This window comes from Amphiprion ocellaris, chromosome 20 (genome assembly GCF_022539595.1).
Source record: "Amphiprion ocellaris isolate individual 3 ecotype Okinawa chromosome 20, ASM2253959v1, whole genome shotgun sequence".
Lineage (NCBI taxonomy): Eukaryota > Metazoa > Chordata > Actinopteri > Pomacentridae > Amphiprion > Amphiprion ocellaris.
Window position 1 is genome coordinate 31,516,857 of NC_072785.1, and position 71,452 is coordinate 31,588,308.

Below are 71,452 nucleotides of genomic sequence, written 5' to 3' on the forward strand. Positions count from 1 at the left end.
TCTGAAGTTACGGTTGTTCTGCTGGGGTTAGTTTATTCTAAGTCGTATCAGTTCTACATGGGTCATCCAGGTTCTACTGAGGTTCTACTGTGGTCTTGTTGACTGTACTGGACAACAGAACGTTTTTACTCAGGTGGTTCTGCTACCTGCTGTTTAAAGAATGGTAGAACCTGATTGGTGGAAGCAGAGACGAGACGGGAGGCGTCAGATCTGCCACAGGCTTTTATTGCAAAGTGGCTTCCTGTGATCTCAGAAACGTTCCACTTTAAGGCTCCAGATGTCATCATGTTCTTGTTGTTGTTGTTTTTGTTGTTGTTGTGGGTCTTCTCTCACTGCTGGGGTCAAATCTGCTCTGTAGTGTTTCTTTACAAAATAAAGGTGCCCTCTAACTACCTCTGGTGTGACGTTTACATTCGAACTGAAAGTAAGGCGACAACCAAACAGCTAGAATGACGGTGAGTCCGACAGGAATGAGAACGGAGGTAAACAAACGTTAGCTCGGTGACAGAGACTCAACCTGTAGTGTCTGAACAAAAAGTGCTGGCTGATAATCGTCTTCTCGATGCATAGTCTAACACTGGCTGCGGGGAACATACTGGAGAAGAAACAACAGTTTACAATAATAAATAAAGTCATATGTAAAAAGCGTCATGAGTGCGACCCGTGTGCTGCGGGAGGCGGGCCCAGAAGCTCCGCCCCCCACGCCCAGGCTGCTTCCTTCACATCGACTTTTTGGCAAAACTCTGGCTGTGAGAGAGAAAACCTTCCTGGTTTGTGGTGTTTCTGCCGGTGAACAGAGTCATGTGGCAACAGAGTGGGCGGGGTTTGCATATCATTATGTTAATGAGATCTCCTTCATGTTGAAAAAAAAGCAAAAAGAACAAAAAGAAAACAGGCCTAAAGATGCTAACTCCTTCAGGACGCGGTACAGACAGAGCAAGCTGCTGGGTGAAGCGGTGGTGTTCGGGTGGGGTCAGGTGCTTCGGTCCGATGGCACGGCGGTTGGCTTGGCTCCGCTCGGCTCGCTGCTGTGACATCACAGCGGTTTGCCCTCCAGAGACACGACCACGTTCCCGCCCAGCTTCTCAGCCAGCGTGGTGCGGTCCTGGATGTCGTCCAGCCCGTTCACCTGCCACTCATGTTTGATACCTGAGGACGGACACACACCTTAATATACACACTTTAATACACACACACCTGAGGTCAGAACACACACCTTAATACACACCTAAACACACACACATTTGAGTTCAACACCTGAGGTCACCAAGGGGTCAGACACACCTGAACACCTGAATCTGACCTAAACCAGCAGGATGTGACATCACACAGGTGAGTCACGTCTTTAACTTATTCTCTACCTGTGAGTCTGACTCACTTCAGGTCCTCTGACAGGAATTTAATGGTGGTTTTAAACACAATACATAATAATAATAATAATAATAATAATAAATTCAGACCCGTTCAGAAGGTGCATCTCCACCAGATGTGATTTTCCCGCACCTAAACGCACCGCATCTGAAAATGGCACGCATGCTGGGCGGTCACTAGCGGACCACAACATGGTCACATGACAGTGGTGGAGCAACAGCAGGCCGCTATGTGGTCACATGACTGAACTGTCTGCTTGACGGTCCGACAGATGAGTCAGATAAACACAGCGGCTCGGCTGCAAATTTCCTCTCTTTTTTCAAAAACACTTCAGGGGAAAGTATTTCTGAAAGTACCTGAGGTGAGAAATAATCTGTGCAGCAGCTGAATCTGTCCTGGTTTTATTTCACCGACGTCTAGTTTAGATGTTTGAGGACAGTTTCACGATGCGTGGAATCTCTGCACGCCACATCGAATCTGCATAAAGTAGAAGTCCAGTCTACTTTATGCAAATGAGCTCAGTCATGTGACCATGTAGCGGCCTGCTGTTGCTCCACCGCTGTCATGTGACCATGTTGTGGTCCGCTAGTGACCGCCCACCGTACGTGGGATTTTCAGATGTGGTGCGTTTAGGTGCGGGAAAATCGCATCTAGTGGACACGCGGCTAGAGGATCAAGCTGAACACTCACCTGTAAACTTCTTTTTGATGGCGTCTTTAGAGCTGGCGTAGATCATCTTGCTCTTCAGCGGAGCGTTCTCTGGAGCCCTGGAGGGGAACAGCAGCAGGAAGAAACACAATCAGATACAAAGAACACAGACACAATCAGATACAAACAATCAGCTAAAAACAAACAACAGAAACACAATAAAACCAGTCAGACTCCTGGAGGTTCTAACAGAGCTGCTGCTTCTTCTGCTGGTTCTAGTTAAAACTACGTCAGGTTTTTCATGGATCAGTTGGACTCTCAGTTTGTGTTTGTCGTCACTGCAGTAACATAATTCTTCTTTAAAAACTACGTATTTTTCTTGATTTTGTTGTATTTTTTTCATGTTTTTGTACATTTTTTGTAAGGTATGTGTAGTTGTTTGTATGTCGTCATTGCTGTTGTGTGTCTTGGTGTTTGTTCTAATTCTGTGTCAGTGTGTTTTGCATCTGTGTTCATTTTGCGTCTCAAATTGTGAGTTTTCATCGCTTTTCTGGTCAATTTGGGTGTCTTTACAGTCAGTTTACATACATTTGTGCCCCCATTCTTGGTCGGTTTGTGTCTCTGCAGCAGGATCTTATTGTGTGTTTTTATGTCTGAGAGGTGGTTTTATCTCTGCACATAATTCATTTTAAAATTTTGGTTCAGTCTCTCTATGCTCAATTAGTGTCTCTTTTTGTTGCTGTTTTCTAACTCTGGACACAAAATGTGATTAAAAGCAACCAGAACTGAACATAAAAGTCAGATCTGAAACGGTTCAAACCCTCTTGATGTCCTTTTAGAGCCAAACCCACCCAGCAGTCTGACCGAGACTAGAACACTAGAACACAACCGGATCGACTGGGATTTAAGAAATATGTAAGCAGCAGCTTCAGGTCCAGTCGAGCAGCAGCGAGTTAGAAAACAAAAAACATTAAAACCGTAAGACGTGATCTGGAGGAGAAAATACAGCGAAGTTATCAGAGAATAAAGATGGATCAGGAAGGTTTCAGCTCCTGGAGTTCTATAAAAACTAAAAACATACGAAACAAATGGCTGCAGTCTCTTTTACATCAGTAATGTTAAAAACCTCCTGATTGTAGCTTCTTCTTCTTCTTTCTTTAAATCTGACAGTTAAAGCTGAATGTTAGACTGAACACCCAGAACCGGCTCCGAAAGAATCATTTTAAAAGTTTAATTTTAACTCCGCAAACAAATTCCAGTTGTTCTAGTTTCAGGTAAATAGTTTACCGTTAACAGGTAACAGTGTCGGTCTACTAAGAGTCCATATTCAGCTATTTTCTAATTATCTGTGTTGTCATTTTTGCTCCAGATAGAATAAAATAAAAGCAGACAGAAGCAGAGGAGCTCCCTGTGGAGCTGCTTGAGGCTAAATGAAGCTGAAGTTTTAATAAACACAATAAAATCTGACGCAATCATTGAAAACTTCTGAATAATTCACTCTGTGCAGCTGGACCTTAACTGCTGATGATGCTAAGCTAATGATATCACTAAGAGGCTAGCTGTGCCTTTTAGCCTGAAGCTAACGCTAGCTGGAGCACCGTATCATCTTTCTAAAGTCAGATTTACTCTAACACTGTTCTGATTGATATTAGCTGCTTTCACAGTGGCTAACGACTATGCTAACGGCTAAGAGCTAAGTCAGGAGGTGGCTGCAGGATCTGGAAAACATTAATTTATAGTGCTCTAAGATCTGGACTTTAGCGGGCAATAAAAGCGACAGAGAAGAGAAAGCAGGAGATAAACTGTTACTGATCTCTCAGTATAGAGGCGAAAGCATCATAGCGTAGCATTAGCATTAGCCGCTGTGAAAGCAGCTAATGTCCTGATTAGTGGAGCTGTTTGTGATTCTTGAGTCCACCAGTTAGAGAGTTAAAGTTAGTCTGACTTTGGAGAGAACACTACAGACAGCATTAGCCGCAGGTTAAGAGGCACAGCTAACCTCTTTGTGATAGCATTAGCCGCTGTGAAGCAGCTAAAGTTCTGACTGGTGGTAAAGTTTGTGATTCTTGAGTCTACCAGTTAGAACAGAGAGTTAAAGTTTATGTGACTTCAGAGAGAATGCTACAGGTAGCGTTAGACGCAGGTTAAGAAGCACAGCTAACCACTTAGTGTTAGCGTTAGCTTAGCATTGACAGCAGAATAAGTTCCAGATGCAACGACAAGTGAAGTATTCTGGTGTCTTCAGTGTAACAGAGAAACTTTTGGATAAGACTGTGTTGTTTATTAATCACTTCCAATCACAGCTGTGCTAACATGTTCGTCGGTCTCTCTGTGTAAACAATCAGTGCTGATTGGCTGCTGCTAGTGACATTTAACCAATCAGACTGAGCTGTGGGCGGGGCTCGGTTACTATAGACAGAGAAGCAGCACTTAGCAGCTAGCATGTAGCGACACGGCTAGCAGCTAATCCCTGAGCTAGCGACCCCCAGGTTTCCACCAATCACTGACCAGAAGATGAAGACCAGGTCCTCCTTCTTGGACTCCTTCGTCTCATAGGTGGCGTCGTAGAGGCCGTATCTGCAGTCGTTGGGGGGGAGGAGCTTGACGAAGGTGGCATACGGGTCCTCGACCGTCTCTCCGATGTCGCCTACCAGGATCTGCTTCCCCTCCTCCACGATGATCTTCTTCCGGTCCTCGCTCAAGCAGAACAGAACCGCCTTCTTCCTCTTCTTCACCTCGTCCTGGGTCGACGACTTCCTCACCTTCATGTCGTTGAACACCCTGATGACCTCATCGTTCACTGTCACACCTGAAGCCTGGAGAGGAGGAGCAGAACGGCTGGTTAGAACTGGTTTCTGACGGTCGGCGGGTTATAATCTGAGACCATCAGTGAACGCAACGCCACGAGGAGTAACTGACATTAAAGGAGGTCAGCAAACGCAACACCACAAGGATTCTGAACGTAACGGGATAAAGAGTGAACAAACGCAATGTCATGGGGAGTTGGTCAACACAACGCCAATAAGGAGTCAGTGAAGGCCCCACCACGAGGAGCCAACTAACATGGCACCACAAGGAGTCAATGAACACAACACCGTAAGGACTCAGTGAATGCAACACCATGGGACGTTGGCGTACGCAACGCCAAGAGGGAGTCCATGAACGCCACATCACAAGGAGCCATTGAGCGATACACCACTAGGAGTCAATGAAAGCAACACTATGAGAAGTCAGCGAACACAACACCATGCAGTTAACAAATGCAACATTAAAAGAAGTCAGCAAACGCAACGCCACAAGGATTCTGAACGTAACGGGATAAGGAGTGAACAAACACAACACCGCGGGAAGTTGGTGAATGCAGCGCCAATAAAGAGTCAGTAAAGGCCACACTGCAAGGAGTCAGTGAATGCAACACTATAAGGAGTGAGTGAACGCAATGCTAAGGGAAATCGGTGTACCTAGTGACACAAGGCGCTAACAAATGTGACACCAGAAGGACACAAAGGCATAAGGAATCAGTGAACGCAACACCATGGGAAGTTGGTGTATGTAATGCCAAGTGGGAGTCCGTGAACGCCACACTACGAGGAGTCATCGAACGCAACGCCGTAACTGTTCAGTGAGCACAACACAATGGCAATAAGGAGTCAGTAAATGCCACACTCTGAGGAGTCAGCGAACTCAACACCTCAGGGAGACAAAAAAAATGTGACGAAACGAGGAGTCAATGAACACAACACCATAAGGAGTCAGTGAATGCAACGCTACTTGAAATTGATGTACGCAGTGACACGAGGAGCTAACAAAAGTGACACCATGAGGAGTCAGTGAAAGCAATGCCATAAAGAGTCAGTGAACACAACACCACGCCAAAAAGAGTCAGTGAACGCAACACCACACCACGATGAGTCAATAGCAAGATGCTATAAGAAGTCAACAAACCCAACAGGGAGTCAGTAAACGCCACAGCCTGAGGGCACCATGATGAGTCATAGTAGTCATGTGAGTCAGTGAATGCAGCACCACAGAGAACGGCTGTAAAGTTAGTGAGTTCTAACCTGGTTCCTGTTAGAACCACCTCTGGAACCCGTCCAAGTTCTTCCCTGCAGACGGAACCTTTACTGTTCTGTCAGCAGAACGTTTTAATGGATCAGAATCATCTGAGGACGTTTTCCCTCCAACGGACCAGCCATTAAACTTCATTAACGTCTGGTCCGTTAATAAAGTTTAGCTGCTGAACAATAAAGTCTCTGTGAGTCGAGTTGGTTCTCAGGAGAACAAACCCTGAAGCTGCAGATCACCTGACTGTTGGACTAACAGAACTCAGCTGATCTGATTCAGAGTCTGGTTTATCTGAAACCTTCTCAGAGCTTCAGTCGGTCCATCAGCAAACATCTGGAGACCAAACTCTGCCGCCAGATGTTTTATTGATCCAGTCACTGATTAATCAGTACTGAAGATTTAACTTCTGAATGTGGAACTTCAGATCTCTTCACTGTGTTTTTATTATGTGTTTCTGAAAGAAGTTTTAACGTTAATAAACATCTGGATCTTTGCTTTTATTCACTCGATTAATCAATTAGTCATCAAGCATTTTTTTATTCACTCGATTAATCAATTAGTCGTCAAGCATTTAAAATATTCTGATAATCAGTGAATTATTTTGAGTAATTTTTGAATAAAGACAGTCTAAATTTTCCGATTTCAGCTTCTTAAATGTGAATGTTTTCTAGTTTCTTTCCTCTGTGACACTAAAATGAAGCTCTCTGGACAAAATGAGACATTGAATGAAACTGATCCACATTTTTCACCATTTTCTACAAACTAAACAACTAATCAGTTAAAATTAACAGATCAACTAACAGTTAGTTGCAGCTCTGACTATTTTATTTTCTATTGATTTCCCTGAAACATTTCCCAATAAACTACTGCTAAATTCCTAAGAAGCAGCTGAAAAATACTGAAATTTACTCACAAAGACAATAAAACTGAACATTAATGAGAAATAAACTTTTTTAAATCCTGAATATTTCCTCAGCAATTACTTTCATTATCAAGTGATCATTTTATTGTTTAATAAATTTGCTGTTCTGTCTATAAAACATAAGAAAATAGTAAAACTGCTCCTCGAGGTTGAAGGAAACATCTTCTAATCTTCTAAAGTTTTTAAATGTATTATTTTTAGGTTTTATTAGACGGTAACAGAGCCGAGAGCAGCAGAATAACAACACAAAATCTTAGACTAAATCAATATTAGTGGAAAGCTTCAGCTCTGATTTAAACCGAGGAGGATTTAAACAGAAAGTCTTCCAGAAATCTATCAATAAAACAGCTGCTCTGCAAGAAATCAGCTCAAAAACGACAAATCTGTTTGTTAAAATGTTAAAAATCTGCAGAATTTCTTTCAATCCAAGACGTTCACAAAAACCTTTTCCCACATTTGTTGACACTGATCTCAATTTTAAACTCTTTAAACTCTTCCCTGTTTGAGCTCCAACTAATTAATATTCTTTAATATTATTTCCTGATCAATTGATTAGTTCCAACAAAGATGATAAACGTCTCGTTTCGTCCAAAAATCTTCAATTTCATGTCACGGAGGAGGAAAGAGACCAGAAAATATTCACATTTAAGAAGCTGGAATCCAAATTTTGAGTGTTTTATTATAAAAAACACAGTAATAGATGATCAAAAGAGTTAATATTCGTCGATTAATTGATTAAAACAAGACATCTGAAGACCTTTTATTGACAAAATGGTTCATCAGTGAATTAAAACTAACGTTTACTTTCATTTTTGATTCGCATGATGAATATTTTCTGTTTTCTTTCTTTCAATGAGTAAAAATTGTCAAAATTCCCGTTTTCAGTCCATATATTCGAGGTGGACGCCTTCAGATTCAGTTTAATATCAGAAAATCTTCGCATTTATGAAACTGAAACTAAAAAACATTTGACTTTTGTGCTTCTAAAATTGACTAAAATGATTATCTAACCATCAGAACAGCATCAGAGATTATTTTCTGCATTAATTGATCAGCTGCTTGGCTTAAAAAAAATGTCAGAAAACAGTGAAAAATGTCAGATGTTTTGTCCACAACTCAAATTTATCCAGTTTAGTGCCTCAGAGGAGGAAAGAAATCAGAAAATCTTCACATTCAAGAAGCTGAAATCACAGAATTTAGACTTTTTGTTGTTAAAAAATGACTAAATGTAACTTCAACCAACACAAAACACTGTCCACTGGTCACGTTTGTTAATTTTACACAGAAAATAAGCAGAAATAATCTGATTTGTTTTCTTTAAATCAGAATAAAAACTGTCCACTGCAACAAAAAAAAAAAAAACAGTGTATAAATTATCGATGCTTCAAACTGGATTGTTTGTCTTTAAACCCCATAAATTGAACTTTAAAGTCTTGAAATGTAAAAGAAAATTTGGCAGAATCTTCACATTAGACTGTAATTATTAAAATGTGATGGAAAATTAACCTAAAATCTACAATATTCACATTTAAACTGCTGCAATCAGGGAGTTTAGACAGTTTTTTCTTAAAATTTACTGATTATCAGAATTATTGTTGTAAAATTGGAGTTTAATGTTTGACAACTGATAAATTAATCATAAACCTGATTAAAATCACTGTTTCTGGTGATTTTAATGACCAGAACACCTCAAAAATTACATTTAAAGGTGAATTTTGAACTATTTTAAACAACAGATTCATAATTTGAAGTCATTTCTGGCTGCAGCTTCTCAGATTTTACTGAATTTAGATTTTTTTCTTTTTTAACTAATCATTCAAACTGATTAATCAATTGTTTAGTTAAATTAATTAATAAATCACTACAGAAACTACTAATCTGGACAAACAGAAACAGCAATGGCAGCATAAGTATTAAAATATTAAAGATTTTAGACTTCTTGTCATTTTAATTCATATTCTTATTTCCAATCTTATTTAACAGCAAAAATCTAATTATTTATACACTCCTGTGACGTTCTTTTTTATTATTTTTCCAGCGATAACTAATAATTTTACTGTCTCAGCGTCTTAAACGTGATTTTTAATTAACGGCTGGCTAGCTGCTGGTTAACGGCTAATTAACTGCTGATCAACCGGTAACTAACGGGTGGTTATCTGCTGGTTAGCCGTTAGTTTTCTGTTGCTGGTTAACCGTTAGTTATCTGCTGGCTAACGGCTGGTCGTTTGCTAGTTAACGGTTAGCTATCTGCTGGTTAACCGCTGATTAACGGCGGGTCCACCGGTGACTCGGTCCCCACCGCCCAGCCTGCGGCCTCCCCGGACTGCACAGTCACAGTGTGACTCATTAACTCGGAATTAACCCAGAATTAAACCGGACCTAACCCGGGCCACCGCCGGCCTCCGGGACCCGCCTCAGCTCCAGCAGCGGCCCTGCCGGCCTGCTCCAGCCGGGCCTCGGTCTCCTGTTTCCGGCTACTTTGAGCAGCTCAGTCCGGCGGCACCGCAGCCGGACTAAGATGGCCGCCCCGGGCCACACGGCCTGGGGGCAGGCCTGACCCGGCCCAGCGCGGCCCGCCTCGGCCCGGCCCGGCCCGGCCCCGAAACACGGACCGTTAATCAGAATAAAAACATAAAAAGGCTCCACCGACGTCCCCGGACTGAATACCGACCCCGGAGCCGTTCTTCGGCCACGTAAACACCGAATAACCGTCGGACCGAGCGGCTAACTAACGGAAGCCTGCTAGCTAACGTCACGCTGCCCGCCGAGCCGCATAACGGTCCTCGGAGGCCCGCAGGCTGAGCTCCGAGCCGCCGCCCCGCATCCCGGACCTCCATTCGACACCAGGAACCGTCCCCGGTCGGTTCTTACCATGTTGTCCCGGGGTTTGTCCGCGCTGCTTCGCCGTCAGATCGGGGTTTCTCAGGGGTGAAAGATAGCGGGGAATGTGGCCGGCCGACCGGAGGAGGAGGAGGAGGAGCGGGGAGGAGGACCGAGGGGGAGGAGAGGAGGAGCGAGGAGGAGGACCGAGGGGGAGGAGAGGAGGAGCGGGGCGACGCCGACATCTGGAGGACCGAACCGGATCCGAGTCCGGTGTCAGTCCGGTTAGAGACCGAGAAAACGGACAGAACCAGAAAAACACCGGAGAAGTTTAAATAGTCATTAGAGGTTTATTTAAATTCACCAAATAAAAATATATAAATAAACATAATCAAAATAATAGTCAAAATAATAAAATCAAAATTATGATATCTAAACATATAAATAAAAATAGTAAAATCAAAATAAGATTATAAAATCAAAATGTATTTAAAAAAATCTGAGTATTAAAACTTTAATAATAAAATCAAAATAATAAAATCAAAATATAGAAATAAAAATAAAATTTAAACAAATCTGAATAATAAAATTACAATAACAAAACGTAAATAATAAAATCTAAATAATAAAATCCAAACAATAATATATAAATTATAAAATCAGAACTATAAATTATAAATTCAAAGTAATAAAATCAAAATAATATCTAAATGATAAAAGCAAAACAATAAACTCTAAATAATTAAATCTAAATTAGAAAATGTAAATAAAATCTAAATAAAAAATTCTAAATAAGATTAAAGTTATAAATCTAAATAATAAAATAATACATTTTAAATAATAAAATCAAAAATAAAATCTTAATGATAAAATCAAAATCATGAAATCTAAAGAATAAAATAAAAACAATACATTTTAAATGATATAATCTAAATAATAAAATCAAAATTATGAAATCTAAATAACAAAATTTAAACACTAAACTTAAAATTGAGGAAAAATGGGACTGTTTGGACATAAAGACAAAAACATCAGATCATATTTTTTTAAAAATATAAATTTATATTAGTTTTTTTTAAAAACATACTCAATTGGAATAACATGAAAAAAGTCTTCACATATTTTATATATAGAATAAATCCATATTATTGAGATAAAAGTCAAATGCATGATTTATAATAGATAATAAAAAGTCTAAAAAATGTTAACTTCTTGAGTCAAAATTAGAGATAAAAAGTAGAAATTAATTTAAAAAACTAATTTGCAGCTTTAAAAAAAATGGAAATTTATGCTTGAAAGTATAAAAAAAATATGAGAAAAACTCACATTTATGCCACCAAATCCAGATTTGAGTGACTATTTAAATAAAACCAGATAAATTAAGTGAGTGTGGAGAAGAAGAGGCTCCAGTCGCTTATAAAAAGTCCATTTATTTTTACATCAGAACAACAAACAGCGTCAGGAGGCAGCAGCTAGCGTCATAAATAAAGACAACCAGAGGCTTCATCTAAATAAATACACAGCAGAGGGGGAGGCGGGGGGAGTGTAGTGTCTACAGCACACCTCCATCCGACACACAACACCTTCATCATCATCAGAGAGGAAGAACAAAAACAAAACTAGAGCAGGAAAAGTCGCAGTAGTCAAAAAAATACAAAAACTACAAATCCACAGAGTCCGCACGGCTCGGGCTCTCAGAGGGGAAGTCCAACATTTACAGATTTTAAAGTCGTCTGATCTGATTTTAGTCCAGACCTGAGGCTCATTTTAAAGATTTTAAACTTTATTATTTGTTTAAATTCAGCAGCTGAAATGTCTGTGAGCTGAAGTCTGTCATAAGTGAACCAACGATTATCAATAAATCACTGTGAGACTGAAGGAAACCAAAAATAAACAGATTGTGAATGGAGTTCTGTACTGTGTTTTTCACCGTATTCCTACTTGAATTCCTGGAGGTTTAATCTAAAGCGCGTCAGATATTTTTATCCTCAGACAGTTTAAGTCACATTAAATCTGAAAAGACATAATTAATGTCGTTAAAGTTGAGATTTCACTGAATTAGGACTTCAATAATGAATGAATGTGCCGTTAAAATACACTGGAAGAAACCCTAAAAATAGCTAAATTCTTAATGGAGTTCTGAACTGTGTTTATAGCTAATTTTTTAAGTGGATTTCTGGAGGTTTATTTTGATGGGTTTCTGATTCCAGTCTTTATGCTAAGCTAAGCTAACCCACAGCCTGACTCCTGGTAAAAGACGAACTATCATCAGTTCAGGTATTTCTCCAGGTAAATTCACGCTTTATTTGCTGTTTTTTGTGTCCTGAGATCTTAAACTTTCTATTTTTTCTTCGTTATTTATCAACTCAACCATCACCTCCTGAAGATCAACAATCTGATTAAACGTTCTCCAGTTTTATTCAGAATAAACTTGTTTCCTCTTTTCTTTGGATACAATATATTTGTTTTTAATACATGGAGTTGTTGCTGTGACGTCAGGGGGCAGGACCAGTGTGGTTAGGGGGGTGGCTACAGTTTTGAGGGAGGAGCTTCTGTGGACGCTGAAATAGAAACAACTCAATAAATCCAACTTGAAAATATTTACAGTTAGAAATTTCACCTGAATTTAATTTTGTTTTCTACAAACGAACTCAAACAGAAAATTTGACACTTTTTTCCTTCGGTGCCAAAATAAAATGAGCGACAAACATAATTCAGTTCACAAACTGGACTCTGGCATTTAAATTAAACGGAAACAGACATTAATTTTGCTAAACGCCGGGAGAATTTAATAACTTTCAAAATAAACCAAAATCAGAACATGAACTAAATTAAACAACAGTCCAGTTTCAGATTCAAGAGATTTAACTATTTAACCAAAGTTCAGTTCCTGAACCACGACCTGGTGGATGGAAATGTTGGATAATCGATCAACTTTTAAATTAATTGACAACTATTTTGAAAATCAGTCTGAGTTCCATCTGAATGTAAAACAGTCTAAATTCTGTGTTTTGAGCTTGTTAAAGGTGAATATTTTCAGTTTTTTTCCCTCTATGACGGTAAACGGAACAGTTTCTAATCAAACAGTAAATGGATTAACCCAGAAAATGACCAACAGTGAAACTAACGGTAGAAAAACAATGTATTTGACCCGGCAGGTCAGAAAACAGCCGTGGCTCTGGGCTGTAACATCCTGAAGAAGGTCACGAGCTGCAGCTGAAAGACGAGAACCTGAGCTTCCTGAAGGTTTTATGTGTTTCTCACAGTGGCAGGTTTTTATTTTTTCAAACAGCAAACCTAAATCTTTGACTCTAAAGGGAATCGTTTTAGTGGCGGCCGCCGCAGACATCCATATGTCCGGCCCCGAACCCAGACGTCCGTACGTCTGGCCCCGAACCCTGCAGATCAAACGTCGTGTCCCTGAGCCAACGTTAGCGGCCTGATGTCAGTGCAAAGCTTGACGTCTTTTAGTGGTTTTTGCTTCGGTTAAAGGGAACATGTGTGACTCTACTGTCTCTACGTCCTACAGCACCAGGGGAATGTGTCTGCTACATGTCGACATGCCGACGCTCCGGCCAGGTGAGAGGGGGCGGAGCCTCAGCGGAGAGGCGAGCTTTAACCGAAACCAGCTTCTGCTTAAATCGTGTTCTGCTCCGGCCCCTCTTCCTGCCTCTGGACCAATCGGAGCGTGGCGGCGTAGGCGACGGTGAGGTCACAGGGTGCGTTTGGTTCAGTGCCGGGAGCGTTTGGTGGGCGGGGCGGAGCTGCGCTCTGCTAGGCCAAGCCGGCCGAGCTCCGAGTGGAAGAACTCCTGCAGACGGTGGCCAGCTTTGGCCTCGTTGGTGTGACGAGGATTATACTGGAGACAGTTGGAGAACATGAGCTCCACGTCTGAGATGAACTCACCTGCAGGGAGACGGGTTACATCCCGTTACATCACAGTTTGTTCTTCTGTGTTTTATCTAATAAATACAAAGTACAACTAAACTATATTTTTCTGACAGTTCTTAAAAAACACCTGTTTAGAAAAAGGCTCCAAACAAGTAAAAGCGGAATCACTCAATGAAAGATCAACCAGTTCTACCTCCAGAACCTCCTCAGAACATCTGGTTCTTCATCTACAATGACGTTATTAATGATCAGAGTTCTACCATCAGACTGGGAACATTTCCAGAGTTCCAGGTCCTTGAAGTCCAAAGAGAACGTCCCCTGTAGAAAGTTCTAGAGTAGAAGTTCTAGAGGTCTACTCTACATTGGACGTAGAAAGTTCTATAGTAGTTGGTATACTCGTAAACTTTCTACAGGGGATGTTCTCCTCTATGGACTTCAAGGACCTGGAATGTTCTAAGCATAGAACTTTCTACAGAGGACGTTCGCCTTTCCAGCTTTCAGTCTTCAAGTTTAGTCTCACTTTGAACATTTCAGGTCCTTGAACTCCATAGAGGAGAACGTCCCCTGTAGAAAGTTCTAGAGTAGACCTAGGTATAATCTAGAACTTTCTCCAGGGGACATTTTTCTTTCCTACTTCCAATCTTTAAGTTCAGTCTCACTTAGATCATTCCGTGTCCTTGAAGTCCATAAAGGAGAATGTCCCCTGTAAAAAGTTGTAGAGCAGACCTACCTACAACTCTAGAATTTTCTACAGGGACGCTCTCCTTTCCTGCTTCCAGTCTTTAAGTTTAGTCGCACTGAGAACATTCAGAACCCAAGACATCCTGGTCCTTGAAGTCCATAGAGGTGGGTCCAAATTTATCACTTTTTAATGGACGTTTTCCATCATTTCTGATCCTCAGAACTTCATCAGTCCAGCAGATAGAACCATGACATTTAGGAGGAAAAACACATCTGAGTTCTGGGAAAAATTGACACCAGATCAGTTTTACATCCATCCAGGTGTCACAATCTGAACACTGAATCAAATTTCAGATTTTTTTTTTTTTTTTCTAGAACCAACTTTGAGCATTAATATTATGGGATGTATCATAGTTTGAACAGTAAAACTGCAAGAGTTGAATGTGTAGGACACAGAGTCATGGAAACAATCATTGGTATCCTGTTTTTACCCTCTACTTTTACAAGCCTTCCAGGACCTGCTGGTATAAAACATCCTCACATCATGATGCTGCCACCACCATGCTTCACAGTGAGGATGGTGTGTTTGTGATGATGTCTGTCAAACACAGCGTCTAGTCTTAAGGACAAAAAGCTCCATTTTGGTCTCTTCAAACCAAAGAACACTGGCTGATGTTAACATAAACTGGACTACATCATTACCACCCCAAACCATAAAATTTGCACTGACATTCTTGCACTGCACATCTCTGCACTTTTAAACTTTATTTTTATTTTATTTTTTCTGTTAAAAAATTTTGCCACCCTTGTATATATTGTAAATAAAGCTGCTGTAACAATGTAAATTTCCCCTGGAGTGGGGAGAAATAAAGAACTTTATCTTTATCTTATCTTTAACCTTCTCATTTTTTTCTGATAATTCACCAGAGAAAACTTTAAAAAGGTCATTCTGGGTAAACTTTAAGGCTCATATCAGCATGTTGGTAGGTGGTTGGTCAGAACTATGAAGGGCAATGAAAGAAGAAACCAGGATCATCTACAGACACAATTCACTAACTGGCAAAACAGTTTTCTAACATAATGAAAGTCAGTTTTTGAAAATCAGATTAAAAAATAGTCCAAAGAGACAAAAAATGGTCCAAAATGACACAAATAAGTTGAAAAATGTCCAGTATGTCAAAAAAAAGTCCAAATTGACATTTTAAGACATTTATTTCTGTGTAGGATGTGTATGTTTCAAGCAAGCATAAATTATGGCAACTGGACTAACCTCGTGTGAGTCCAGTATGTATGTTCATCATTATGCACCAAAAATGACTGTGACTGCTGGATGGATTTAAACTGATCTGGTGTCAGTCTTTCCCAGAACTCAGATGTGTTTTTCCTCCTAAATGTCATGGTTCTATCTGCTGGACTGATGAAGTTCTGAGGCTCAGAAATGATGGAAAACGTCCATTAAAAAGTGATAAATCTGGACCCACCTCTATGGACTTCAAGGACCTGGAACTCTGGAAATATTCACAGGATGAAGGTAGAACTTTTGCTAAAAGTGCCTGTAAACTGGCAGCGGATTGGTCAGACAGCCAAGAGAAGTTGTGACATCACGTGACATCATCAGCTCGTTAAGCGAAACCTTTTCTCAGCATCATCACTCCTCCCCGACAGCCAATCAGAGCAGCTGGATGTTAAAGGTCATTTAGAGTTTCTGTAGCGTTTCCAACTATAATACATCCCATAATACTGAACATAAATAAACAGAAACCAGATTCAGTGTTCAGATTGTGAGACCTGGATGGATGTAAAATTGATTTGGAGTCAGTTTTTACCAGAACTCAGATGTTTTTTTATCAGATTATTTGACATCAGGATCATCTTCTAGACATGAATCAGTTTGTGGCAGCATTATTTTCTAATATTCTCATATTTAACTCGTATTAAGCATCCTGAAGTTATTATAGATGAAACTAAACCAGCTGATTCTGAGGGGGTCCGGTGGGAACTTTTCCAGATTCCTCTCTGGTGTAGTTTTAATTTAAAACCTGCTGCAGTCAGACTGAAACAGATCCGACATTATTATTTAATCCTGCAGCTGAAAGATGATTTCTCTTTTCGCTCACCTGCTGTCTGATATTCACAGTTGTTGACTTTCTCTCTGATGGTGCTCAGAGCTATCGGCTTCTTGATGATGTCATAGTAGTCTGGAACCTGCACAGGTGAGCAGAGCGTTAATTATTCTGTCCTGCAAGTCAGATCAAAGCTCAGTTTAATCACAACTCATCATAATAAACTTTATCTCTATAGTGCTTTCTAAACCAGAGTTACAAAGTGTTTTACTGTACAACAAAAGACAACAAAGAAGTAAAAATCATGAATAGAAAATGCAATTAAAGTATGATGACTCTTTGAAAAATATTCATATATACATATTCAATCTTTATCCTTGTCTTTTAATGCATTTTTATGATCTTCATGTCTACTTGTATGTTTTATTTCTATGGTTTTAATGTATGTCCACCTTTAAATCATTTTTTGAATGTATTTCTGTGCCATTGTAAAGCACCTTGAATTCCCTTGTGTATGAATTGTTTTACAAATAAACTAGCCTTGCCCATATATTACCCATGAATATACATACACACAGATAAACATGTATATATACACACATACAAATTCTACAACGTTATATGAATGCCAGTCTGTACAGGTGGGTTTTTTAAAATCTTTTTAAACAGGAACTGACTCAGCTGATCTGATATTCAGGAGTTTGTTCAAGACAGTAAACCCACGATCCGCCTTTGTTTTAAGCCTAGAATGTGGAACTTTAACAACATTTGATTTTCTGCTCTGATGGGTCTTGGGGCAGAATAGGAGGTTAAGAGTTCTGAAATACAAACAGAGTCGAACCATGTAAGGATTTAAAAGTAATCAATGGGATCTCAGATTGAAGTCTGTACTGAATGAGGAGCCAGAACCAGACTGATGTGTTCCCAACGTGACCCCATCAAACACAGTTTCACCATCTCAACCCCAAAACCTTTTACCAAACTGTAAAAACAGAAGGAATCATGAGATTTTAAACTTTCTGCCAGATAAAAATAGCAATAGTTCATCAAAGTCTCTCTCATTTAAAAATTTTCTAAGAATAAAGCATTTGCAGTGTGTGTAGTATTTACACTACCATTCAAAAGTTTGGGTTCATCCAGATAATTCCATGTTTTCCATGAAAACTCCCACTTTTATCCATGTACTAACATAACTGCACAAGGGTTTTCTAATCATCAATGAGCCTTTCAACACCATTAGCTAACACAATGTAGCATTAGAACACAGGAGTGATGGTTGCTGGAAATGTTCCTCTGTACCTCTATGGAGATATTCCATTAAAAATCAGCTGTTTCCAGCTACAATAGTCATTTACCACATTAACAATGTCTACACTGGATTTATCATTCATTAAATGTTATCTTCATTGAAATATAAAAGCTTTTCTTTCAACAATAAGGACATTTCTAAGTGATCCCAAACTTTTGAATGGTAGTGTATGCGTGTAAATGTGTGTAAATGTGTATATATGTGTATAATTGTGTGTATTCGTACCTGCGTCCTGGACACCAGCTTCATGAAGGGCCAGCTGTCCTCGTGTCTCACCAGCTCCACCGTCAGCTGCTCGCAGGCCGACAGCTCGTGGACACCGTGGTTCCTCCCAGAGGACCGTCGGCTGGACGAGGAGGAGGACGGGGGGAGGACGGGTCTGGAGGGTTTAGGAGGAGGAGCAGCATCTGGGGAGGAGCACACATACTGGTTTAACTGGGTTTACTGGTTCTAGTGGTTTACTGATTTAACTGGATTCACTTCAGAGGATCAGAATCATCCGGTTTTACTTCAGTCCACATGAACCTGACAGGTGAACCGTTCTGATTGGTTCTTCTCTGACTGGTGGTGTTCACCTGTTGCACTTGTCTACTGGCTGCTGATTGGTCGATCCCTGATAACTAATTAGTAACTGGTTAATCACTGTGTTTATATTTGTTGTTTTTGTTTGTGAAGCTAATTGATGATAGTCTAGTTAGTGCTTTCTGATTGGCCATTTACCTGTCCGCAGGTGTTTCCTGATTGGTTGTTTACCTGTTGCAGGTCTCTTGCGGGATTCGCTCTGACCAGGTGAGGTTTTGGCGTTGCTGTTTGGCGCCAGGATCTCGTTACTCAGATGGGAGCTGTTTCGACTCCCAGAACGAGGCGGAGCTTTACTGCCGGACGCCGTGTTGGTCTTTGATGTGGGGGGTGTGGTCTTCTTCCCTGAGGACCTGTGATTGGATGGAGTCAGTGAACTGGGATCAGGAGGAGTTTAAACTGGGATCAGGGAGAGTTTAAACTGGATGACTGATACTCACTTGGATGCTGATGAGTTTTTCCCAGATGAGGTGTTGCTGTTCTTGGGCGTGGCCTGTTGACTTTTGGGCATGGCCTGTTGGCTCTTTCCTTTGGGGGGCGGAGCTTGACTCTTCTTGGCACTGCAGAGATTCAGATTAGAAGAAGTTCAGCTTCAGACTCAAAGCTGATGGACCGAACTGAAATATTTCCACACTCACCTCACGGTAACTTCTTCCTCCTCCTCTTCTGACTCCACTTCCTCTTCTGACTCCTCCTCTTCCTCCTCAGACTCCTCCTCTTCCTCTTCCTGCTCGTCATCCTCCTCCTCTTCCTCCTCCTCATCAATGGAGGAGCGCTGACGGGACGGGAGGCGGCTGGATCTCTGTTTGGGTCGACAGTCTGGACAGAACCAGTCGCCTTCTGGAACCGACTGAGAGACAGTGTGTGTGGTTTTTTTTTCTTTTTTCCACCAAAAAATGTTCAAAGATTTCCCAGAAATGTTGAAAATGTGGACATCAGAAGTTTCACCATGAAAACATATTTTTTTCCCACATTTTCAAAGTTTAAAACGGGTCAATTTGACCCGCAGGACGACACGAGGGTTAAAGATGTTTCTGGAGACATCACCTCCAGGTACAGGTGTGGTTTAAAGACATCATAGCAGCAGACAGTGGGGGTGGCCTGTTTACCTTGAGGCGGGGCCTCAGACAGTGGGTGTGGCCTGTTTACCTTGAGGCGGGGCCTCAGACAGTGGGTGTGGTGTCCTCGGTCGCAGCCGTCACACAGCAGCATGTTGTCGGCGTCTCCTTTGCGTCTGCAGATGCGGCAGCGAGCGTTGAGGACAGAGCGAGACCAGAGGACGCTTCGCTCCAGACTGGACAGGTGGACGAACACCTGGAAACATCAGACAGGTAAATAAAGGTTAGACAGGTCATTTGAACTTGAACTTTAAAACCGGTTCTCGATGTCCAGTCCTACTTTTGAGTGACACGTTAAGCAGCCAATGAGAGCGGAGCTTTCAGAATCTGGATTCTAAGCAATAATGAAGAGTTCTTCTGACCTGAGAGAGGCTGGAACACAACTGTAGAGAATCCCTCCATCGCTCCAACACCGTCTTCACCACCCGACCGCTGTCACTGCCATCTGACAGACAGGTAAAGACATATACGATCTGAATCTATCAGCTGATTATAAATCTAACTCTTTTGACACTGAGATTAGAGCCAAATATGGTTCTACTGATAGAAACAGAAGAAAGGTCTATTGATGATGATGATTCTAACTTTAAACTCTATTTTCTATGTCTGGAGGATTCTTTAGAGGTCCTACCATCACTGATCTGGTCCTCGTCTTTCTTCTTGTTCTTCTTTGACTTTGGGTCTTTCTTTGAGTCATCGTCACCTTTAGTGGGATCAGAAAGGTGTTACTAAATACAGTAAACACAATATAAACTGTTCAGCACACCTCATCCTGTATCTTTAATACTTTTAGTTTCAGATACTCAAACTCTGCCAACATTCTGCTAAAACTTTTATTTAACCTGTGATGTGTCTGATGATTGATCCTGAACTTCAGTTTGTGTTTTTTCTTCCTTCAGTCGATCACAAACTGTCCTGGACTGTTCCAGGCTGTTCCAGACCTTTCCAGACCTGCAGAGACTCACCCAGCGGAGCTTTGAGGAAGCGTCTCTCGATGCCGTGTTCGATGTGACCGAGGGCCTGAGCCAGGATTCGTACGGAGCTGCTGACGGCCTGAGGAGTCCCTGGTACCGCTGGTTCCCCCGGCAGCCGAGTCGGACTTCAGCTCCTGCAGCCTGAAACACAAACATACACGTTAACATCACACCAACAAACAATAACACATGAAACACACACATTTGCAACACAAAACACATGTAAACACACAGCAGCAGCTCTGAGCTCAGGAAGCTAAAGCCTTCATGCTGACACGTTCACTGTCATCAGATCCTTCCTGTGATTGGACGACCAGCACTATGTGACCAGGTCTCCCCTCCACCTGTCTGCGTACCTGTCTCTGGCTCTCAGGTGGGCGGAGTCGACCTCCATGGCCTCCTCTCGTCCGTTCATCGCTCCAGCATCAGAACTGAGCAGCTCGTAGTTTCCAGCCTCCAGCGCCGAGCGCCACACCTGTCTGTCCATCACCTGAACGATGACAGAGACACCCAGGTGAGTCTGAGGTTGTTTGCTTCATTCAGCAGGTGCTCCAGGTGTACACACCTTCAGAGTTCCCAGAGTTCCCTGGTGGATGCGATCCTCGATGTCCAGCAGCAGATCTCTCAGCCTCCCCTCCATCAGAGACTCGGCTGCAGCAGTGCATTCTGGGACAGATCGGGACGACTCCAGCTCACCTGGACAAACAGGACAGGTTTGTTTACAGGTGTGTCACCTGCATATTAACCAATGAATTATAGAGTATTTACCTGTTTATTTACATGTCTGTTTACCTGGTTATTAGATGTAAATTTACCTGTGCTTTACCTGTCTACTTACCTGTGTTAACCTGGATACTTACCTGTATGCTCACCTGTTTAACTGTTCATCTGCATGTTTATTTGTAGGTGTAGTTGTGTTTTTACCCGCATCTTTACCTGTATATTTACCTGTACAATTACCTGTGTATTCATCACTGTTAAATGTGTAGTTACCTACATGTTTACTTGTATATTTCTCTCTGTATTTACCTGTATATATACCTATATCTCATCCTGTATTTACCTGTAAGTTTATTTATACATTCATCTGTATTTTTACCTATATTCATCTGTTTTTCTCCTATATTTACCTGTACATTTACCTATATTTACATGTGTATTTACCTGTTTGTTTTGCTGTATTTTTACCAGTATTCACCTGTGTATTTACTCTATATTTCCCAGTGTATTTACATGTATTTACCTGTGTATTTTCCTGTTTGTTTCTCTATACTTTTACCTGTGTTTACTTGTTTGTTTACTCCCATATATTTACCTGTTTGTTTTGCTGTACTTTTACCTGTATTCACCTGTTGTTTACTCCTATATTTACCTGTATACATACCTGTGTGTCTGTACTTGCTGGTGTCGCAGTTCTGCAGCAACTGCTGCAGTCTGTCTCTCTCCTGCAGCAGCGCCTCCTTCAGGCCACTTTCTCGGTGACCTCGAGGGTTCAGAGCCTCGATCAGCTGATCCACCTCCTCCACCGAGCTGTAGAAGGACCACCGGTTGGGACGGTCCACAGGTGGGCTGCAGGTGTGGAAGGAGGCGGGGCTTGAGCCGATGCTGTAAGGTCAGAGATGATTAGAAAGCTCCGCCTCTTTAGCTGCTTCAGCCTCGTTACAAGCCGCCTCCTCTGAGACTCACCTGTCCTCCTTCACCTCCACCACGTCCTCGTCCTCCGTCCTGGCGTCCTGGGCGGGTTTGGGTCGCGGCTGCAGCATGTCCTCCGTCAGGCCGAAGCAGTCGTCCTCCACGAACAGAGCGGAGGCCGACGGGAGGAGCCAGTAGCGGCGGTACAGCCGGTCTCGGCCCAAAGGGAGCAGGCAGGTGCAGGTAGCTGCCTTCTGGATCCGCTCCTGGAGCTCCCGGACCTGCAGAGGAACCAGAACATCAGGAATCCGGTTTATATCTGACAGTAAAGGAGGTCTGGACAGTCAGGATTCTGTTAGTTTAGGGGTGTCAACAGGGGGGTCCAATCCAGCCAGCAGGACAACTTTGCAAAGACTAAAAATTACAGACATTAAAGACGTCATCTGCAATTTTTCAATAAACGTAAACTGCTATTTTAAATTTGTCCTTTGTAGACACTCGGATCTGTAAACTGTAACGTGTAAATGATAAACTGAGGCGCAATATGGTTGAAATTGAACTTTTTTCCTCATAAATCTTGTAACAAGATATATGAATATTTGCAGAATGCACTAAAGATGTAGGTGTTTGAAAATGAATAATCTGCCCTACGTTTGGTAACAAATCAGTTTATCAAAAAAAAAGTCAAAATACTATTGAGAAACTAGTAATTCAGTTTGCAAGAATTTACAGCACAAGTCTGTGCTCAGACTTCAGTTTGTGGAGGAATTAATTCGCTTCATCAGACCAAAGAATCTTCTGCTGTTTTCTGATAAATGACCAAAGAAAACTTTAAAAAGTGCATTCTGGGTAAACTTGGACTAATTCTGGACACTTTTGGGCTCATTATTGTGACATTTTGAAGAAGTGTTGAAGTAATTTTGGACAGTTTTTGAATTATTAAACAATTTACAAGTCATTTTGGACGATTTAATGACCTTTTGAACAACTTTGAGTAATTTTAGACAAATTTCAAGCCTTTTAAAGTAAAAAGCCTTTTAAAGACAATTTTTGTGTAACTTTGGACAACTTTGATGTCATTTGGAACAATTTTTCTGTCATTTTCAGAAAACTTTAGATGCATTCTATCTAAAGCTGGAGGAAACTTTAATAAGATCATTCTGGGTGAACTTTAAGGCTCATATCAGCGTGTTGGTTGGTGGTTGGTCAGAGTTATGAAAACACAGAGGAAGAAACGTTCTCCTTATCAGAGTCAGATCAGAGCATTTTAATGGTCCTCTACCCTCCAGATCCTGGGGTCTAATGAATGAACACTGGTTCTGGTTCTGACCTTCTCCTGCTCCTTCTCCAGCTCCTCTGCTGTCAGGCTGGTCGGAGGACAGGATGGAGGTTTGGAGTCTGGAGGCGTCTGCTGCTGCTGTTTGTCTTTCTGGATCATTTTAGCTGGAAGAGAATCAACATGAACACAGTTTATACTCCGACTACACATCCAGTGACCTGCTGTAGGACTCACAGCTCTGAGATCTTTTTTTGTTTTTACCTTTCATCATCTTCTTGCTGTTTGATGAAGAGTTCTGACCCTCGTCATCCTCAGTGTGACGTCCTGCAGGAGTCTCACTGTAGCGGAGCAAATATACAACTTAAATATCACAAAGAACTTTCTCATCTCAGGTTAAAAAAAAACAATAAATAATCAACAACACAACATGAATGAGCAGAACTGCTAAAAAGAATTTAATGTAAAAGCCGATTAATTAAACAAAGTGTTGATCAAACTGAACATAACGGATCAAATTAACCTGTTCCAGATGTAGTGAATCCCAGCTGTTAAATTAACTCTGATCTGAGGAGACAAACATTCATTTCCTACCCGTTGGTCTGGACTCCTCCCTTCTCCTCCTTCAGCTTCTCCTCCTGCTCCTTCAGTTTCTCCTCCTTCTCCCTCATCCTCTGCTCCTGCTCCCTCAGCTTCTCCTCCTTACGGAGACGAACCCTGAAAGGTTCAGTCAAAAACGTAAATAATGACTCAGTGTGTTCCAGTGTGAACACTGTGTGTAGTTATGTGTAAACCTGTTTATATCAGGTGTGTTACTGTGTATATACCTGTGTATTCTTGTGTCCACCTGTGTGTATACCTCTGCGTGTATACTGTTTGTATACACCTGCAGGTATACTGCTGTACACCTGTGTGTGTACATTTGTATACCAGTGTGTGTACACAGTGTGTATACCTCTGTATACACCTGAATGTATACAATGCATACACACCTGCACGTACACCTTTGAGTGAATACCTCTGTAAACACTTGTGTGTAGACAGTGAGTGTACCTCTGTGCATATACACCTTTGTGTGTATACTGCTTGTATACACCTGTAGGTATACTGCCTGTATACCAGCATGTATACCTTTGTACACATCTGTGTGTACACCTCTGTGTACACAGGGAGTACACATCTGTGTAAACTGTTTGTATACATCTGTAGGTATACTGCCTGTACATCTGTGTGTATACCAGTGTGTGTACACAGCGTGTATACCTCTGCATACACCTGCATGTACACAACATGTATACACCTGAGTGTACACCTCTGTGCATATACTGTGAGTATACACCTTTGTGTGTATACTGTTTGTATACACCTGTAGGTATACTGCCTGTGCACCTGTGTGTGTAGACCAGTGTGTATACTGTGTGTACACCTGTGAATTTACCAGAGTGTGTACACTTGTGAGTATACCAGAGTGTGTACACTTGTGAGTATACCAGAGTGTGTACACCTGTGAATATACCAGAGTGTGTACACCTGTGAATATACCAGAGTGTGTACACCTGTGAGTATACCAGAGTGTGTACACCTGTATACCTATGTGCAGCCTCCTCTCTCTCCCTGCGGTGTTGTTCAGCTCTGATTTCTCTCAGTTCCTGTCTGGCGGCTCGTTGATCCTCCACACTGTCTTCAATCAGATCTCTGCTGGACGCCAACGTCAGCAGCTTCCCCACCAGAGCCTGAAGGATCCTCAGCTTCTCCCCTACAAATAAACATTAATGTAAACCAACCAACAGTCTGGAGCTGTGAAAATGAAACCAGGTGTACATAACTGAGCTTCAGAACTGAACTGGATCATTTTAATCTTCTTAAACTGAACTTTGAGTTCTTGTGATGTTAGAACTTACACAGTATTGCCTAATAAAAATGAGAACGTATGTTTAGTTCTCCATCTCCCTGTAGACAGAACCGGTCCAGTCGAGGAGGTTGAGTTCAGGACTGGACAGAGTGTAGAATGGAGTCATGTTTTTAGTGTTTGTATCTGATTGGTCGGCTGCTCACCTGGTGTGAGGTCATACACCGCCGTGCACGACAGCCTCTTCAGCAGTGCCGGCTCGGCCAATCGCAGCTCCACACACGGGTCGTCCATCAGGGTGAACCCGCCCTGCTTCTGGTAGCGCAGCTTGGCGTTGCCGTGGTTACAGTCTGCGCCGGACGCCAGGATGTGCAGCCGGAGGATCTCTGACAGCGTACAGCTGTCCAGGTCCAGCTGCTTCAGGCTGCAGCCCTGATGGAGCTGAGGCCAGGCAGCCGCCAGGGAGGCAACAGCACTCAGAGCAGAACGGGTCGGATCAGAATCATCCTCCAGAGCCTCCGACAGGTCTACACGGACAGAACATGTTAGATACAACACGTTAGATACAACACGGTAGATACACAACACGTTAGATACAACACGCTAGACACGACACGTTAGATACGACACGTTAGATACGACACGTTAGATACAACACGCTAGACACAACACGCTAGACACAACACGTTAGATACAACACGTTAGATACACAACACGTTAGATACAACACGCTAGACACAACACGCTAGACACAACACGTTAGATACAACACGTTAGACACAACACGTTCTTGTTCATATGAAGTACAGCACCCCCTTGTGTTCAGCTACAGCGTTACATCAGGAGAATTTCACGTAAATTTTTGGTTCTGAGTTCTGGTCTCACAGGAAACAAACTGATGACAGAACCAACAGCAGGTTGTGTGTTTGTGTTTGTTTTATTACGACCCCCTATTAGCTTTTGCAAGGCAGCAGCTATTCTTCCTGGGGTCTTCATAATTTCCTTTGTGACAACACCAAAATGCAACATGTACACATAATGCATACAAATCAGAATTACAGAATACACAAACAATATATACAAGAATACACATTTACAATACAAATGTCATACATGTATACAACTCATGCTGAACCAAAAGCTTGCCACACACAATACTCCCACATTGAATCATCATAAAAACAGATTTTGTTCTTCTCCAACGATGTCATGACCCAGCAATAATATTGATTAAAGAATAATCCTCCTCAGAAACTAGCCAGGATTTCAGTCTCTGAACAATGAAACACTGAACCCTGCATCCTTGCTATTAATTACATTCACAATATATGCAGTATAATTGGAATCTGTCTTGCTGTTGTAACATTGCAGCCACTACATTTGAGTTTATGATTTATTTTTATTTAACTATTGTATTTTACCAGCTTCTGCTCCCCTGAGTAACTCATAGATATTAATAATTTAAATTTTGTGCTAAGTAATAATCTTTTAGTCTTATTTTAAAGTTTATTATGTTTCTCTGTTGAATTACATAATACTGTATATTGGGAAACTGACTTAGATTTAGACATGGTAAAATGATTTCCAGCAGCATGTCTTGTTGAGTAATTATGTGTTGCTGTACTAAAAGACAAATTTGTGTGTTGGGTTTGTGTTACCTTCTGCCTGCTCCTTAGCCAGCTCCTCCTGCTCCTCGTCCAGAGCCTGAAAAATGGCCGACAGGAAGAAGAACAGCAGCTCACAGAGAGGACCTTCAGGGTCAGAACCCACCAGAGCCTCCTCCAGAACCTCTGTGGAGAGAACATCTGTTAGAACCAACACAACATCTGCACGGCCACGACAGAGAGAAAACATTCCTCAGAACCAAAACAAGATCTGTGAGAACCTTCAGAACCTCTATCTAGAAAAACATCCAACACAGCATGAGTTAGAACCATGTAGCCATCAGTCTAACCTCCAGATGTTCTGCTAAGAGGGAGAACATCTGTTATAAGAACCTGTAGAATCTACTGAAACTCAGAATCTGTAAAAGATCAAACGCACCTCTACAGTCTTGTTGAATTAAAATAAGAGAGACCAGCATGCTCTGAGATCTCCACTAGAACCTCCACTACATCCATCAGCTCAACAGAACCACAGCATCAGAGAGAACCACCCTGGGAGCAGAACCACATTAAGAACCACGGTGTCCAGCAGAGTTGGTATAAATGTTCTCACCCAGAGAGACGCCATCGGGGAACTCGTCCTTCAGGTCGAAGGCCTCGCCGAAGGCCCTCAGAAACTCCAGAACCATCAGAGCTTCTCCAAAGAGCTCTGCAGGAAGACGGGTTCTCACCGGAACCGGACTGGGCAGCTCCTGGTGGAACCAAGACACACAAAGATGCAGGTTCAGGAGAATGGCTTAATAATTTAATTTTGTTATTTCTACTTTAATCAAACCAAGAACCAACTTCTATTATTTATCCTCATCACAACAGTCCGACCCTAAAGTCACCTGGACTGAATCTGGACATCAGTAGAACAGTTGATGGTTCGGCTGTAGTTTAAAGATGAATCTAAGGCTGCAGATATTTAATAAACTCAGAGGAAAAACTCCTCAACAGCTGGAAGCAACAAACTGAACTTCAAACCCAGAGCACTTAATGATCAGTGAGTCTCATTAAACTGTCCTGTTACCGTCTTCATCGCATGAAAGCTAGATTTCTGCAGATTTCACTAATGACCAACCGTACAGAGCTACTCCACCCCTGAAGGTGGTCAACAGCAGCACCTTCAGAGACTGATTGCAAATCTGAGAGGTTCAGGAAGTGATTTTCCATCCATCCGTCCGTCCGTCCGTCCATCCATCCATCCATCCAAACCTTTAGTCTATTTATCTATCTTTCTTTAATCCATCCATCCCAGTTTGTAACAGATGTTAAACTGTAGAGTAAAGAGAATGAAGTTGGTGTTTTGTGGTTTTCAAACTCTACCTTTTGCTATTGGGTGTTTTTAGTCTAATATTGGAACTAAAATGTGTAAAAATCACTTCTGTTTGCTGATGTTACTGGGTGCAGTTTAGATTTATGTTGAAGCTGAAACGTTCCTCAGTTTGATCCCAACATCTACAGAAAGGTGAGCATTCAGACATGAAGCTGATGCTTTCAGATGTCATCCCATAAACAGAAATGAGTTCATGTTTTTTAGAGGCTTCGGTCCAAACCACAGTCACCATTTCCTGCTTGGTTCTTTACAGTAAAATGTTCACCGACTCCTTACTGCTGATGTGATGGAGTTTTTAGCTTTAGTTTATATATTCAGTCATGTTTTTATAGAAAATATTCTAATCGGTTTAACAGAATCCTTCATTTATCAGTTCAAATCATCATATCATACTGTTTGGTGGTGCGTTCACTGACCTTCAGGTCTTCACACTCCATGTCCTCTCTGGGTTTGTTCCACAGTTTCAGCCGTTCAGCGTATTTCTTCTTCTCCTCCTTCAGCTTCTCTCGTTCCTGTAAATCAGATCCACAAAAATCTTGTTTTTATTTCTCATTATTTTATAACATTTTTCAGATTAGTCGTTTAGTTGTTGTGTTTTGTTTTGTTCCTTTGGTTCCTCTCCTGTTGTTTTAAATGTGCTTTATGAATAAATCTGGACTCACCCTCTCCTTCTCCAGCTTCCTCTGCTCCTTCTCCTCCCTCCTCCTCTGCTTCTCCACCTCGAACCTCCTCCTCTGCTCCTCCTTCATCTTCTCCCGGTCCTCCTTCTCCTTCCTCTTGGCCTCCTGAGCCTCCTCCTTCTCCCTCTTCAGCCGAGCTCGGTCCTGAGCTGCCATCGCCATCTCCTCCCTCTGGTGCAGCAGCTTCAGCTTCTCCTCCGCCGCCTTCAGCAGTGACGAGCTCGCCTGGAAACATCACGGAACATTAAACTGATCAGAGAACAGCTGCAGAAACTTTCCTAACGTGGTTGTAGGTTTATTTATGAAGCTGCTGAATCTGGACAGACGAGATCTGCAGCAAACATGAAAAACGTTCAACAGCTTTTAATGTAAATCTTTCAGTTAAAGTGAAGCTGTTGAACATTCCTGCTCTCAGCTGTATAAAGCTCACATCTGTCACTTTAAAAATAAATACGACTTCCTGCATCTCAAATCATCAGGTTCCCTCTGATTATTCATCTCTGATTTGCTGGAAATTTTAATGCTATAAACCAGGGGTGTCCAACATGCGGCCCCGCCCTCCAGAGGGTCCAGTCTGGCCAGATTTTATTTGATTTACAGTCCAATATTCCAGTTTCTGAATCAGTAACATAACGACAAATAACAGAGAAAAATTCAGGTTTTTATCTTTAATATTTCCTCAGATATTGTTGTTCAAACAGACTCAAATAAAAAAAAAAACCTCCTGAAAGTGGGCCAACAAATGATTTTTTTAAATAAATAAAGCAGCGAAACTTATTGAGACAAGCTTTTTCCATCTCCTTAAATTCTTTTTTGGGCCAAAAACAACCTCAAGTGAGCGTAGAAACTTTAGTTTTGGACATTCTTCCAAATTTTGCTGTTTCTGTTACAAATTTTTCTTCAAAATATGCATACAAATCCACACTTCAAAAACATAATTTAGTCATTAACTTCCCCTGAAACAAAAAATACATTTATATTTTCTTATTTTAGTTTGCTCCTGTTAGTATTTGGTCTGAATCAATGACTTGATGGGAAATGAGAGAAAATTTCAGGTTTTTATCTTTAATATTTCCTCAGATATTGTTGTTCAAATAGATTCAAATTTCCTATTTTTTACATCTTATTTTATGTCAGAAATTACTTTATATATTAATGTAAAATTTCACCAACACCTTTATAAATATCCATAAACCTCTTTACATACTAAACGTCATTCATTACATCTGTAAACTTCTGTAATCTGCACCTTCTTATGTCATTAGTTCATTTCTGTATCACTCTTGTTTATTCTGTAATTTTTTCTATATAATATTTTCTATATTTTTATTGTATTTTAGCTTCATTTCCTTGTGTTATCCTATAGTTTACCCCTTCACTGAACATTCATGCTGCTGTAACAACTTTATTTCTCTCCGGTGATTAATGAAGTCGTCCGAGTCTAATTTATTCTGTAAATTTTCAAGTAAATCCGAGACACAAACTGTTCTTAAACTCTGAAATAGAACGACCCACTTGATAAAAACTTACAGCAGACACTTTGCTTTCTGTCTGTGAAGATTAACCTTCTAACGTGTCACATGTTTCCTGTCATGTCCTGTTAGACCTACCTGTCCAGGTGAGCCCCGCCCACCTTTCGAGGGAGGGCTGAAGGGGAACAGTGGAGGCTCATCGGGGAAGAACTGAGAGAAAGTCTGTTCAGAGAGTCGGTACTTCATCACAGTGGAGGGCTGCCAGATAGAAGGAGGTAATAGAGGTGAGTTAGATCCACCTGTAGGGCAGGTATCAGCCATTCAGGAAGTGATGCTGCTCTCACCTTGATGACGATGGTCCCGTTGTGAGGCTCACAGTGCTGCTTGAAGAGCAGCTTCAGTCTCTCTCTGGACAGAGTCGTCTTCCTCCGGCTGGAAACACAAAGTTCATCAGATAAACAGAAAATTTAGCACAGAAGCTAAACATCACCTCAAAATGTTCAAATCTGTAACATAAGTTTATTATTCAGATAAATCAACTGTGTGATCAAAAAGTTCAAACCACACGAGTGTTTATAAGTCAGGAGAAGAAACAGAGCTTTAAACAGATGCTGGTTATGAGGAGAGAATGTATGAATAGATTCTACAGAACATAAACTACCGTTCAAAAGCTTAGGGTCACTTAGAAATGTCCTTATTTTTGAAAGAAAAGCAGTTTGTTCAGTGAAGATAAGATTAAATGAATGACAAATCCAGTCAAGACATTGTTAATGTGGTTAATATGCACCCAAACTTTAGAACAAGTGTTTTCTTATTATGTGTTTACTACATTTTCACTGTATTTTTGCTATATTTTTAACTGTATTTTTATTATATTTTTAATGTATTTTTACTGTATTGTATTTTTACTGTTTCATGAGATTTTTACTGTATTTTACTATATTTTTACTGTATTTTTACTATGTTTCACGAGACTTTTACTGTATTTTTAGTGTATTTTTATTATATTTTAATGTATTCTTACTGTATTTTTATATTTTTACTGCATTTTTTACTGTATTTTTACTGTTTCACTAGATTTTTACTGTATTTTTTACTATATTTTCACTGTATCTTTACTATATGTTAACTGTATTTTTACTGCATTTTTACTATATTTTATCGCATTTTTATATTTGTACTGTATTTTTACTGTATTTTTGCGATATTTTATCTAGATTTTTTACTGTATTTTTTTCTATAAATTTTCTATATTTTTACCTTTTTTTCTATATTTTATCAAAATTTTTTACTGGACTTTTACTATATATTTTCTATATTTTTACTGTATTTTACTACACTATTGTTCAAAAGTTTGGGGTCACATAGAAATGTTCTTATTTTTGAAAGAAAAGCAGTTTTTTTCAATGAAGATAACATTAAATGAAGGATAAATCCAGTGTAGACATTGTTAATGTGGTAAATGACTATTGTAGCTGGAAACAGCTGATTTTTAATGGAATATCTCCATAGGGGTACAGAGGAACATTTCCAGCAACCATCACTCCTGTGTTCTATTGCTACATTGTGTTAGCTAATGGTGTTGAAAGGCTCATTGATGATTAGAAAACCCTTGTGCAGTTATGTTAGCACATGGATAAAAGTGGGAGTTTTCATGGAAAACAGGAAATTGTCTGGGTGACCCCAAATCATCTCTAGGGTTTACAGAGAAAGTATCCAGAGAGGTCAGAGAGTGGGCAGACTGGTTGGAGATGATAGAAAGGCAACAAGTCAACTAACCACTGGTTACAACCAATGCAGAACACCATCTCAGAACCATTAATAGCTGAATGAGCTCCACCCTAACATCAGCTGGATGTACGACTCTGAGTACCATAATGTTTCTGCAAGATTTGTATGAGGTTACACAGGTGAAACTTCTCACCTGATCTGATTGGCTTTGACAGTAAACGATTCACTGTGTTGGTCCTTCACCATCCTCACTGTGTATTTAAACACTGACGGACTCAGAGGCTTCTTCCTCTTCCTGCAGACACACAAACACACAAATTAACTCAGTACTGGCTCATCCCAGTTTGGTTGGAGGTCATGAACAAACTCAGAAGTCTGTCATGGTGCCCGTTGCTAGCTAAACTCCCACAATGCTCTCTGCCTGTAGTCTGAGTGATGCCTCCTCTGGTCTCTACAGGATTAAACAAGAAGAGACTCCACCTGGTGGAACAGCCAGGAACTACAGCTGATTGACTGACTGACATGGAGAGAAAACAGGTTTTCTACATTTGCTGGAGCCTCAGTACCTCCTACCATCTAATACTACATTTACCCTCTAATACTGCATTTACCCTGTAACACTACATTTACCCTCTAATGCAACATTTACCCTCTAATAATATATTTACCCTCTAATACTCCATATTAAATGACTAACCTGATGTCAATGCCCCTGTTCTACCCCCCTATGACCTACTGACCCGTTGATTTGTGGCGTTGGACTCTGGAAGGCGTTGGTCTCGTCGTCGCTGTCGCTGATGACGATGGTGTCGCTGTCGGGTTGTTTGGGGTGGCCGTTAGCGGCCAGCACTCCGTTAGCGCTGGACTGAGGAGAGTGAACCTGCAGGATCTCACACACATATCTGACACACACACACACACACATATCAGATCACCTGTTTTCACCTGTTTAGGTGCAACAAAGACTGTTATAGAACTGGTTTCCATGGTAACCAGAGACAAACACGGCGTCGGTACCTGGCTCCGTTGCGTCCGTTGACGTCCACCGTCTCCCCGGGGAAGAAGCGGTCCTTGACGAAGGCGTAGACGTCCTCGCAGAGCTCGGTGAGGCGGCAGCGGCGGCTCAGAGCAGCCAGGTGGAGCAGCGGCGCCACCAGGCTCTGAGGGAAGCTCTGCAGGTTCTGCTTGGCCCGGCGCTCGCTGTCCACCGCCTCCAGGTAGGTGAGACCGGCCCGGCCCGTCAGAGCACAGCTCCACACCAGACTGTTGCACAGGATGGTCCTCTCAAAGAACTCACTGAAGAAGAGGAGGAGGAAGTTTCAGGTTTATCTTCAGAGGAAAACACAAACCCTTTATCATGTCGCTCTAGTTCTGGTTGTTTACATCATAAATCTGAATATTCTCCAGTGAATCTTTGCACATTCCTGTACAGTGAATATTTCTAACACTTTTAATTACTTCAGATTCCCTGGATTCGCTTCATTTGTTTATTTGTCTCAACTGATTTGCTTTCTTTTTATTATGTTACGCACAAAAACTCCAGGTCACATTAGGAAGTTTGATTGAATCTGTGTCTGGAAAAATCTGGAAATAACCTCCTGGGATCAAGGTAAGAACGAAACATTAGATACGAGTTTGTTTGCTGTTATTTCTTTCTTTAAGCCAAAAAAATATTCATTTTTAAGAGACTGTTTATGCATTTTCTCTACTGTTGTTGGTTTTCTCTAAACAGCAGGTTTGAGTTTGCTGTTCGACATTTCCTGAGACTACAGATACTGTTAGACAGAAATCAAAATGTGTTTCCACAACTTCAGTGAATTCTGTGAAAACCTGTCATTCAAACAGATCTAATTTAACATCCGACTGTCTGCTGTCACTCATTTGTCATTTCCAGCCAAAACAAACCTGCTGGTCAAGTTTAATTCACTACAACAGAAGTGAGTACACCCCTGTGCAACAACTGTCTTCGAGTAATCAGATTACTTCTAAGTTGAACAGTAGAGTATTTGATGTGATGTTAAATTGAAACTTTGGTGAATTATGTGAAAACCTACTGATTCTGAGTTTCGACAAAACACGGAGAACAGAGTAGAAATGACCATTTAAATGGTACCAAAGCTGCATTTTATGAAAAATCTGCCCCATTTTTGAAACATACAAATTATTCTGAAAACTGTGTTTTTATATAAATGCAGAATAAACACATAAATAGTTAAAATTGATCTTTAACCCTTGTTTATATCATTTATATTATTATATCTTACCCAAAAGAAACCTGTTGGTCAATTTTAAATTCACTCTTAAGTGTACAACAGAAGTGAGTACACCCTTTATGTCAAATGATTCTAAATTGTGGCCCCTTACAGTAATCAGATTACTTCTAAGTTCAGCACCAGAGTATTTGCTCAGACTTTAAATTCAAAAATAACAGTTTAGACTTACGAAATTAAAAATTCAGGCTTTAATTTAGGAACTCGGTGCAAAAAAAGTCAGTCAAGCTTTCATAGAAGGTTTAGTTTTTCTACTTTTCTCTGTAAAACACCAGAAAGGTTCTGTTGGATCCTCATCAGGCAACATTCTGGTCCAGGTTCTAGTTCCACCTTGTACTTCTGTAGAACCTCTTAAGTGATGTTGTTCTTTGGATGTTCTCTGCTGGAATATTCCTCTTCTTCATCTGGTCAGTCAGTATTTTGGTTTATCCACAGACATTCATGCTGCATCTGTAAATGTCATCAACACCTTCTGACCTCATGCAGCTCCATATCATCACACTCCAACCTCCGTTCTTCACTGTCAGGACTCTGCATCCACTGTGGTAGTCCTGGTCAGGTTCTCACCAAACATCTGGACTCCATCTGAACTCACTGATCTTCATCTGACCAAAGAATGTTCTCCAGCATCCATCAGGGCTTCTTCTCAGGTTCTTCAGCAAACTTTCATCTGGAAGTTTAGTTCTGAGCAGCAACCAGGTTTAGTTCTGGTCCTCCATCCTCCGAGGTTGATGTTCTGAAGGTTCCTTCACATTGTCTGAGCTTCACACTAACTCTGGTTTCCATTGAGAACCCCTGAACCAAGTCTGAAGCAGCTAATGTCTGTTTTTACAGCTGGATTGTGGAAGTAGTTCACTGTCTGTGGAGTCATTTTAGGAGCTCTGATTAGTGGAACTATGACTCCTTCTAGACCTCCTGATTAGTGGCACTATGACTCCTTCTAGACCTCCTGATTAGTGGCACTATCACTCCCTCTAGACCTCCTGATTAGTGGTACTATGACTCCTTCTAGACCTCCTGATTAGTGGTACTATGACTCCTTCTATATCTCCTGATTAGTGGTACTATGACTCCTTCTAGACCTCCTGATTAGTGGTACTATGACTCCCTCTAGACCTCCTGATCAGTGGTAGTGACTCCTTCTAGACCTCCTGATTAGTGGTACTATGACTCCTTCTAGACCTCCTGATTAGTGGCACTATGGCTCCTTCTAGACCTCCTGATTAGTGGCACTATGACTCCTTCTAGACCTCCTGATTAGTGGCACTATGACTCCTTCTAGACCTCCTGATTAGTGGTACTATGACTCTTTCTAGACCTCCTGATTAGTGGTACTATCACTCCCTCTAGACCTCCTGATTAGTGGTACTATCACTCCTTCTAGACCTCCTGATTAGTGGTACTATGACTCCTTCTAGACCTCCTGATTAGTGGTACTATCACTCCCTCTAGACCTCCTGATTAGTGGTACTATGACTCCTTCTAGACCTCCTGATCAGTGGTACTATGAATCCTTCTACACCTCCTGATCAGTGGTACTATGACTCCTTCTAGACCTCCTGATCAGTGGTACTATGACTCCTTCTAGACCTCCTGATCAGTGGTACTATGACTCCTTCTAGACCTCCTGATTAGTGGCACTATGACTCCTTCTAGACTTCCTGATTAGTGGTACTATGACTCCTTCTAGACCTCCTGATCAGTGGTACTATGACTCCTTCTAGACCTCCTGATCAGTGGCACTATGACTCCTTCTAGACCTCCTGATTAGTGGCACTATGGCTCCTTCTAGACTTCCTGATTAGTGGCACTATGACTCCTTCTAGACCTCCTGATTAGTGGCACTATGACTCCTTCTAGACCTCCTGATCAGTGGTACTATGACTCCTTCTAGACCTCCTGATCAGTGGTAGTGACTCCTTCTAGACCTCCTGATCAGTGGTACTATGACTCCTTCTAGACCTCCTGATTACTGCTGACTGTGCTTCACTGGTTTCTAGTTGCTCACTGATCTTCCTGGATCCTTTTCCAACTTTCTTTTCCATGTGGAGCCATGATGCAGACATAGATAGTCCCAGTCCATAGGTCCAGAACTGAGAAGGTTCTGATGTTCTCAGCTCATTATAGAACCATGTTCTGCAGATAGACTGACTGGGAATCACAGCTGGACTCAGTTTGGTTTCATTCACAGAGATTCACTTTTGTTTCTACTTTGGAGCCTGAATTTCGAGTACAGTCTTTCTAAAGGTTTTGCTTTTGATTGGTCGTCATTTTAGAAATAATAAAGTTGTTGAGAGATGGTAGGGCTTCTAAATATTACAGATTAAACTGATATTAAACATTAAATATTCACTTCTGTTGTAGCTTTCAGGCCTGAATTATGAAGCAGATGAATCATTTAAGGGATTACCTGTAAAAACAACATCTACCTGGATGTTCAGGTTAATGAACCAGATGAGTTGTGATGGTAGGAACCGGTTGAAACAAGTCTGTACTTCCTGTCTGAGGTCCTGGTTCTGACTTTAAGGTCAACATTTGACTCCATTTGAAGGTAAAACCAAAACAGAAACACTTTGAGTCAGAATATTCACATTTCACTGAGTCTCCAGAGTCAGAAACTCCGCTGCTGCCTCCCGGAGCCGTTAAAACCGGTGTAAGTGCCCTTTAACGGTGTCGGTTTAACGGTCCGGACCGGCTCCGCTCCAACTGTCAGCGGGCCTCGAGCTAACGGCTAAAACTAGCAGCTAACCGCCGCTGACAGCTTGTTAGCTACCCGGGCTAACTGCCGCTAACCCGCTTTAGCTCGGTTAGCTCGCTAACTTAGCCTCCGTTACACCTGCCCTGACCCGGGCGGTCCGGTCCAGCACCTGCTACCCGCTCTAACCCGCCTCCAGCCCGCTTTAACACGACTTTTAGCCAGGTTCGGACCGAAACAAGTTCTCATTTCCACTCCGGGTCAACTTGGCTTTTGTTTATCTTGTCTGGAAGTTTGCCAGCCGACCAACTGTCACTCACACCGGACCCAGCAGCCCACAGGTGAGCCCGGGCAGCCGGCGGATACTCACTCGTAGGTCCGGAAGATTTCGTGGGTGATCTTGCAGAGGAAAACCTCCTCGTCCGGCCGCAGGTCCGAAGGCGGTTTCTGCCGGATGAAGGCTTTTCTGTGGAGAAGCGGCATCTCGGAGCTCCGCTTCACCGGCCGCACTTTGAAAAAAGAGGAGGGAAACCGAGTCACAAACACCGAATATCACAGCACAACTCCGGCCAAACACACCAAAGTGAGTCCCGGAGTGGACCGGGAGCTCCGGGCTGAGCCCAGCGGGGGTCCGGGGTTCGGTTAGCGGCGGCTCAGAGCGGCAGAGCGGCTCTTTTGTTAGACGCGCTGTTAATCTGCCCACATGGAAATGTGCTCGGAGCCGCCAGACTCACCTCTGCCTCGGATAAAGTCTCCCTCTCTGCCCGGAGCCGCCGACACCCAGCAGCCTACAGCACCGACCGCTTCCCGACCGTCCGCACCGAGTTGTGTTCCGATGGAGCGATAATCCACCGTCCGAACTGAGAGCTGGTCCCGGGATCAGAGCGCCTCTCCGGCGGCTTGTTGACCAAGTTTTACTCCGCTTCACGGACCCGCAGAGAGCTCGGAAATTTCAGCTCCGCACTCCGTGAAGGCCCCGTGGGTTACAGTACATAAACACACTTTAACCCTCCTGTCGTCCTGCGGGTCAAATTGACCCGTTACAAAGTTTGAAAATGTGGAAAAAAATTATATTTTCACAGTGAAAAATCCTATATTTTCAACACTTCAACACTTTGGTGCACAAAAAAAGAAATGCTAAAAAAAAAGTTTCTTTAACAACATTCGGGAAAAAAAATCAACCAAAATCCAGCGAAATTCGATTTTTATTAATTTACATTTTTTATTTATTTTTTTATTTTTAAAAATTTTTATTTCTTGCCAAATCTGGGGATTTTAAAAAAAACTTTAAAGGGAAATGTTTAAGGAATTTTTGAAATTTTCTTCCTGAAGATCTTGCAAATTTTTATAAATTTGGGGAATTTTTTGCTGAGTTCTTGGATTTTTTTTCAGACAAGGGAACAGCTTTTTTGGTGCCCATAAATGAGGACAACAGGAGGGTTAAACAGCAGAGACAGATAAGATTTATTACATAAATTGTCATAAGACTTTATAAATGATATAAACTTAAACAACAAGGGGCTGCACAGTAGTGTAGTGGTTAGTACTTTCGCCTTGCAGCTAGAAGATCCCTGGTTCGCGTCCCGGCTTTCCCGGGATCTTTCTGCATGGAGTTTGCATGTTCTCCCTGTGCATGCGTGGGTTTTCTCCGGGTACTCCGGCTTCCTCCCACAGTCCAAAAATATGCTGAGGTTAATTGATCATTCTAAATTGCCCGTAGGTGTGAATGTGAGAGTGATTGTTTGTCTCTGTATGTAGCCCTGTGACAGACTGGTGACCTGTCTAGGGTGTCCCCTGCCTTCACCTGAGTCAGCTGGGATAGACTCCAGCCCCCCCATGACCCTAGTGAGGATTAAGCAGTGTATAGATAATGGATGGATGGACTTACACAACAAGCACACACATTAAGATTTAAATCTTCCTTATCTTCATTATTATTATTATTATTATTATTATTATTATTGCTAATATTTTGATATGTTTATAATGTTTATGTTTTGATAACTGCATTTTAAATGTTTTTTTATCATTGTGTATAATGTTTTTTTTGACAGTTGCATATTTGATATGTTCAGTTGATTATATGAATGCACTTAAAACAACACAGACAAAGAAACAAGATTTATTACATAAAATATCCTCAGACTTTATACATGATATAAATTTACCCAACAGGCTCACATATTAAGATTAAACTTCATGATATATATGACATATAATGTTTACATATTATGTACATAATCTTTGTTCTTTTTTCTTTTTTTCTGTTTTTATAATTGTTTTTTTTGGACAACTGGATATTTTATATGTTAACTGTACATCTTTTGACTATTGCTTGTCCTTTTTTTAGCACAGATGTGGACGTGCAATGACAATAAAGATTCATCTAATATATTTATCTTATCTCATTTTATCTTACGATATATCACTGAAACACCTGTTGTGATTGTGTAGATTCTCAGCCATCATATGATAATTACTGATATTGCTGTTATTCCTAGAAATTTACCAGCCTAGTTTAAATGTCGATTCATTATTTGAAGAGATTTTATTGATTTTAATCACTTTGACTTGCACATGTTGTATAAATGGTGATATGAAGTTATTGTTATTAATATTGTTGTTGCTACTTAAAGTTACCTGATTAATACATATAATTATTTTTTCACTCCACACTTTTCTGTCTTATGCAGATTCATTCAACTAATCTAAATGTTATTTGTTCATATTTTAATACATTTTATCAAGGGTTGCTATTTGTCTGAAGTCTAAACACCTCCATTATTAAACATTTATCTGAGTAATTTGACCGTATTAGATTTTATATAAATTCAACTTCATTAAATACTGAGGTTAAGAAACTCACTACGCCAAAAGTTTCCATGCTTCAGAGCTGAATCAGTTTTTCAGAAGAAACATTTCATTTATTTCTGCAAGTTCTAAATAACTTTTTGACCATTTAATGAGCTGCAGCCATAAAATGTGTCTTAAATGAAGTTTAAAATGTTGTAATCTATTTTTCTTCCATTAAATAACTTATTCTAAAAGCTCACCCTGTGTTCTCTGAAACCAAATTGTATAAGGAATAGAAATGTTAATACACTTAATAATAATAAATTGCAACTCATTCTTCAAAACAAATTAGATTTTTGCAGAAATAAACCAGGAGTATTAAATAAAACCGTTAAATTCAAATTAACTCAACAACAAAATGGATCAAAATACAAACAATACCAGCAGACTAACAGTAAATAAAACAGATTTTAGTTCATTAAAGTGGAAATAAAACGCATTTTTAAGCAGAAACTTCGCTCGGTTCCCTGAATGCACCACACGAGTGAGTGAATGGGCGGGGCTTCTTTGTCCTCCGCGATGTTGATTGGTTCTCCCTCCTGCCGCTCCTCCGCCGCCAGCCAATGGTTGTCCTGGAAACGGGCCCGCGGAACAGCGATGAAATCACAGGAGTGAGCGGCCTCGGGGAGCTCACGAGGAGGAGGCGGTGAAGACGCAGCGTGCGTGACAGCGGGAGTTGATGCGTCATCAGAGAGGAAGTGAGTCAGCTGGCAGTTAGAAGAAAAAAAACAAGACAGGAAATAAATAAAAATTAAATATTTAATTAAGAAAAATATAAAAGAACAGAAAATTATTTTAAATAATATTGTGAAAAATTATAAAAGAGTAGAACAGAATAAAATTTAAATAATAATAATAATAATAATAATAATAATAATAATAATAATAATAATAATAATAATAATAATAATAATAATAATAATAATAATAATAATAATAATAATAAATCAGCTTCTGACTCAAATGAATGAAAAAATTAAAAATTAAATAAAATTAAAACAGAATCAGTCAAATAGCTACTTATGATTTTTTTAAAATTAAGAATAAAAAAAATGTAAAAAAAAAAAAAGAAAAGTAAAACATATTTTAAGCTTTCACTATATTTCACTACCGGCAGTTCAAAGGTTGATTTTTATCTATTCAATTTATTTTACTTTATTTGATATATACAGTTTGGTTTTGTTTTTTTTAATGTATGTCGCAAAAGGCATTCCTCTGTATCTCCTGAATATAATAATAATAATAATAATAATAATAATAATACTTTTTATTTATAAACACTTTTCATTTAAAGAAATCTGAAAGTGCTACGAGCAGACAGTAAAAAGAAACAGTACAAACACTTAAAATTACTATTTTAAAAAGGAGTCCTTAAAGTTAAAAACCTCTTTAAAAAGGAACATCTTCAAGTGTTGTTTTTCAATATAAATAATATATAGAGAGACATTCATAATAAAAATCTTCTATTCTATTGCAGTAAAAAATAAAAGCACATTAAAAATAATCATTCAAACCTCTTCAGGTAGAATAAGGTTTTAAAAATATCAAAAAAATACAGGAAAGAAATCTTGATTTGTTGAACTTTTTGAATTATAAAGTATAAATGAATGAATTGGATGTTTTAACACATATAGTGATAAACAGTATTTATTATTGTAAATTATTTATCAGTATTTACTTCCTGTCAGTAGTTTCTTATATTATTACAAAAAATCTTTAATGTTTACATAAAAAATAATTCTATTAAGCATTTTACATATAAAAATCTGCTGCTTTAGTCATGTTAAACCATTTTAAATGTAATATTTTGGTCCTTTTATAGATCAAAGGAAGAATCAATACTTAATACAAAAATAATAAAAATCATGCAGCATAAACAGGAGAACAAGTGAATTCAAATGAGGCTGGAGTCGTTGTTCTGTTTAAAATCATTTATTAAGTAGATATAAAGATGTTCTCCTGGAGAACGTTGACTTTGTAAAAGAAAAACTCAAACAGATAAAACAGAAAATTAAAAACTTTGATCCTCAGGTGAGAAACGAGGTGTGAAAAACACAAAAAGAAGAATTTTATTTGTTTGTTTTGTTCATAAAAGAACCAAAAATCTAATTTAGACCAACTGGAGAATGTGATTGGATGAAACAAGTTACATGACCTCATACAGAGGGATCACGTGACTCTGTCCAGGTGTATCTGAGGTCACATGACTCTGTACAGGTGTATCTGTCGGAGGCTGTCGGGGTCGGAGTCTCTGCCCAGGTAAACGTTGTAGTCCACAGGTAACTCCTCCACCCAGCCGGGCAGCAGCGCCTCCTGCTGGACACAGACGGGAGGAGTTGAGTCCGTGACATCACTGTGACATCAGAGCTACTTCCAGGAACAGAAATGAGGTTGTACAGGTGAGGAGGAACCCCCGAACCTGAATAAGTTTTACCTGCAGAGCGCCGAGACTTTCCTGCAAACTGGGAACAGAGACGAGGAGAGAACCCGACTTCCTGAAGGTCTGGATGATGAACCGCCATGCTCTGAACACACACAGACACACAACGATGCACACAATAACACACAGATACACACACACACAAACAGAGACAACCTTTGCCATGCTGTCATCTACTGTCTGTTAGAATATGCAGCATGTGTGGATTCCTGGGGATTTACTGTATATTATTGTGTATTCATGTACATTTTGTGCATATTTTTGTGTATTATCTGGGCATTTTGGTGTGAGTTTCTGTAAACTTTGTGTAAAGTTTGTACACCTTTCTATGGGTGATGTGTATATTTTGTTTATGTTTATTTTCTGTGTAATTCTGTGTATTTTCTGCATATTTTGGTGTATTTTCTAGGAATTTCTAAGGTTTTTGCTTGTATTTCTTTATGTTTTCTGGGTACTTCTATGGATTTTTTTATATATTATAGAAAACTTGTGTGTATTTTGTGTATATTCCTGCGTATTTTGTCTACATTCCTGTGGATTGTGTGTGCATTTATTCATTTTTTATGGGTATTTCATTAGCATTTCTGTCTGTTTTGTGTATATTGTTGTCTATTTTGTACATAATTGTGCATTTCTTGTACATTTGTGTGTTTAGTGTACATTTCTCTATATTTTGTGTGTACTACTGTGTATTTTGTGCATATTTTTGTGTATTTTTTTATATTTCAGTGCATTTTTGAGTATTTCTGTGTATTTTTTTGTATTTTGTATGTATTTCTGTCCATTTTGTAGGCATCTGTGTATTTCCTGTACAGTTGTATGTTTTGTGTGTATTTCTGTGTATTTTTCTGTATTTTTGTGTAGTTTTGAGTATATTTCTGTGTATTTTCTGTTTATTTTTGTGTATTTTCTGTATATTTCTGTGTATTTTTTGCATTTAGCATGTATTTCCGTGTACTTTCTGTATTTTTCAGTATCTTTCTGTCTATTTTTCTATGGTTCGTGTCTATTTCTGTGTATTTTTTTGTATATTTCTGTGTATTTTCTGTATATTTTCTGTATCTTTTGGTGTATTTTCTGTAAAGTTACATGTACTTTTCTGTATTTTGTGTGTATTTCTGTATATTTCTGTGTATTTTTGGTGTATATTTGGCGTCTCGTCACCTCATTTGCTCGCTGGGCTCCATGAAATACTCGAAAACGTTGTTCATGATGAGAACGTCGGCGTTCTGCAGCAGAACTTCCTGCGTGCAAACATCAGCATGAACGACCTGCAGAGAACAAAGGTACGTTCACGAGCAGCAGAATAAACTCTGACAGGAAGTCTATTATTCGTTTTTATTATATATATATGTTTATTATTAGTTGATTATTAGTTTTTGATGACCTGGACTCGGTCCGTCAGTCGGTATTTCTGCAGCATCTCGTTCTGCAGCTGAACAAACTCCTCACTGATCTCCAGACCCAAGAGACGAGACGCCGAACTGTAGACGTAACCCTGAACACACAATAATCCACACATTAACACACATTAATACACATTAAACACACACAAACACACACTTTAAACACACACAGACACACAAAATAACAGGCACATTAAGAACACACATTAGACACAACAAAGACGACCTAAAAATTAATGTTTTCTGCTGATTTCTAATCTTTCAACAGGTTAATATGCAGTTCAGGTGTTTATTATTTTTATTTGCTTTACTTTTAACAGCAGCTTAATGTTTTATTTTCATTCCTTCATTCATGTATTTTAAAATATTTTGTCTTTTTTTATTTGCCTTTTTTAAAAAGTTTAGTCTGTGATCAGTTAATAAGTAATGACTTCTTTTTTATTATTTTTAACAAATTTTATTTTACATTACATTATATATATTTGCTATTGACAGGTTATTTTTCTGTGTTTATTTTGAGATTTGATTTTTTTGGACAAACAAATTATTAGAATATATTGATTCAAGAATTTGTCATTTAATTTTTAAACTGAAGTTTTTTAAGAGGTGTTGGTGAGATATTATTAGTTTATTTTAGCAAAGTTGGAAAGTATTGAGATGACTTTTTTATTTTGTATTAATCTATGTATATATATTTTAGAATATCATATAGCTGTATTTCATTTTTAATTTGGTTATTTAGTTTTATTTATTTTCTATTTTATGCAAGAACTGACTATTTATTTTTTCATATATGCATTTTAAGGAGAGAATATTTAATTATTAATGTATTAATTTTAGGTAGTTATGAGTTATTTTTTTTATTTATTTCCAGAAGTGGATCATTATTTATTTATTTATTTTTTGTTAAAGTGACATAAGAATGACTATTAAAACTAAAATAAATAAATAAATAATAAATAACAATAATGTTGTTGTTGTCGTTGTTGTTATTATTGTGTGTGTCTGTGTGTGTTTGTTGCGTTGACCTCTGACCCCGTACAGAACCGCTCCCAGTCTGGATCCGACGTCCACCAAAGTTCTGCCACTCAGATCCGGAAGAATGTTCTGGAAAAGGAACCGAAGCTCAGAGATAGAGAACGAGTGAGAGACGAAGTCTGGAGGGAGAAACACAAAGATTCAAGATAAAGATTCATGAAGACAAAGATTCATGATGGACGTTTGGTGAAGACAGAAGGATTGTCTGTCTGGTTGTGCATCCGCTGTTGTATTTGTGTTGTTGTGTTTGTGTTGTTGTGTGTCTGGTTGTGTATCAGGTTGTGTATCTGTGGTTGTGTTTGTGTTGTTGTGTTTGTGTTGTTGTGTATCAGGTTGTGTTGTCTTCCCACCCAGAGCTGCTGTTCTCTGGGATCCACAGTTGAGGCAGAACGTTCTGCTCAGGGTTCCGTTTTCACACAGAGAATCCACCTGATCTTCATCGTACAGGAAGCTGTCGACGTGGAGGGTCGGCCGAGAACACTGCTGGATCTGGAACAAGACCTTCATCATCATCATCATTTTCGTCATCATCTTCATCATCACCATCATCATCACCATCATCATCAACTTCATCATCATCATCATCATCATCATCACCATCATCATCATCATCATCATCATCACCATCATCATCACCATCATCATCATCACTATCATCATCACCTTCATCATCATCATCATCATCACCATCGTCATCATCATCATCATCACCTTCATCATCATCACCATCATCATCTTCATCATCACCATCACCATCATCATCACCTTCATCATCACCTTCATCATCATCATCTTCGTCATCATCTTTGTCATCATCATCACCATCATCACCATCATCATCACCATCATCATCATCATCACTATCATCATCACCTTCATCATCATCACCATCATCATCATCATCATCACTATCATCATCACCTTCATCATCATCACCATCATCATCATCACTATCATCATCACCTTCATCATCATCATCATCATCATCACCATCATCATCATCATCACCATCATCATCACCTTCATCATCACCACCATCATCATCATCTTCATCATCACCATCATCATCACCATCACCTTCATCATCACCTTCATCATCATCATCATCATCTTCGTCATCATCTTTGTCATCATCATCACCATCATCATCATCATCATCATCACCATCATCATCATCATCATCATCATCATCATCACTATCATCATCACCTTCATCATCATCATCATCACCATCATCATCATCATCACTATCATCATCACCTTCATCATCATCACCATCATCATCTTCATCATCACATCATCATCATCATCATCACCTTCATCATCACCATCATCATCATCACCATCATCATCTTCATCAACATCATCATCATTGTCACCATCACCATCATCATCATCACCACCATCGTCATCTTCGTCATCATCACCATCACCATCATCGTCACCATCATCATCTTCATCATCACCATCATCATCATCACCACCATCACCATCATCATCATCATCACCATCATCACCATCATCACCTTCCTCATCATCATCATCACCATCATCATCACCATCATCTTCATCATCATCATCATTACCATCATCAAACAATCTAAAATTATTCTGAAGAATATGATAGTTAATAAAATGTCCAAAAATATTCATAAAATCTCCAAGAATAAAACCTAGAACTAACATGTCTGGAGCAAGTCCCATATCAGTGATTAAAATGTCCTAAAATATCTTTAAAAATATTAGAAAATACTGACAAAAATGAAAAAAGTCCAAACACCATCTTTAAAACCCCAGAACATATATATTTGTAAATTAAAGTATCCTAAATAGCCATTTCAATATATTATATAATATATTCATATTAAATATGTAGATTTTTAAACATTTATGTCAGAAAAGTTTCACCCAAAAAAGTATTTTTTAAATATTTTTTGAAAATATACATAACAGCAACACTTAAAAAGTGTCCTAAAAAAGCATAGAAATAAACTTTTAAAAAAATGCATATCAGAGAAAAAAATTATAAAATCTCAAAACCACATTGAAAGACATTTGAAAAAAGTGTGGAAAATGTTTTAAAAAGTAAATAAAATATCACAGAATTTTTATAAAACATCCATATATATTTAATTATCTAAATTACATGAGAACACAATTTCCACAAATAAAACTAAAATATCAACAAAAAAAAAGATAAAATGTGAGAAATTTCCAAGATAATATAAGAAAAGATATCATGCATGTAGTACTCTGTGGTAGTACTCAACAGTAGTATCAGGATCAGTAACAGTAGAAACTCAGCAGTACTAACAGTAGTAGTATCCGTAGTAGTATTCAGCACTAGTACCCTATAGTAGTAGTCTATAGTAGTACTGTAGTAGTAGTAGTAGTATCAGTAGTAGTAATAGTATCAGTAGTAGTAGTATCAGTTGTAGTAGTAGTACTGTAGTACCTTTAGGAGGGCGGTGGTCTCAGATGCTAACATGACGTTTACTAGTACTTTATAGTATCAGTAGTAGTAGTAGTAGTACTGTAGTACCTTTAGGAGGGCGGTGGTCTCAGATGCTAACATGACGTTTACTAGTACTTTATAGTATCAGTAGTAGTAGTAGTAGTACTGTAGTACCTTTAGGAGGGCGGTGGTCTCAGATGCTAACATGGCGTTTACTAGTACTTTATAGTATCAGTAGTAGTAGTAGTACTGTAGTACCTTTAGGAGGGTGGTGGTCTCAGATGCTAACATGACGTTTACTAGTACTTTATAGTATCAGTAGTAGTAGTAGTAGTACTGTAGTACCTTTAGGAGGGCGGTGGTCTCAGATGCTAACATGGCGTTTACTAGTACTTTATAGTATCAGTAGTAGTAGTAGTACTGTAGTACCTTTAGGAGGGCGGTGGTCTCAGATGCTAACATGACGTTTACTAGTACTTTATAGTATCAGTAGTAGTAGTAGTAGTACTGTAGTACCTTTAGGAGGGCGGTGGTCTCAGATGCTAACATGACGTTTACTAGTACTTTATAGTATCAGTAGTAGTAGTAGTACTGTAGTACCTTTAGGAGGGCGGTGGTCTCAGATGCTAACATGACGTTTACTAGTACTTTATAGTATCAGTAGTAGTAGTACTGTAGTACCTTTAGGAGGGTGGTGGTCTCAGATGCTAACATGACGTTTACTAGTACTTTATAGTATCAGTAGTAGTAGTACTGTAGTACCTTTAGGAGGGTGGTGGTCTCAGATGCTAACATGCGTTTACTAGTACTTTATAGTATCAGTAGTAGTAGTAGTACTGTAGTACCTTTAGGAGGGCGGTGGTCTCAGATGCTAACATGACGTTTACTAGTACTTTATAGTATCAGTAGTAGTAGTAGTAGTACTGTAGTACCTTTAGGAGGGCGGTGGTCTCAGATGCTAACATGACGTTTACTAGTACTTTATAGTATCAGTAGTAGTAGTAGTAGTACTGTAGTACCTTTAGGAGGGCGGTGGTCTCAGATGCTAACATGACGTTTACTAGTACTTTATAGTATCAGTAGTAGTAGTACTGTAGTACCTTTAGGAGGGCGGTGGTCTCAGATGCTAACATGACGTTTACTAGTACTTTATAGTATCAGTAGTAGTAGTACTGTAGTACCTTTAGGAGGGCGGTGGTCTCAGATGCTAACATGGCGTTCAGCGGTAAACGAGTTCTGAGGTCGTCGGAAATGTTCTGGAGAATCACGGTTCTGTTGTCGAGGAGAAAATCATCCAGATCATCTGGAGAAACAAATTATTTCGTTCAATCATCACCGAGACAAACTATTATTTAACAAGGAGATTTATGTTTGTTTTGTTTTTACAGACCTGGGTATTTCATTTATATTTAGTTATATTAAGACCTGTGTTTTACTTAGAAGGTGATAGTTGTATTTATTTCTTTAATTAAACACTGATTATTTATGTTTAAAAAGAAGTAGTTAACTAATTTATGTTCATGTAATGATTTTGAATTGTAATTTATTTACCTATTTTAGAAAGAGGTTATATTATTATTATTTATCAATCCTTAACAAGCAGGTAGTTTATTTCTATTTTCTAAATAACATTTTTTTTCCTTTCAGTAATTTTTTTAGGAAGTAATTACTTGTTTACTCACACACCTCTCTCTCTCTCTCTCTCTCTATATATATATATATATATATGAATTTAAATTAATTGATTATCAATTATTTATTTTTTAAATGTGTTTTTTTAATTCTTTATTGACTTTCAGCAGAATTTAGTGTACCAGTTTATTGTATTTATTAACAGTTTGTGGTTATTCTTGATAAATCTGAGGGAAACAGAATCTGCTTGATAATCTTCATGCTTTTAAGTTTCCTTCAGTCTAACTTTTCTTCACTAACATCTGACTGAACATCTGGAAGTTCACAGCAAAGTGAAACTTCTAACTGATAATTCGGCAACTTTAAAATCAGGATTTTTTATTAAATTCTCAACATTTTAATGAAATAAATCACAGTCTGAGAGGCTGAAGTCAGAATTACGACATAAGGCCCCACTTTTCTATTAATCTGATAAATACAGCGTGTTTCTGTGGATAAAAACTTCTTAAATAATGTCTAAAAAGCTCCATGAAGGACAGAAACGTCGTGGATCTGCAGTGAAAGCAGCAGAACGTGTCCAGGTGAGTTTACCCGAGTTCTTCATCCAGTCCAGCAGCTTCGGCAGCTCGGACGGATCCACTCTGCTCAGCAGCTGCTTCAGCTCCGATTTAGCCTCGCAGAAATTCATGATAAACGATTAAAACCAGCATAACCTCCAGAAAACCACCAGAAAACCACCAGAAGTCCAGTTAATTCGCTGCTGGTTCTGCGTTCAGGCTGCAGCTCAGACATGTGTCCGGGTTTAAGGTGGAGCCGGAGGCGTGACTGAATCCATCACTGTGGGACAAACATTTAACATCAAACACCTGTAATTACTTGGAGTCACTTCTTAAATATGAATATTATTGAAATTATTATAGTTAACAGACATTTACATTAAAAAAATACAGCGATTTTTTTTTTCGTCAACGATATACGACCTTAAGAGTAGTATTTTTTTCATTCGTAACTTTATTGACATAAGCATATCATAAAAGGACCTTTAATTTTGTTTTTATATTATTATTGTTGTATTTTTTCTTATAGCTGTTTTTTCGGTACCCCTCTTTACCATTTGATTTAGATATTTGATTTTTTTTAAAAACAACAACAACAACAACAACAACTTTGATTTCCTCTAAACAGACACCGACAAAGAGGAACTTTTCAGAATCAGAATCACGATTCCGGGGAATGTCCTAAAAAATGAACTAAATCAAAAAAATATTCCGGTCTGTGTGTTTGCCGAATGTACGATCAACCTTCCATAATTCAGAAAAGTTACCCAGTTTCAAATTCATCCTCATAATTTTCTCAATAAAGCCGAATATTGCCATAATTTATCACAGAACTGAGTGGATTCGGTGCCAGCTTCTCTCGCCCTGAAACAGCAGTTGTATCTTTAAGCTAACACTGAACTCTACTCAGAAACTGCGCTAATTTTTTTTTAAAAAAATGCTGCTTTACTGTGGAAAAATAAACACAAATGTCAATATCAAGAGATTTTATTAGCAAATGAGAACTGTTCTTGCTTTCGGCTAACATATATTTATTCAAGACGAGGTAAATATTATTTTTTACCGGAAGTGGAATGACATCAAGCCATTATTTCAGGACAGATTCAGAAATATCTGAAAAATAAATAGATAAATAGATTTTAAGTGGACTGTGTGGAAGCCGACTTGAATAACATGTCTCTGTGGTTAAGAAAAATCGTAGTTTTATATTTCCGTTAACTATTTCTACAATAAAAGAGAAATGCTACTTAATTTAGCGCAGAACTGAGCGGAGTTCAGTGTTAGCTTCTGTTGATAACGTCTCGCTGTCAGTAGCTTTAAGCTAACACTGAAACCCCCTTACAAACTGCGCTAATTTTCAGAATGCTGCTGCTTTACTGAGACAAAATGTGAATAAATGTCAACTTGAAGATGTTTTCTGAGTAACTTGGAGCTGCTTTTCATTTCGGCTGAAATAAAATCAATCAAAAGGAAGTAATTATTAATTTGTAAAGTATTTTAGTTGAATACTTTTCGTTTAATGCCACTGCATAAATGTTGTACTTTTGATTCCACTGTTTTATTCCACCTTTTTGACCAAAAAACAGATGAGAATTTGGAAAACCTTTTCTTTTTGTCTTTAAAAAATATTAAAAACTAATAAGAGGGAAAGATGAACTCTGCCATTACTCTAATAACTGTTTCTCAAATGTCATGATTGGCTTCTTCTCATGTTTGTTTTGTGTAATTTTATTGTCATTTCGTGCATTTTCTTGTCATTTTTTCTTGTTTTTGTGATAATTTTTGCTTTGTTGTCATTTTGTGTTTTTATGGGCTTTTGTCACTTTTTTTGTTATGGCATTTCTCGTTGGTGTCATTTTATCATTTTCTAATTTTTGAGCTTACTGTGAATCACTTTAGTGTCATATTTTTTATTTTAATTTTTGTTGTATTTTCCATGTTTATTTTTGCTTTTCGTGTGTCATTTTGTTGTCATTTCATGTTTTTTTTCTTGTCATTTTATTGTTTTGTTTTCATTTTTGGCTCATCTTAGGTCATTTTAATGGAATTTTGTGGTTTTTGTGGTCTATTTTTGTGTTTGTGTCACATTTTTATGCTTTTTGTCGTCATTTCGTGACTTTTGATGTCTGCTGCTGAGTGAGTCGACAGCACACAGCGGAAACACAATTAGATGTTGGTCAGCAGAATGAAAAGCTGCTGACTCAGCTGGACACACACACACACACACATTATATATATAAAATATAATATTAAAAAATGTCTACATGTCTATTATATTTTCATTCTGATTTTGTCTCTATAATAAAAAAAAAAAATTTAAACAGGGTGTATCCGATTTAATGCTGCCTTCAGTGTCCCTCAGAAATCTGAAAAGTCCCGTTAGAACCCAGAGGACAGAAATCCACCAGAATTAAGTCTGATATGTGAGTTTAAGATCAGAAAGTAGCTTTTGTTGTCCTTTTAGTCGCCTGTTTATTGATCTTTTTGTACAGTTTGGAGACATTTATAGTGTTATACAGAATATTAATGATAACTTTATTTATGACATCTTTATAAACACATTCACACCTACAGACAGTTTAGAATCAGCATTTAATGACCAGAACCAGATTAAATGAGGACCTTCTAGCTGTGAGGACGCACTTAGAACCACTGAACCACCGTATGGTAGAACATTTTGAGACATTTGTGGTAATTTTTTTACTTTTTTGTTGTCATTTTCATCTTGTATTTGTGTGTTTTCTGTGTTTTTGCATCTTTTTATTGTCATTTTGTTCCATTTAGTGGAAATTTTATGTCTTTGTGATAATTTTGTGTCATATGTTGTCGTTGGGGTTTTTGTTGTCATTTCGTGCCATTTTGTGGTCATTTTGTGTCTTTTTGTCAGTATTCTGACTGTCATTTTGTTGTTATTTTGTGCTATTTTAGGGCCCATTTCGTGTTTTTGTTGTCTCTTTTTGTCGTCATTCTGTCGTCATCATTTTATTGTCATTTTGTGGTCCTTGTATGCCTTTTTGTTGTCATTTTGTTTTTATTTTGTGCTGTTGTAGGGCAAATTTTGTGGTCATTGTGTTTTTTGTTGTCTCTTTTTGTCATCATTTTGTCATGATTTTGTGGTATTTTTGCATCATTTTATATCTTCTTGTGGTTGTTTTGTGTGTTTTTGTTGTCATTTTGTTATTTTGTGTTGCTTTAGGGCCAGTTTGTGCAATCTTTCTGTTGTCATCATTTTCTGTCTTTTTGTGGTAATTTGTGTCATGTTGGGGTTTTTGTTGTCATTTTGAGTGTTTTACTTGTAATTTCGTGTCCTAATAATAATAAATAAACCTAAAAGAGATAAAAGATAAAAAGACAGCATGTTTTTATGTGTTTAGAGCCTCTAAATGTGGCTCTGATTTATCTCTGGGGGAGTTCCTGACTGATCCTCATTTGTCCGACAGCATTTGAAGGCAGCACCATTCAGACAGACAGCAGGACGTCTGACGGTGGATCACAAAGACTCCGGTTCTCTGCAGGTTCTGTCTGGTACCGTGATGACCCCCGACGAGACCGACGTGGAGCTGCAGCCTGCCCTGGGCCAGGCGGACCCGGTCCAGGCGGACCCCCCTCCGGTCCAGGACCCTCCGGCTCCGGATGCTGATGCAACGGAGGCCGATGTGAGCGAAGCGGACCTGGACCAGGAGGAGCAGGAGAAGCAGCCGATGACCGGAGGGGCTGAACGGGCCGCAGAGGCTCCGTCCGCCGGGGAGGAGGCGGAGAAGAACGGAGCCGTGAAGCTCAAGATCCCGGACGAAGAACCGGAGGAGGTGAAGTTTACCGGACTGAACAAGGAGGAGCTGCTGAGGGTGGCGGGAACCCCAGGGTGAGGATGGATGGATGGATGATGGATGGATGATGGATGGATGGATGATGGATGGATGGATGATGGATGGATGAGGGATGGATGGATGGATGGATGGATGGATGGATGGATGATGGATGGATGAGGGATGGATGGATGGATGGATGGATGATGGATGGATGGATGATGGATGGATGAGGGATGGATGGATGGATGATGGATGGATGGATGGATGGATGATGGATGGATGAGGGATGGATGGATGGATGATGGATGGATGAGGGATTGATGATGGATGGATGGATGGATGGATGATGGATGGATGAGGGATGGATGATGGATGATGGATGAATATATATATATATATATATATATATATATATATATATATATATATATATATATATATATATATATATATACATATATATACATATATGTATATATATACATATAATATAACATAATTTGGGGTATTTTTGGTGGTTTTGGTGTTTTTGCTGCCATTTGGTTTGATTTTTGGTCATTTCTTTGTCTTTGTATCTCAGTTTTTGTGTATTTTTGTGATTTTTTTTGTCTTTTTGTTGTCACTTTGTGTATGTCTCAGTTTGTCTCGTTGGATAATAGTCCAGATAAACGTGATGTATTTGAAAAACAGCACAGAAATGATAATTTATCACCACTAGCCTCCTGCTGCTGTTCCTAAAAGTGTTTCAGGTTTTTAAGTCTAGATCTCATGATGTCGGTGCTCCTGGAGGCCTGATGGTTCTGGTTCTGGTTCTGGTTCTGTCTACAGCTGGGTCCGGACCCGCTGGGCCCTGCTGGTGGTCTTCTGGCTGGGCTGGTTGGGGATGCTGGGGGGGGCGGTTCTCATCATCCTGCAGGCCCCCCGCTGCAGAGACCTGCCCCACACCCACTGGTGGAACCAGGGACCCCTGTACCGGATCGGAGACGTCCGGGCCTTCAGCGCCGCCCAGAACCTCAAGGGTGAGCAGCAGAGGACAGCAGAGGACAGAAAGACGAGTTAAAAGAGACAAAAACCACCACAAAGAGACAGAAAAATAGAAAATAACAACACCAAACAACCACAAATAAAATCAAAATCAAAAAATAGTACATTTTTAAGATATGTAAGAAATGAAAATATACAACACATTGTTAAATATAAATTAATAAAACTAAAACAGAAATCTGTAATTAATTCAAAAGTAATGTAATAAAACATAAAAATATATATGAAACAGTGTAAAGATCTGAAAATAAAATAACACAATGCAAATCAAGTGAAAAAATTGAATAAATACAAATAGAAAAATATTTTAAAATAACATACAGCTCATATTTTCATAGGATTAAATTATAAAAAAATATCAAGAATATTAATGGATAGAACAATAACAAAAATATAAACAAGAAACACATTAAACGCACTTCATATTTACAATATGTAAAAATCAAAATATATAAACTCATTGTAAAAGAGAAAGTAATAAAAATAAAACAAAACTCTGTAATTAATTCAAAAAAATCTAAAAAAATTAATTAAAAACTGGAAACTATAAAGAACCAAAAACTAAATATTTAAATTATTGATGAAAACATTTATTCTAATCTTTATAAATCTAAATAATGCTTATATTTGTGTGTGTGTGAGGCGTGGAGCAGAAGCTCGGCCGTCTGTCGGAGCTGAAGGTTAAAGGTTTGATCGTGGGTCCGATCCACGTCGCTCCTCCAGACGACGCCGTCGCTCTGAGGTTCGAGGAAATCTCAGCCAACGCCGGGAACTTGGAACAATTTAAAAGTCTGGTCCGAGCAGCTCACAAGAAAGGTGAGAAAAATAAGAACATTTTATCTGTTTCACAGTTGAATTATTGACTTAATGAGGGTTGGATCAAATGTCCAAAGTTAGTAATGTTAAATTGAACCTTTTTAGTAAAACAATTAAAGAAATCAAAAGAAATAACATTTAAAAATGCAGAGATTCAGCTTTTAAAACAACTTTCTCCTTCATTTTGTATGTAAATGGTCGTTTATTCTGTAAAAACTCAGAACAGTTGATTTTCTGTTCAGATTGTTGGTATTTGTGTCATTTTTATTTGAAAATATCACATTACAGATGTGGTTTTATTCACATATCATTAGGTTCGCATTAATCTCCTGATTTCTTCCTCTTTGTCTGTTTTCTGGATCAAAATTTGATTAAAAAAAAAAAAAGAAAGAAAATCCTTGAACTGTCTGAACCATAAAACTTGCTGGTGGCTCAAAAAAAAAAAAAAATCACAGTTTATCAGGCAGAATTTTTGGATTTGTTTTATTTTCTTTTAAGGAGCTTTAAGTTTTTTTTTTTCTGGTCTGGATCATTATTCGGTAGGTTACATCTGAAAACAGGACATTTCAGCTGTTAAATGGATGGAAATGTGTGGAAAAATGTATTAAATTCTATTTTTGACCTTTAAATTAGATTAACATCTAAAATTAGGTTTAATATTTAACTATAAATGTAGAAGAAGGAGGAGAAGCGTCACTGAGTGGAAAATATCAGATAAAGTCTCTGAAAAGCTCCTGAATTAAAGACGTGTTTCTGTTGTTGTTGTTGTTGTTGTTGTTGTTGTCACCTGTGCAGGTATTTCCGTGGTTCTGGATCTGACTCCTAACTACCGGGGAACGTCTGGACCGTGGTTCTCCAGCGTCAGTGTGACCAACGTGGCTGAAAGGCTGAAGGTAAAAAGCAGGAAAATCAGAGAAAGGACGAAACTTCACCGTTTATACGAAACACAGTTAAGAAATCAGCCATTTATTCTACATGTTGGATCAAAGTTTCTGCAGTTTTCAGTTAAAACAAGAACTAAACTGAAGTGGATCTTTGAAAAGCAGCTCTCAGGATCATTAATAACAGCTTTAAAATGCACAAACGTGAAATGAGACGTTTATATGAGCAGCTGTTGGGTTTTTGGAACCATTTTATTGTTTTACTACTGCTGAGAGAATTTAAAACTGCTTTTGTGTCTCCTAATTAACATGATTTAACATCAGAGAAACGCAGAAAAGTTACTTATTATTAAATGATGCATTTAATGTCTTGTACTTTTAAAAAGACAAATAAGAAAATCTGTTTTTCTTTCAGCTGGAAATTATATTTAAAACATTTCATGTCAAAACAAGAAAAAATCTGAATATAGGAAAATAATACGCTCAATAATATAATAAAACATGCATCTAATGTTGTATTTTTACACAAATAAATAAGAAAATATCCTAAAAAAATAATATTTATGTACAGCTAAAACTGTTTTACCTCCAAAACATTGATATGAAGCAACACAAATAAGTTTTCGTTCTGAATTTAAAGCAAAAAATAATAAAATCTGTATTTGAAATCTCATATTTTCACCCAAATAAATAAATAATACATCGAAAAAGTGTTTCATTCCAACTGAAAACAGGATGTTGACGTTTAAGGACGTTTTATTCCTGACAAAATAAAATTATGTAATATCAGACCGAAGAGAAAAACTCCGAATCTACGACAATAATTAATTAATTAAAACTGAACGGTGGGTTTTTGTAGGATTCTTTATTTACCTATTATTTACTTTATTTAATTGGATGTTAAATACATGTTTTATTGTTTAATAAAATATATTATTTGTGTAAATTCAGGATAAAAAGCGATGTCTTAGTGGTGAAACAGTTTTTAACGTCTCTCAGCTGTATTTAAAACAGAAAAGGTATATTTACTTATTTATCTTTAAAAGTTTGTTGTGAGACAGATGTTGGCTTTGCCTCAGAACATCAGTGATGGTTCACCGTGTAGAACAGATCATATAATAGATGATCTAAATGTATAAAACCTGATTTCTTCCTGTCCCCAGTCTGCTCTGGTGTTCTGGATGAACCAAGGCATCGACGGCGTCCAGCTGTCTGGAGTCCAGAGGGTTTCCTCCGTGGTTCCGTCTCTGTGGACCGACATCCGGGCCATCGTCCAGAACGGAACCGAGGAGCATCCGGAGAACAGGTTGGAGGAGGAGGACGAGAACATCTTTAGAACACAGACAGAGACGGTTTATGTTGAATTAAAACTCAGACAGACGAGGAGTTTAGAAACTTTAGTTCTAATTATTGGTCAGTTTCAGCTGTTTTACTGATTTTTAGTTAATTTACTATTTAATGTTCTGTGAAGCATTTAGTAACTCATTATAGAAATATACTTTATTATTATTGTCATTATTATTTATGTTTTTATAATAATAATAATAATAATAATAATAATAATAATAATAATAATAATAATAATAATAATATTATTATTATTATTATTATTATTATTATTATTATTATTATTATTATTATTATTATTATTATTATTATTATTATTATTATTATTATTGTTATTTATATTTTACTACTACTACTACTACTAATAATAATAATAATAATAATTATTATTATTATTATCATTATTATTTTACTTTTTAAATAATTAATTAATTTATATTTGTTTTCATCCAGTAGAAGTATAATTTTCCAGTTTTTCTGTTTTTAATGTCAAATTTTCCAATTTTTTTTTCAGTTTTCATTTCTAATTTTTCTAATTTTCCAGTTTTTATCTGTTTTTATTTTCTAATTTTTATTTTCTAATTTTCTAGTGTTATTTTCAAATTTTCTAGTTTTTTTGGTTTTTTTTCTAATTTTCCAGTTTTTATTTTCTAATTTTCTGTGGTTTTTTTTCTTCTAATTTTAAGGGTTTTTTTCTCTGTGTTTCTCCCCCATGATCAGGGTTTAGTTTCATTCAGGAAAAGTCTATTTTTTTCTGTTTCTCCTTCAGGCTGCTGCTGGGCGTCTCTGATCTCTCGTCTCCTGAAGACGTTTCTTCTCTCCTCTCGTCCTCCGGCGTCGACCTCCTAGTCTCCGGAGTCCTCAGCTCCTCGGTGGACGCCACTGAGCGCGCTCAGTCGGTGCAGCGTCTGTACTCGGAGCACGGCCAGCAGAGGCTGTCCTGGAGCCTGGGGGGCCGGACCGAGGGCCACATGGCCTCTGTGGGCGGTCCAGACCTGGTCCTGGTCCACCAGCTGCTGCTGCTCACGCTGCCGGGGACGCCGGTGTTCAACTACGGAGACGAGATCGGACTGATGGACGAGGTGAGGACGGGACCGATCCGCTGAGGATGTGATAGGATTACTGATTGATTAATGATTATTGATTACTGATTATCGTCTCCTGATTGATCCTGAAGGGCACCAGGTTTCCCAGGATGCTCTGGGACTCTGACAAGGAGGAGCTCAACGGGACGCTGCAGGTAAAAACACACAAGAAAACTTTATTTAAACACAGAAAAACCTCAAATATTCACATAAAGTCACTGCAGACAGTATTAATCGCACACAGAGTGAGCGTCTGTCCTGTTGTAGTTTTTCTACAGTATTAGTTCTAGTTACAGTAGTAGTATTAGTAGTACTATTAGTAGTACTACTAGTTTTAGTTACAATATTAGTATTAATAGTATTATAGTAGTACTCTGTGTACTATCTCCTATGTATTGCAGGAGGAGCGTGCTGAGCGTCTGTCCTGTCGCAGCTTTTTCCGCAGCCTGTCTGAGCTGCGTTCTAAGGAGCGTTCTCTGCAGTTCGGTGACTTCCTGCTGCTCTCCAACTCGTCGTCGTCTCTCGTCTACCTGAGGATCTGGGATCAGAGCAAACGCTTCCTGGTCGCCTTCAACTTCTCCCCGGATGAGTCGGCGTCGCTGCAGCTGAGCGGCGCCTCGCTGCCTCGCCGGGCCGACGTCGTCCTGGCAACCAACAGCAGCTTCCTGCCGACCGACGCCAGCGTGGACCTCCAGGATCTACGGCTCGGCCCTCAACAGGCCGCCATCCTCAGCTTTCCCTACAGCGGATAGAGCAGCTGGAAAAGCAGATTAGAGCCTCATTCAGATGGAAAAACACCAGAGAGGAGATTTAAATCAGTGGGCGGGTGGTAAAAACATATTTAATCAGCTAGACAGAATCAAAGTTTATTAATAAATTATCATTAAACCTCCAGAAAAACATTTAGGATAGAAAACAACAGTTCAGAACTCCATTTAGATTCTGTCTGATTTTAGGATTCTTCTGTATTCTGAGAGTCATAACTCAGTTAAATCCAAACCCACAGACATTCAAAGACATTTTTAGATTCAGTGTGACCTAAACTTCTAAAACATATTATTATCTATGATGTCCATTTGAATAAACTTTCAGAAATCAACTTAGAATCCAGAGTTCAGAGCTGCCTTGAGAATCTGTCAGTTTTTAAATGTAGTTCTGTACATTTAAAAGATGAACCAACTCCAGGAGTCACAACTTAGTCACATCTAAAATTACAGACATTAATTAGATATTTTTAAACTCAGTGTTGCTTAAACTTCATGAGGAAATCAATATCTGTGATGCCCATTTAAATAAAACTCCAGAAATATACTTAGAAGTTTAGAGAAAAAAACAGCTCAGAACTCCATTTAGAATCCGTCTGTTTTTAGGTTTTCTTCAGTGATCCAGTTCTAGTTGTTTTTACCTCCATGTTCCACTGAAAACAGGAGCTGATAATGAAGAACTCAGGTGCTTTCAATGTGACTTCATGTTAAATTTCAGCAGAACAAACTGTAATCACTGAGTAGGAGGGAATGAATTGCATCTGAACGGAGCTTTAGTCAGTTTTTCTGGCTGATAAATGTTTGTTGGTGTTTTTGTCCTTCACATGTCTGTTTGTGGTGAGTTTAAATCTGATCATGTGTCGACGCACTTCAACAAAAACACAATAAAAATAAAAATAAATCAGCGTTAAAGTGTGACATCTTCTTTTCATGAGAGTCTGAAAACTGGAGTCGATTTAAAAGTTCTGCAGGTTAAAAGATTTGGTCTCCAAGTAAACAGGAAATAGAAAAACTACATTTGCATAGTATATAAATTTAAAAGTTGTCCAAAATCACACAAAAAACTGTTCAAAATTACTGAAATTCATTCAAAAACGCTTGAGCACTGTCTAAAATTACTCAATATTGTTCAAAATGTCATTAAATTGTCCATAATTACTTGAAATTTGTTTAGTGACTCAAAAACGGTCCAAAATTACTTTTAAAAATTCTTTAATATGTCCCAATAATTAATGCAAATGTGTCCAAAATTAACCCAAGTTTATCCAGAAGTCATTTTTTAAAAGTTTTCTAGACAGAATTAATCTAAAATTTTTGAGAATTACTTTAAAATTTGTTCCAAATGTCAAAAAAAGTTGTCCAAAGTCACACAAAATAACCCTAACCCTTGTCCAAAAAATGACAAAAACTTTTCAAATTGACTTAGTGTTTGCCCAGAATGGCTCAAAAAGTGTCCAGAATTGGTCGAATTTCCATCAGTGTTCCGACTGTGACACATGGATGGATGTAAAAAACTGGTCTGGTGTCAGTTTTTACTAGAACTCAGATGTATTTTAACTCATTTTTGTACAAATTTTGAGTAATTTTGGACAAACTATGATTTAGAGTCATTTTGGTCAAATTTCACTCATTCTGGTCCAATGTTAGGTCATTTTGGACACTTTGAATTCATTTTAGACCATTTGTGAGTAATTCTGAATGATTTTTGAGTTGTGGACAATTTTAATAATTCTGAACAAACTGTGTCATATCGGATTTTTGTTCAAATTTCACTCATTTTGAACAGGTGTTCAGTTATTTTTGACTAGTTGAACTTCAGCTGAACCCTTGAATTTCTATCTGTATTCACTGTTTTGTCCTCGTCTCCCTGAATCTCTAAACTAAGGTGTTTATCTGCTGGACTGATGAAGTTCTGAGGTTTAAAAGTGATAAATCTGGACCCACCTCTATGGATTTTAAGGACCTGGAATGAAGGTAGAACTCTGATCATTGGTAAAGTTACTGGAGATGAAGAACCAGATGTTCTGAGGAGATTCTGGTCCTGCTGTCATTCTAAAACTCAGAGTTCCACCTGAAGTTACCTGGATGATCTTTGAATCCTGCAGCTCTCAGACTTATTGTAGTTCACAGTTTGTCCTGCAGGAGGAAGAAGAGGCTCAGAAAACAGACAAAGAGCTGAAGGTACATTTTTCTGATGTTTCATAGATTTTAGGGTGTTGAAAGTGATGGATCCAGCTGATTATGAACATTTATTATGACCATCTCACCTGCTGAGGACCAGAGTTTGATTCCAAACTGATCAGAACCAGACGTGATGCTCCTTTCAGGAATCTGGAGGTTCTGGAGGTGATGAAGTTCTGCTGGACTTCAATGATCACTGAGATCCTGGTTGTTGATCAGATGCTGGATTCTGAAAATTACATCGATCCACAACTAAACCGCTTCCTCAGACATGTTCTGGGTGACACAAACTAACCACAAAAGACACAAAACCATCACTAAGAGACACAAAAAGCTGTAGAGTTACACAGAACGACCAAACAACAAATAAAAACACGACAAAACAATCTTGAGGAGTCAATAAACCCACAAAGACACAGAACAACCACAAAAATACACAAAACAACCACAAAAAGACACAAAACAACCACAAAAATGCACAAAACAACCACAAAGAGACAGAAGCTGTTTCAGTCCAAACTACTAAAAGTTTGTCAGCTATAAACCAGTTTGATGTTTTAGAAACAGCTGAACTTCCTGTTTACCTTCTCTTTGTTTATGTTGTTGTTTGTGCTGTTGCTGTTTGTGTGTCTGAACAGTTTCGTCCTCTGTCTCTCCTTGGTTCTATCTGTGAATGTGACCACTGATCTCTAGAGTCTCCTCCCATCCGTCTCTTTTAATTAAGTTCCGGCTCTTAATTCCCTCACCTGATTACTGAAGCCCGTCGTCATGGCAACCACATCCCAAGAGCACCGTCCTCCTCCTCCTCCTCCTCCTCCTCTTCGTCTTTGTGTCCCCTCAGGGAGGCAATGAATAAAAGATGTTTTATTGTGGAGTTTATGTCCACATGAATAAAAGAAGCGTCTCCAGGTAGAGGACAGGTGATCAGACTCCTCCCACCTCCCATTCAGGACACAACCAGGTGATCACAGACAGGAGGAGGAGGACGACGACACCACAGAAGAAGGAGGAGGAGGACACCACAGAAGAAGAAGGAGGAGGAGGACACCACAGAAGAAGAAGGAGGAGGAGGACACCACAGAAGAAGGAGGAGGAGGACACCACAGAAGAAGAAGGAGGAGGAGGACACCACAGAAGAAGAAGGAGGAGGAGGACACCACAGAAGAAGGAGGAGGAGGACACCACAGAAGAAGGAGGAGGAGGAGGACACCACAGAAGAAGGAGGAGGAGGACACCACAGAAGAAGAAGGAGGAGGAGGACACCACAGAAGAAGAGGACACCAGAGAGGAGGAGGAGGACACCACAGAAGAAGAAGGAGGAGGACACCACAGAAGAAGGAGGAGGAGGACACCACAGAAGAAGAAGGAGGAGGAGGACACCACAGAAGAAGGAGGAGGAGGAGGACACCACAGAAGAAGAAGGAGGAGGAGGACACCACAGAAGAAGGAGGAGGAGGACACCACAGAAGAAGAAGGAGGAGGAGGACACCACAGAAGAAGGAGGAGGAGGAGGACACCACAGAAGAAGAAGGAGGAGGAGGACACCACAGAAGAAGGAGGAGGAGGAGGACACCACAGAAGAAGAAGGAGGAGGAGGACACCACAGAAGAAGGAGGAGGAGGAGGACACCACAGAAGAAGGAGGAGGAGGACACCACAGAAGAAGGTGGAGGAGGACACCACAGAAGAAGAAGGAGGAGGAGGACACCACAGAAGAAGAAGGAGGAGGAGGACACCACAGAAGAAGGAGGAGGAGGACACCACAGAAGAAGAAGGAGGAGGAGGACACCACAGAAGAAGGAGGAGGAGGAGGACACCACAGAAGAAGAAGGAGGAGGAGGACACCACAGAAGAAGGTGGAGGAGGACACCACAGAAGAAGAAGGAGGAGGAGGACACCACAGAAGAAGGAGGAGGAGGAGGACACCACAGAAGAAGAAGGAGGAGGACACCACAGAAGAAGAAGGAGGAGGAGGACACCACAGAAGAAGAAGGAGGAGGAGGACACCACAGAAGAAGAAGGAGGAGGAGGACACCACAGAAGAAGAAGGAGGAGGACACCACAGAAGAAGGAGGAGGAGGAGGACACCACAGAAGAAGGAGGAGGACACCACAAAAGAAGAAGGAAGAGGAGGACACCACAGAAGAAGGAGGAGGACACCACAGAAGAAGGAGGAGGAGGACACCACAGAAGAAGAAGGAGGAGGAGGACACCACAGAAGAAGGAGGAGGAGGAGGACACCACAGAAGAAGGAGGAGGACACCACAAAAGAAGAAGGAAGAGGAGGACACCACAGAAGAAGGAGGAGGACACCACAGAAGAAGGAGGAGGAGGACACCACAGAAGAAGAAGGAGGAGGACACCACAGAAGAAGAAGGAGGAGGACACCACAGAAGAAGGTGGAGGAGGACACCACAGAAGAAGAAGGAGGAGGAGGACACCACAGAAGAAGAAGGAGGAGGAGGACACCACAGAAGAAGAAGGAGGAGGACACCACAGAAGAAGAGAGGAGGAGGACACCACAGAAGAAGGAGGAGGACACCACAAAAGAAGAAGGAAGAGGAGGACACCACAGAAGAAGGAGGAGGACACCACAGAAGAAGGAGGAGGAGGACACCACAGAAGAAGAAGGAGGAGGACACCACAGAAGAAGGAGGAGGAGGACACCACAGAAGAAGGAGGAGGAGGACACCACAGAAGAAGGTGGAGGAGGACACCACAGAAGAAGAAGGAGGAGGAGGACACCACAGAAGAAGGAGGAGGAGGAGGACACCACAGAAGAAGAAGGAGGAGGACACCACAGAAGAAGAAGGAGGAGGACACCACAGAAGAAGGAGGAGGAGGACACCACAGAAGAAGGTGGAGGAGGACACCACAGAAGAAGAAGGAGGAGGAGGACACCACAGAAGAAGAAGGAGGAGGAGGACACCACAGAAGAAGGAGGAGGAGGAGGACACCACAGAAGAAGGAGGAGGACACCACAGAAGAAGGAGGAGGACACCACAAAAGAAGAAGGAAGAGGAGGACACCACAGAAGAAGGAGGAGGACACCACAGAAGAAGGAGGAGGAGGACACCACAGAAGAAGAAGGAGGAGGACACCACAGAAGAAGGAGGAGGAGGACACCACAGAAGAAGGAGGAGAAGGACACCACAGAAGAAGGTGGAGGAGGACACCACAGAAGAAGAAGGAGGAGGAGGACACCACAGAAGAAGGAGGAGGAGGAGGACACCACAGAAGAAGGAGGAGGAGGACACCACAGAAGAAGAAGGAGGAGGAGGACACCACAGAAGAAGGAGGAGGAGGAGGACACCACAGAAGAAGGAGGAGGAGGAGGACACCACAGAAGAAGGAGGAGGACACCACAAAAGAAGAAGGAAGAGGAGGACACCACAGAAGAAGGAGGAGGACACCACAGAAGAAGGAGGAGGAGGACACCACAGAAGAAGAAGGAGGAGGACACCACAGAAGAAGAAGGAGGAGGACACCACAGAAGAAGGAGGAGGAGGACACCACAGAAGAAGGTGGAGGAGGACACCACAGAAGAAGAAGGAGGAGGAGGACACCACAGAAGAAGAAGGAGGAGGAGGACACCACAGAAGAAGAAGGAGGAGGACACCACAGAAGAAGGAGGAGGAGGAGGACACCACAGAAGAAGGAGGAGGACACCACAAAAGAAGAAGGAAGAGGAGGACACCACAGAAGAAGGAGGAGGACACCACAGAAGAAGGAGGAGGAGGACACCACAGAAGAAGAAGGAGGAGGACACCACAGAAGAAGGAGGAGGAGGACACCACAGAAGAAGGAGGAGGAGGACACCACAGAAGAAGGTGGAGGAGGACACCACAGAAGAAGGTGGAGGAGGACACCACAGAAGAAGGAGGAGGACGACACCACAGAAGAAGGAGGAGGAGGAGGACACCCCAGAAGAAGGAGGAGGAGGAGGACACCACAGAAGAAGGAGGAGGAGGACACCACAGAAGAAGAAGGAGGAGGACACCACAGAAGAAGGAGGAGGAGGAGGACACCACAGAAGAAGAAGGAGGAGGAGGACACCACAGAAGAAGGAGGAGGACGACACCACAGAAGAAGGAGGAGGAGGAGGACACCCCAGAAGAAGGAGGAGGAGGAGGACACCACAGAAGAAGGAGGAGGAGGACACCACAGAAGAAGAAGGAGGAGGACACCACAGAAGAAGGAGGAGGAGGACACCACAGAAGAAGAAGGAGGAGGAGGACACCACAGAAGAAGGAGGAGGAGGAGGACACCACAGAAGAAGAAGGAGGAGGACACCACAGAAGAAGAAGGAGGAGGACACCACAAAAAAGAAGGAGGAGGAGGACACCACAGAAGAAGAAGGAGGAGGACACCACAGAAGAAGAAGGAGGAGGACACCACAGAAGAAGGAGGAGGAGGACACCACAGAAGAAGAAGGAGGAGGACACCACAGAAGAAGGAGGAGGAGGAGGAACCTCTAAAGAAACAACCACAAAAACATGTAAAACCAGAAAGAGGTGTGAATAAATAAAGGAGCAGCAGATTATTCATCAGTTATTATTTTCTGAGTCGTTTTGTTTTCAGTTTGACTTCCAGGATCTTTCAAATCTGAACTGAAACATGAAGATTAGAGGAGATCTGAGGAGATCAATGAGACTAAACACATGATTATATTTAGAACAGCATCCAGGTTTAGTTCTCCAGTCTTCTTCTCTACAGTCAACATCTGGATGTTTTATTAACGCTGCAGAAATCTGCCCTCATCAATAAAACAGCAGACATGCTAGCAGTTTCCATTCACTCACAGTCATTATGCTAAGCTAAGCTAACACAGTGACCTTTAAAAGCCTGAGATGGAAGAATGTGGACGGAAAAGATACACAAAAACACACACAAAGACATACAAAATTAACACAAAGATACACAAAAACACACACAAAACTAACACAAAGATACACAACAACACACAGAAACACACAGATTCAGATTCAGATTCACTTTATTGTCATTGCAACAAGTGCAATGAAAGGTAAGGTGCAGGCCATACAGCGCAAAATGCAAAATATATACATAAAAGCTTTGCAATAATAAAAACAAAAACACAAAATGACAAGATGGATTTAAATTAAGAGAGAAACTGTAGTTTGTATATACAGGATGAATATCGAACATGAGGTAGTGGCAGTTGCATATATTGCACATATTACGGACCAGTGTTGTTTAGGGCTCTTACAGCCACACAAAGATACACAACAACACACAGAAAGACACACAAAACTAACACAAAGCAACAGAAGTGTCGTAGCCACAGCTTAAGGCAGTGGCCTGAGGCAGTGGACTGAGGCAGTGGCCTGAGGCAGTGGACTGAGGCAGTGGACTGAGGCAGTGGCCTGAGGCAGTGGCCTGAGGCAGTGGACTGAGGCAGTGGCCTGAGGCAGTGGACTGAGGCAGTGGACTGAGGCAGTGGCCTGAGGCAGTGGACTGAGGCAGTGGACTGAGGCAGTGGACCTGCTTTCTCTCTCTCTCCTCCAGGTGTTTGCAGCTCTGGTCTGGAGGCAGGTGAGTCATATTGGTAATCAGCAGGTCGTGTGCAGGTGGGAGCCAGCGGCTTGATTCCTGCTCAGCTTTAAGAACCGTCGCCACTCGGACTGTCCTCGACCAACAGTTAGTGCTGTTCAGCCGAACTGTCTGTGCCACTTACCTGCTTCTGCTCGTAATCCTGTTTTTGTATGTTTAGAAGCTGACTCTCGCCTGCTTGTGATCATCGGGCTCTGCTGGTTTCATCCTGGTTTTCCTGGCCTTCGTTCGTCCGTGGATTCCGCCTTGCCCTCTGGAGGGATAAAACCCCATCCGAGCTGAAAAGACTCTGTTCCTCCCAAGACGCGTAACCATGTGCTCTGCTGCTGGACGCCTCGGGACTGGAGGAGTGGATGGAGAGGAACTTCTGCCCCAGTCGAGCATCCACCAGTTTGTCAGCTAAGTCTTTAGCCCCAGTGTCACCACACAATGACTTTGTTTATGGGAACTAATGTGTGTACGTTCAGTCTGGGCTCTCTGTACAGGTTACGGTAAACCAGGTATTTGGGGTTTTTGTGTTTGGTTTTTGAGTTGTATTCCTGCCCTGGTGTCACCAGTATTGGGTTTACTTAATTTCTGTTTCTCTGTATTAGTTATAGTCCTCCGAGCCACTAGAGGGTGTCTAGATCTGTTCCCCGCTTGAGTAGGTTACTTTGCTATTTCCTGTTCCCAGTTGGGATTTGTAGTCCTAAGTTTCTTCGTGTGTAAATAAAGCATTGTAAACAGAACCACTTCCTGCTTGTTCATTTCCCGCATCTGAGCCTCTACACCTGCTGTAACAAAAACTAACACAAAGATATGCAACAACACGTACAAAGACACAAAAACACACACACAAAGATGCAAAACTATCACAAAGACGTGCGAAAGCACACAAAACTACACAAAGCAGCCACACAAACACACAAGAACCATAAAAAGCCACAAACGACCTCCAAGATACACAAAATCACCAGACAAAGGAACCACAATAACACAAAACCTGTATAAACAAACTCATCTAAAACAGACACAAAAAGATCGATACCAACCACAAACATACACAAAGCAACCACAAAAAGACACAAAACGAGCAAAAAGACATAAAACCTCTGCAAGAGACACAATAATGAAAAACAGTCACAAAAATACCCACACAACACAAAAGACGCACAAGGAGACAAAATTGTGAAAAGAAGACACAAACCTGCAGTAGAAACTCAACGTTTTTTGACTCAGTTCAGATTAACAACCAGCAGCAGGTTAAAACTAAAAACTGATTTATTCTGTTTGATCAAATAAACATCTGAACATAAAACAGGTTTTCACAGACAGAAAAACTACAAATCAAAGCTGAAACCAAACAGAACCCATGTGAGAACCAAAACCACCCCCTCCTGTCTGAGTTTCCAGACGTTCAACTGTTAAAATAAAGAACCCGTTCAGTGTTCAGGCTGCTGACTGGACGGATGTAAAACTGAATTAATATGACCTCATCATTCCACTTCTGTCACGTTTCTCAGTTTCCAGGTGAAACCAGAAGCAGCTCCAGAGCTGAAGATGTGAAGGTGAAGGTGACTCAGGTGAGGAAGGTCATGTGACTGAAGAACAGGTGGGCGGAGCTAAACAGACAGGTGAGGTGTTAGTGGGAAAAAATAACAGAAGAAGACAAGAATGAAGCAGTTAGACTGATTCATGAAAAAAAAAGAGACACAAAACGACCTGAAAATAGACACAAATAAACGCAAAATGATACAAAAAGACACAAAACAACCACATGGTGACTTCATGAATCCTGGTTTAGATGATCCTAGACTAGTTAATCCTGGACTAATCCTGCAGATGTTTCTGTGATAAAAGACTCAGTTTGTTTTATTCACCCTCTGCTGGTATCAATCCAGGTGTTTGTTTTTTATTTAATCCAGATGTTCTTATTAAACCTCTGTAGTTTCTGGTTTTAATCCAGATGTTTGAGGACATCTTGTGGTTTCTGGTTTTCATCCAGATGTTTGAGGACATCTTGTGGTTTCTGGTTTTCATCCAGATGTTTTGATGACATCTTGTAGTGTCTGGTTTTAATCCAGATGTTTCCATCAGACTACTGAGCAGCTCCTCTTCGTTGTGTTTCCTGCTTCTTCTGGGACTCAACCAGCTGCCGGCTCCAAACTTGAATCAATAAATTTAGCAGAGAAGACGCCGGCTGTCCTCCTCGCCGCCGTCTGGGTTTAATTCCTGCTCTCATTTGTCTTGGCGTCTCTCTGGGGATCCGGCTGCATGTAAATATCGTCGGCTGGAAGCAGCTTCGTCTCCAGTGATCCGGAGGATTCTCCAGATCAGAGCTGAGAGGATTCATCCATCAGAGCTGCAGATTAAAGCTGCAGATTCTACCTGAAACCTGCTTTTAGTCCGAAACGCTCCAATAATCCAGCATCTCAGCAGAAACCAGACATCAGAGAAACACCAAGAACACATCTCTGCATCAGAACTTAGTTTCTCGTCCATTAATCCTGTTGGAGCCTCAGATTTATCTGCTGTTCCTCAATATAAACTGCATAAAATAAATGTCTGAAAATGTCCAAACTAACCGTTAAAGCTCAACTAATAAAGAAAAATGTTCCAAAAATAATAAGAAAAAACACAAGGACGAAATATCCAATAAATATCAGTAAAATGTCTCTGAATTGTAGAAACATGTTAAAAAATATTCATAAAATATTTGGAGATTTTATTTTTTAAAAAGGTCTGTATATTGATAAAATATTGAAAAAGATGTGATATAAATAATTTAAAAAACATATAAAATTGGATATAAAATAGAATAAAGTAGCTCCATCAGTAACCTGCTGCAGAAAAATGCAGAAAAAGACGAAGACGTTCTGAAAATGTCCAAAACAATAATTAAATCTAACAATATAACAATAAATCTATAATGTTACTCATTAAAATGTCTGGAAAAATAATAATATGCACAAATAATTTTTAAAAAATGTCCTCAAACATTTATTATTGTTATTATCATTATTATAATAATTGTTATTATTATTATTATTATTATTATTATTATTATTATTATTAGTAGTAGTAGTAGTAGTAGTGTTAATAGAATTATTCACAAAAACAATAGCAACAATAATAATAATAATAATAATAATAATAATAATAACAAATAATGAAAAAATGTCCTCAAACACTTCCTCTTCTTCTTCTTCTTCTTCATAATAATAATAATAATAATAATAATAATAATAATAATAATAATAATAATAATAATAATAATAATAACAAATAATGAAAAAATGTCCTCAAACACTTCCTCTTCTTCTTCTTCTTCTTCATAATAATAATAATAATAATAATAATAATATAAAATATATTATTATTATGATTATTATTATAATTCTGATGAATGTTGAAAGGAAGACTGATGTGATGAAATATTCTGAATTAAACTAAACTTGAACACATCTAAATTAAACACACAAACCTATAAAATGAGGTTTTCAAGGAGCAGAAATGTTGATAGAACTCAGATTAGAAGAAACAACCACAAAGAGATAAAATACAACCACAGAGACACAAAACAACCACAAAGAGATAAAATACAATCACAGCGACACAAAACGACCACAAAAAGATGCATGACAACCATAAAGAAACACAAAATAACCACAAAGAGATGCAAAACAATTACAAAAAGACACAAAACTACCACAAAGAGCAGAAATGGCAGAAAATAAGAGTAAAATCGAACCAAATTTAGAATAAAATGTGAAGGAAAAGATGTTTTAAAAATATATGGAAAATAAATTCAAAAAGACAAAAGAATATTGATTTTTATTTGTGTTTTTCTTCCTATTTGTGGTGGTTTTGTGCAGTTGGAGGTTAATTCTGATGAATGTGGATAAGAAGACTGATGTGATGAAATATTCTGAATTAAACTAAACCTGAACACATCTAAACTAAACACACAAACGTATAAAATGAGGTTTTCATGCATCAGAAATGTTGACAGAACTCAGATTAGAAGAAATAATTCATCTTTCCGTCTCAGACTAAAGCTTGTTTACTGTGATCCGGTTTCAGCTGTGTGGTTTCAGTCTGCAGGGACAGAAGATCAGAGGATCCTGCAGACCGACTGGAGCTGCGATCGAACAATCCCTGAACCTCCGGGGAGCTTGTTAATGGACGAGGTTGTGTGTCTGTGCAGAGGCTCTTAACCTGCAGCCATAACACAATAATGTGTGGTCGGCTGCATGAGGGAGGATACGAGCTGCTGATGGACTCTGAAGAGACGATCAGATGATTTACAGAAGGAAGCTAAGATTACTGAGCCGCTGATGTCGGTTCTGGAGATGAAGCTCTGAGAGAAATTTCAGCCGCTATAAGAAACATAAGAGCATCTACAAAATGACTACAAAAAATACAAAATAACCACAATAACACACAAAATGACTATAAAAAAGATACAAAACAACCACAAACGGATGTAAAACAACCATGAAAAAATGGAAAGGGACCATAAAAAGATACAAAGCAACACATTGAGACAAAAAACAACCACAAA

At 39.6% G+C, this 71,452-nt stretch overlaps 4 protein-coding genes and 1 non-coding gene across 8 annotated transcripts; 1 reads left to right on the forward strand and 4 right to left on the reverse strand.

The window, feature by feature from the left end:
* Nucleotides 1–204: 204 nt before the first annotated feature.
* cfl2 (cofilin 2 (muscle)) lies at nt 205–10,036 on the reverse strand. The gene is made up of 4 exons (XM_055005664.1): nt 9,878–10,036; nt 4,528–4,835; nt 2,062–2,138; nt 205–1,149 (listed from the first exon to the last, which is right to left on the reverse strand). The coding sequence occupies exons 1-4, from the start codon at nt 9,878–9,880 to the stop codon at nt 1,037–1,039; spliced, it is 501 nt and encodes a 166-aa protein (XP_054861639.1). The 5' UTR covers nt 9,881–10,036; the 3' UTR covers nt 205–1,036.
* A 1,200-nt stretch (nt 10,037–11,236) lies between these two features.
* On the reverse strand, nt 11,237–37,946 carry baz1a (bromodomain adjacent to zinc finger domain, 1A). The gene is given in 31 exon segments (XM_023280001.3): nt 11,237–13,732; nt 16,516–16,603; nt 17,996–18,177; nt 18,524–18,702; nt 18,790–18,909; nt 18,988–19,199; nt 19,499–19,663; nt 19,830–19,912; nt 20,099–20,170; nt 20,433–20,532; nt 20,534–20,582; nt 20,798–20,931; nt 21,007–21,137; nt 21,826–22,046; nt 22,128–22,354; nt 23,404–23,516; nt 23,614–23,690; nt 23,944–24,066; nt 24,940–25,105; nt 25,405–25,725; nt 26,857–26,988; nt 27,416–27,554; nt 28,597–28,692; nt 28,843–29,085; nt 30,471–30,590; nt 30,677–30,764; nt 32,257–32,358; nt 32,804–32,965; nt 33,081–33,359; nt 37,399–37,537; nt 37,763–37,946. Coding segments are annotated over 30 exon segments (4,413 nt in total). The 5' UTR covers nt 37,512–37,537; nt 37,763–37,946; the 3' UTR covers nt 11,237–13,556.
* On the reverse strand, nt 15,970–16,055 carry LOC111575106 (small nucleolar RNA SNORD53/SNORD92). Its single transcript, XR_002746707.1, has one exon. It is a non-coding gene; the product is annotated as a small nucleolar RNA SNORD53/SNORD92 (small nucleolar RNA).
* Nucleotides 37,947–41,927: 3,981 nt separating the features above from the next.
* On the reverse strand, nt 41,928–49,653 carry zgc:109986 (uncharacterized protein LOC553566 homolog). 3 transcript variants are annotated; one of them, XM_055005662.1, is made up of 9 exons: nt 49,444–49,653; nt 48,402–48,523; nt 45,116–45,254; nt 44,763–44,884; nt 43,709–43,819; nt 43,486–43,592; nt 42,316–42,406; nt 42,099–42,197; nt 41,928–42,068 (listed from the first exon to the last, which is right to left on the reverse strand). In XM_055005662.1, exons 1-9 carry the CDS (start codon nt 49,538–49,540, stop codon nt 42,051–42,053), a joined length of 906 nt encoding a protein of 301 aa, XP_054861637.1. In that variant the 5' UTR covers nt 49,541–49,653; the 3' UTR covers nt 41,928–42,050. The 3 variants fall into 3 exon arrangements, with proteins under 3 accessions (XP_054861637.1, XP_054861638.1, XP_054861636.1); XM_055005663.1 differs by having other exon boundaries at nt 41,928–42,194; XM_055005661.1 differs by having other exon boundaries at nt 41,928–42,197.
* A 3,193-nt stretch (nt 49,654–52,846) lies between these two features.
* LOC111568660 (4F2 cell-surface antigen heavy chain-like) lies at nt 52,847–60,060 on the forward strand. Of its 2 annotated transcripts, none has more exons than XM_023270414.3 (8): nt 52,847–53,271; nt 54,047–54,237; nt 54,905–55,078; nt 55,874–55,971; nt 57,123–57,265; nt 58,076–58,388; nt 58,484–58,546; nt 58,793–60,060. In XM_023270414.3, the coding sequence occupies exons 1-8, from the start codon at nt 52,943–52,945 to the stop codon at nt 59,141–59,143; spliced, it is 1,662 nt and encodes a 553-aa protein (XP_023126182.2). In that variant the 5' UTR covers nt 52,847–52,942; the 3' UTR covers nt 59,144–60,060. The 2 variants fall into 2 exon arrangements, with proteins under 2 accessions (XP_023126182.2, XP_023126183.1); XM_023270415.3 differs by having other exon boundaries at nt 58,825–58,983.
* The last annotated feature ends 11,392 nt before the right edge of the window (nt 60,061–71,452 follow it).

Coding starts and splice junctions, on each gene's coding strand:
- cfl2 (XM_055005664.1), bottom strand. Junction 2,139..4,527: donor GACCTGGTCTTCATCTTCTG/GTCAGTGATTGG, acceptor GTTCCCCTCCAG/GGCTCCAGAGAACGCTCCGC. Junction 1,150..2,061: donor CATCAAAAAGAAGTTTACAG/GTGAGTGTTCAG, acceptor GTCCGTCCTCAG/GTATCAAACATGAGTGGCAG.
- zgc:109986 (XM_055005662.1), bottom strand. CDS start 49,540: ATGAATTTCTGCGAGGCTAAATCGGAGCTGAAGCAGCTGCTGAGCAGA. Junction 42,407..43,485: donor GAGCCCAGCGAGCAAATGAG/GTGACGAGACGC, acceptor GTGTGTGTTCAG/AGCATGGCGGTTCATCATCC. Junction 42,198..42,315: donor AAAGTCTCGGCGCTCTGCAG/GTAAAACTTATT, acceptor GTCTGTGTCCAG/CAGGAGGCGCTGCTGCCCGG.
- LOC111568660 (XM_023270414.3), top strand. CDS start 52,943: ATGACCCCCGACGAGACCGACGTGGAGCTGCAGCCTGCCCTGGGCCAG. Junction 57,266..58,075: donor GAGGAGCATCCGGAGAACAG/GTTGGAGGAGGA, acceptor TTTCTCCTTCAG/GCTGCTGCTGGGCGTCTCTG. Junction 58,547..58,792: donor AGCTCAACGGGACGCTGCAG/GTAAAAACACAC, acceptor TATGTATTGCAG/GAGGAGCGTGCTGAGCGTCT.